This window comes from Oncorhynchus gorbuscha, linkage group LG21 (genome assembly GCF_021184085.1).
Source record: "Oncorhynchus gorbuscha isolate QuinsamMale2020 ecotype Even-year linkage group LG21, OgorEven_v1.0, whole genome shotgun sequence".
In the NCBI taxonomy this organism is placed as follows: domain Eukaryota; kingdom Metazoa; phylum Chordata; class Actinopteri; order Salmoniformes; family Salmonidae; genus Oncorhynchus; species Oncorhynchus gorbuscha.
In genome coordinates, this window is record NC_060193.1 from 17,027,660 (window position 1) to 17,099,748 (window position 72,089).

Here is a 72,089-nt window from a genome sequence, read left to right on the forward strand (position 1 = left end):
CCTATACCCCCTTACCTTGTCTTCTTCTTTTATATATCAATACCTAATAACAGTAGTCTAGTATGGGGCCTTGGATAGATGAGGACTTTATTACTTTATGTTTATATATTCTTCCTATACCCCCTTACCTTGTCTTCTTCTTTTATATATCAATACCTAATAACAGTAGTCTAGTATGAGGCCTTGGATAGATGAGGACTTTATTACTTTATGTTTATAGACTCTTCCTATACTCCCTTACATTGTGTCTTCTTTTATATATCAATACCTAATAACAGTAGTCTAGTATGAGGCCTTGGATAGATGAGGACTTTATTACTTTATGTTTATAGACTCTTCCTATACTCCCTTACCTTGTGTCTTCTTTTATATATCAATACCTAATGATTCCAAGAACACAGGATGAGATGTTACTATCCTTTGTGCAAGCACTTCCAAGAGTTAATGAACAGTGAGCGTGGTGAAATTTGGGGAGCGCATCGTCAGTAGTGTACCTTTGGTTCCTAGGGTGTTTCGGCCTTTCACACTATACACCCTCCTCAAAGGCGGCCAGCGACAGGGTGATCAATCCTACGCTTGCGTCCCATTCCCAATTAGTCATAGGAGTTGCCTTGTTGTTGATAGCAAACATCCCATGGGACTATGCATGGCAGGGGCGTCCTCCTCCCTGAGTCAATCATTGTTGACCGCATACCTCCTGGCCCTCTCACTTCGGGGCCCAGCTGGGGTCTTTCCTCTTCATCCAGAGCCACTGACTGCTGCCTTCTGCCGCCTCTGATACAGCTTTGATTGCCGAACGCTGGCTCTGGCCCTTAATTCCCAGGTCTCTAAGCAGTCTGGTTGTAGATGTTGCCACAAAACCTCTGCAGCCCACCTCCACTGGTCGGACTTCTGTGTTCCAGCCATGATGCCGTGCTTCGGCAGCTAGATCAGCATAGCGCAGATGTTTTCGCTCATAAGCCTCATCTACTGAGTTTTCCCAGGGTACTGTGAGCTCAATGATGAAGACCTTATTGAGTGAACGGGACCAGAGCACCATGTCAGGTCTTAGGGTGGTGGTTGCGATCTCCGGAGGAAACACAAGTTGCCGGCCAATGTCAGCTAGCATTTTCCAGTCGCGGGCCAAGCGCAGCTGGTCTCGCTCTAATGGTGTAGAGCCGCTCTTCGGTGGTTTAGCCCCTTCGCGGACAAAGTTTGTCCGTAAGGAGTGTGATGCTGCTGTGGGTGGTAGGGAGTTGGTGGCAGCTCGCTTGTCCTCCAGGGCGGACGCAAGGTTTTTAAGGACTTGGTTGTGACGCCAAGTGTAGCGTCCTTGGGCGAGGCTTGTTTTACAGCCTGTGAGAATGTGCCTGAGGTTGGCTGGCATGGAACAGAGGGCACAGTCCGGATCTTCACCATACCATTGGTGAAGATTAACTGGTGTTGGAAGGACGTCATATGTTGCTCTGATGGAAAAGCTCAACCGCCTCGCTTCCATGGCCCACAGATCCTTCCAGCTGATCTTCCTCTTCTCCACACTGTCCCATCGAGTCCACTGTCCCTGTTTGGCAAGAGAGACTGCCTTGGCCCACCTTGCAGCCTCCTCCTGATGGCGTACTTCCTGCACTACCATCTTCCGCCGCTCTGGTGCAGTGGCCTTACTCCAAGCAGCACGGCTAGTTAGCCCAAGGCCTCCTCTCCCTTGCTGAACATGACCCACAATGTCAGCATGTCTGAGGGCTGCTGTTGCCTCCTGGACTGCTTTTCCTGGCCTCCATTTGTGCCCAGTTGCCAAGGTCGGCGCGTTGTTGCTCACCACTGGGTCTCGAGATTCATTCAGTGTCATTTGGAGCCTGGTTTTTGCACACTTGAATTCCTCTGTTAGACTGGTGAGGGGCAGCTTGAGGACACCATCTCCATAGAGGCCTATGGTGGTAAGGCATCGTGGAACTCCAAGCCACTTCTTTAAGTAGCCTGTGACTCCTCTTTCCATCTTCTCCACTGTTGAGATTGGAACCTCATACAGTGCTAAGGGCCACAACACCCGGGGTAGGAGTCCAAACTGCAGACACCAGGCCTTTAACTTTCCAGGTAGCTGGGTGTTGTCGATGGACTGTAGGCTACTACTGATGTCTTTGCGCAGCTGTTGCACCTGGTCTTTGTCCTTCAGGCTTGCATCATACCACCTTCCAAGGCTTTTTACCGGCTGCTCAGACACTGTTGGGATTTGGTCATCTCCGATGAAGAATTTCAGGTCAGAGAGTACTCCCTTCACAATCGAGATGCTGCGTGACTTGGATGGTTTAATCTTCATACGGGCCCAGCTGATGTTCTCTTCAAGTTTTCTGAGCAGTCTCCTGGTGCATGGGACAGTGGTGGTCAATGTTGTAATGTCGTCCATGTAGGCTCTGAGTGGAGGGAGGCGGAAACCAGAGTCGACTCGCTGTCCACCAGCAACCCATTTTGAGGATCTGATGATAACCTCCATTGCCATTGTGAATGCCAACGGAGAAATGGTACATCCCGCCATTATACCTACATTCAGGCACTGCCATGAGGTGGTGAACTCTGAGGTGGTGAAGCAGAACTGCAGATCCTGGAAGTACGACTTCACCAGGTTTGTGATGGTGTCCGGTATGTGGAAAAATCTGAAGGCAGACCACAGGAGTTCATGGGGCACAGAGCCAAATGCATTGGCGAGGTCGAGGAAGACTACATGGAGGTCCCTTTTCTCCACCTTGGCCATTTGGATCTGATGCCAGATCATGCTGGAATGTTCCAAGCAGCCAGAGAACCCTGATATTCCTGCCTTCTGTACAGATGCATCGACGTACGTATTCCTTTGTAGGTACTCAGCCATCCTCTGGGCAATGACCCTAAAGAAGATTTTTCCCTCGACATTCAGTAAGGAGATTGGGCGGAATTGGCTGATGTTCACTGCATCCTTCTCCTTAGGGATCAGGACCCCGCCTGCCCTACGCCACACTTTGGGTATTATCTTCTTCTGCCAAGCTGTTCTCATAAGCCTCCAGAGGAACCTCAGGACGTCTGGTGTGTTCTTATACACTTTGTACGGGACTCCATTTGGCCCCGGGCCTGATGCTGTTCTTGCCCGTCGAACTGTGTCTTCCACCTCTTTCCATGTCGGAGGGCTGGTCTCAATATGATGTTCCGGGGTTCAATGGGTGGGATATCTGATGGGATGGCCAGATGTTCATGTCGCTTTGAGTCAACGTTTGTTATTCTCAGGTGCTCCTCTAGGTCTTTCTTTGTTGTTTTTAGAGCTCCACTTTTTCTTTTGTGAAGAGACTTTTAAGGAACTTGAAGGGATCTTTATAGAATCGAGTTCTAGTTTGTTCTTTTTTTTTTTCCTTCTGCGTTTCCGTAGGTTCTCTGCTCTACGGAGGGATGCCAACCGGGTTTTGATGTCAGCTTGAAGTGCCTCTATGCCCTCCTTTTCCACTTCCGAGGCCTTCTTCCACTGTTTCTTAAGCTGCCGCCTTTCTTGAACGAGGCGCTTGATTTCTTGTTGCCTTCTGGAAACTGGTGGGGTTGGAACCTTTCTCCCGCCTTTTGCCTCTTCCACTCCAAATCTTTCTGTCCCGTACTCATAGATGATGTCCCCCATCCTCTCCAACTTCTTCTCCACTGTGCCTCGAAGTTTCTCGAGGGTCAAGGTAAGGTCAGTATTCACTGTTTCCCACAACTTCTTGTCACTGGCGCCAGGCCACTTCACATACGGTCTGTGCCCTGGTAGTCTCCTCTCGACTGCAGGTCTGGGAGGCTGGGTGAGTTCCACTCCTGTTGTTGGTTCCACCTCAGTTGCTACTTGGTGCTTGAGTTTACGTCCTCCATGACAGTGGTACTGATGCACTGCAAACTATGGTTTGCGTCCAGTTGCTGTGCTTCATTCGACTGATTTGATCGCTTTCGCAGAAAGTAATCAATGCGAGTTCTCTGTCTCTCTTTACCCAAACACCCCTTCTTCCCCTGGTGGATCCTCAACCCATGGTGTGATGTAACTTTCCTCCAACCACAGACACATACCTGCATCTGTTTATGGCCCACTGTTGCAGCAGAACTTGTGACAGTTGCTGTGGTGTTCTCTTGTGCTGTGCTCTCATTACTCGTAGTCGTTTCCAGTCCAGTCGTTACCATGTTGTCAGCCGATGAGTCATCTTCCGCCCCGCTCTCGCAGACTCTAGGGGTATTCTCGTATTTTGACTTTCTGTAGCTAAAGCGGGTGTTTCCAACATACTGCGAAGCATGGGAAACTACAGAAATGGGAAGCTACCCCATGACTGTCCCAGTGGGGTCTATTCCCTCCTGTCAGCCGTCTCTCCGTGCCGCCACAAGGACTTTCCCTGTTGTCAGCTGATCTTTCTCAGCAGTCACTGGACAAGTCCAGATATTCAGATTCCAAGAACACAGGATGAGATGTTACTATCCTTTGTGCAAGCACTTCCAAGAGTTAATGAACAGTGAGCGTGGTGAAATTTGGGGAGCGCATCGTCAGTAGTGTACCTTTGGTTCCTAGGGTGTTTCGGCCTTTCACACTATACACCCTCCTCAAAGGCGGCCAGCGACAGGGTGATCAATCCTACGCTTGCGTCCCATTCCCAATTAGTCATAGGAGTTGCCTTGTTGTTGATAGCAAACATCCCATGGGACTATGCATGGCAGGGGCGTCCTCCTCCCTGAGTCAATCATTGTTGACCGCATACCTCCTGGCCCTCTCACTTCGGGGCCCAGCTGGGGTCTTTCCTCTTCATCCAGAGCCACTGACTGCTGCCTTCTGCCGCCTCTGATACAGCTTTGATTGCCGAACGCTGGCTCTGGCCCTTAATTCCCAGGTCTCTAAGCAGTCTGGTTGTAGATGTTGCCACAAAACCTCTGCAGCCCACCTCCACTGGTCGGACTTCTGTGTTCCAGCCATGATGCCGTGCTTCGGCAGCTAGATCAGCATAGCGCAGATGTTTTCGCTCATAAGCCTCATCTACTGAGTTTTCCCAGGGTACTGTGAGCTCAATGATGAAGACCTTATTGAGTGAACGGGACCAGAGCACCATGTCAGGTCTTAGGGTGGTGGTTGCGATCTCCGGAGGAAACACAAGTTGCCGGCCAATGTCAGCTAGCATTTTCCAGTCGCGGGCCAAGCGCAGCTGGTCTCGCTCTAATGGTGTAGAGCCGCTCTTCGGTGGTTTAGCCCCTTCGCGGACAAAGTTTGTCCGTAAGGAGTGTGATGCTGCTGTGGGTGGTAGGGAGTTGGTGGCAGCTCGCTTGTCCTCCAGGGCGGACGCAAGGTTTTAAGGACTTGGTTGTGACGCCAAGTGTAGCGTCCTTGGGCGAGGCTTGTTTTACAGCCTGTGAGAATGTGCCTGAGGTTGGCTGGCATGGAACAGAGGGCACAGTCCGGATCTTCACCATACCATTGGTGAAGATTAACTGGTGTTGGAAGGACGTCATATGTTGCTCTGATGGAAAAGCTCAACCGCCTCGCTTCCATGGCCCACAGATCCTTCCAGCTGATCTTCCTCTTCTCCACACTGTCCCATCGAGTCCACTGTCCCTGTTTGGCAAGAGAGACTGCCTTGGCCCACCTTGCAGCCTCCTCCTGATGGCGTACTTCCTGCACTACCATCTTCCGCCGCTCTGGTGCAGTGGCCTTACTCCAAGCAGCACGGCTAGTTAGCCCAAGGCCTCCTCTCCCTTGCTGAACATGACCCACAATGTCAGCATGTCTGAGGGCTGCTGTTGCCTCCTGGACTGCTTTTCCTGGCCTCCATTTGCGCCCAGTTGCCAAGGTCGGCGCGTTGTTGCTCACCACTGGGTCTCGAGATTCATTCAGTGTCATTTGGAGCCTGGTTTTTGCACACTTGAATTCCTCTGTTAGACTGGTGAGGGGCAGCTTGAGGACACCATCTCCATAGAGGCCTATGGTGGTAAGGCATCGTGGAACTCCAAGCCACTTCTTTAAGTAGCCTGTGACTCCTCTTTCCATCTTCTCCACTGTTGAGATTGGAACCTCATACAGTGCTAAGGGCCACAACACCCGGGGTAGGAGTCCAAACTGCAGACACCAGGCCTTTAACTTTCCAGGTAGCTGGGTGTTGTCGATGGACTGTAGGCTACTACTGATGTCTTTGCGCAGCTGTTGCACCTGGTCTTTGTCCTTCAGGCTTGCATCATACCACCTTCCAAGGCTTTTTACCGGCTGCTCAGACACTGTTGGGATTTGGTCATCTCCGATGAAGAATTTCAGGTCAGAGAGTACTCCCTTCACAATCGAGATGCTGCGTGACTTGGATGGTTTAATCTTCATACGGGCCCAGCTGATGTTCTCTTCAAGTTTTCTGAGCAGTCTCCTGGTGCATGGGACAGTGGTGGTCAATGTTGTAATGTCGTCCATGTAGGCTCTGAGTGGAGGGAGGCGGAAACCAGAGTCGACTCGCTGTCCACCAGCAACCCATTTTGAGGATCTGATGATAACCTCCATTGCCATTGTGAATGCCAACGGAGAAATGGTACATCCCGCCATTATACCTACATTCAGGCACTGCCATGAGGTGGTGAACTCTGAGGTGGTGAAGCAGAACTGCAGATCCTGGAAGTACGACTTCACCAGGTTTGTGATGGTGTCCGGTATGTGGAAAAATCTGAAGGCAGACCACAGGAGTTCATGGGGCACAGAGCCAAATGCATTGGCGAGGTCGAGGAAGACTACATGGAGGTCCCTTTTCTCCACCTTGGCCATTTGGATCTGATGCCAGATCATGCTGGAATGTTCCAAGCAGCCAGAGAACCCTGATATTCCTGCCTTCTGTACAGATGCATCGACGTACGTATTCCTTTGTAGGTACTCAGCCATCCTCTGGGCAATGACCCTAAAGAAGATTTTTCCCTCGACATTCAGTAAGGAGATTGGGCGGAATTGGCTGATGTTCACTGCATCCTTCTCCTTAGGGATCAGGACCCTGCCTGCCCTACGCCACACTTTGGGTATTATCTTCTTCTGCCAAGCTGTTCTCATAAGCCTCCAGAGGAACCTCAGGACGTCTGGTGTGTTCTTATACACTTTGTACGGGACTCCATTTGGCCCCGGGCCTGATGCTGTTCTTGCCCGTCGAACTGTGTCTTCCACCTCTTTCCATGTCGGAGGGCTGGTCTCAATATGATGTTCCGGGGGTTCAATGGGTGGGATATCTGATGGGATGGACTTTATTACTTTATGTTTATAGACTCTTCCTATACCCCCTTACCTTGTCTTCTTCTTTTATATATCAATACCTAATAACAGTAGTCTAGTATGAGGCCTTGGATAGATGAGGACTTTATTACTTTATGTTTATAGACTCTTCCTATACCCCCTTACCTTGTGTCTTCTTCTTTTATATATCAATACCTAATAACAGTAGTCTAGTATGAGGCCTTGGATAGATGAGGACTTTATTACTTTATGTTTATATATTCTTCCTATACTCCCTTACCTTGTCTTCTTCTTTTATATATCAATACCTAATAACAGTAGTCTAGTATGGGGCCTTGGATAGATGAGGACTTTATTACTTTATGTTTATAGATTCTTCCTATACCCCCTTACCTTGTCTTCTTCTTTTATATATCAATACCTAATAACAGTAGTCTAGTATGAGGCCTTGGATAGATGAGGACTTTATTACTTTATGTTTATAGATTCTTCCTATACCCCCTTACCTTGTCTTCTTCTTTTATATATCAATACCTAATAACAGTAGTCTAGTATGGGGCCTTGGATAGATGAGGACTTTATTACTTTATGTTTATATATTCTTCCTATACCCCCTTACCTTGTCTTCTTCTTTTATATATCAATACCTAATAACAGTAGTCTAGTATGAGGCCTTGGATAGATGAGGACTTTATTACTTTATGTTTATATATTCTTCCTATACCCCTTACCTTGTCTTCTTCTTTTATATATCAATACCTAATAACAGTAGTCTAGTATGGGGCCTTGGATAGATGAGGACTTTATTACTTTATGTTTATAGACTCTTCCTATACCCCCTTACCTTGTCTTCTTCTTTTATATATCAATACCTAATAACAGTAGTCTAGTATGGGGCCTTGGATAGATGAGGACTTTATTACTTTATGTTTATATATTCTTCCTATACCCCCTTACCTTGTCTTCTTCTTTTATATATCAATACCTAATAACAGTAGTCTAGTATGGGGCCTTGGATAGATGAGGACTTTATTACTTTATGTTTATAGACTCTTCCTATACCCCTTACCTTGTCTTCTTCTTTTATATATCAATAGCTAATAACAGTAGTCTAGTATGAGGCCTTGGATAGATGAGGACTTTATTACTTTATGTTTATAGACTCTTCCTATACCCCCTTACCTTGTCTTCTTCTTTTATATATCAATACCTAATAACAGTAGTCTAGTATGAGGCCTTGGATAGATGAGGACTTTATTACTTTATGTTTATATATTCTTCCTATACCCCCTTACCTTGTCTTCTTCTTTTATATATCAATACCTAATAACAGTAGTCTAGTATGAGGCCTTGGATAGATGAGGACTTTATTACTTTATGTTTATATATTCTTCCTATACTCCCTTACCTTGTCTTCTTCTTTTATATATCAATACCTAATAACAGTAGTCTAGTATGGGGCCTTGGATAGATGAGGACTTTATTACTTTATGTTTATAGATTCTTCCTATACCCCCTTACCTTGTCTTCTTCTTTTATATATCAATACCTAATAACAGTAGTCTAGTATGAGGCCTTGGATAGATGAGGACTTTATTACTTTATGTTTATAGATTCTTCCTATACCCCCTTACCTTGTCTTCTTCTTTTATATATCAATACCTAATAACAGTAGTCTAGTATGGGGCCTTGGATAGATGAGGACTTTATTACTTTATGTTTATATATTCTTCCTATACCCCCTTACCTTGTCTTCTTCTTTTATATATCAATACCTAATAACAGTAGTCTAGTATGAGGCCTTGGATAGATGAGGACTTTATTTCTTTATGTTTATAGACTCTTCCTATACTCCCTTACATTGTGTCTTCTTTTATATATCAATACCTAATAACAGTAGTCTAGTATGAGGCCTTGGATAGATGAGGACTTTATTACTTTATGTTTATAGACTCTTCCTATACTCCCTTACCTTGTGTCTTCTTTTATATATCAATACCTAATAACAGTAGTCTAGTATGAGGCCTTGGATAGATGAGGACTTTATTACTTTATGTTTATAGACTCTTCCTATACCCCTTACCTTGTCTTCTTCTTTTATATATCAATACCTAATAACAGTAGTCTAGTATGGGGCCTTGGATAGATGAGGACTTTATTACTTTATGTTTATAGACTCTTCCTATACTCCCTTACCTTGTGTCTTCTTCTTGTATATATCAATACCTAATAACAGTAGTCTAGTATGAGGCCTTGGATAGATGAGGACTTTATTACTTTATGTTTATATATTCTTCCTATACTCCCTTACCTTGTCTTCTTCTTTTATATATCAATACCTAATAACAGTAGTCTAGTATGGGGCCTTGGATAGATGAGGACTTTATTACTTTATGTTTATAGATTCTTCCTATACCCCCTTACCTTGTCTTCTTCTTTTATATATCAATACCTAATAACAGTAGTCTAGTATGAGGCCTTGGATAGATGAGGACTTTATTACTTTATGTTTATAGATTCTTCCTATACCCCCTTACCTTGTCTTCTTCTTTTATATATCAATACCTAATAACAGTAGTCTAGTATGGGGCCTTGGATAGATGACGACTTTATTACTTTATGTTTATATATTCTTCCTATACCCCTTACCTTGTCTTCTTCTTTTATATATCAATACCTAATAACAGTAGTCTAGTATGAGGCCTTGGATAGATGAGGACTTTATTACTTTATGTTTATATATTCTTCCTATACTCCCTTACCTTGTCTTCTTCTTTTATATATCAATACCTAATAACAGTAGTCTAGTATGGGGCCTTGGATAGATGAGGACTTTATTACTTTATGTTTATAGATTCTTCCTATACCCCTTACCTTGTCTTCTTCTTTTATATATCAATACCTAATAACAGTAGTCTAGTATGAGGCCTTGGATAGATGAGGACTTTATTACTTTATGTTTATAGATTCTTCCTATACCCCCTTACCTTGTCTTCTTCTTTTATATATCAATACCTAATAACAGTAGTCTAGTATGGGGCCTTGGATAGATGAGGACTTTATTACTTTATGTTTATATATTCTTCCTATACCCCCTTACCTTGTCTTCTTCTTTTATATATCAATACCTAATAACAGTAGTCTAGTATGAGGCCTTGGATAGATGAGGACTTTATTTCTTTATGTTTATAGACTCTTCCTATACTCCCTTACATTGTGTCTTCTTTTATATATCAATACCTAATAACAGTAGTCTAGTATGAGGCCTTGGATAGATGAGGACTTTATTACTTTATGTTTATAGACTCTTCCTATACTCCCTTACCTTGTGTCTTCTTTTATATATCAATACCTAATAACAGTAGTCTAGTATGAGGCCTTGGATAGATGAGGACTTTATTACTTTATGTTTATAGACTCTTCCTATACCCCCTTACCTTGTCTTCTTCTTTTATATATCAATACCTAATAACAGTAGTCTAGTATGGGGCCTTGGATAGATGAGGACTTTATTACTTTATGTTTATAGACTCTTCCTATACCCCTTACCTTGTGTCTTCTTCTTTTATATATCAATACCTAATAACAGTAGTCTAGTATGAGGCCTTGGATAGATGAGGACTTTATTACTTTATGTTTATATATTCTTCCTATACTCCCTTACCTTGTCTTCTTCTTTTATATATCAATACCTAATAACAGTAGTCTAGTATGGGGCCTTGGATAGATGAGGACTTTATTACTTTATGTTTATAGATTCTTCCTATACCCCCTTACCTTGTCTTCTTCTTTTATATATCAATACCTAATAACAGTAGTCTAGTATGAGGCCTTGGATAGATGAGGACTTTATTACTTTATGTTTATAGATTCTTCCTATACCCCCTTACCTTGTCTTCTTCTTTTATATATCAATACCTAATAACAGTAGTCTAGTATGGGGCCTTGGATAGATGACGACTTTATTACTTTATGTTTATATATTCTTCCTATACCCCCTTACCTTGTCTTCTTCTTTTATATATCAATACCTAATAACAGTAGTCTAGTATCAGGCCTTGGATAGATGAGGACTTTATTACTTTATGTTTATATATTCTTCCTATACCCCCTTACCTTGTCTTCTTCTTTTATATATCAATACCTAATAACAGTAGTCTAGTATGGGGCCTTGGATAGATGAGGACTTTATTACTTTATGTTTATAGACTCTTCCTATACCCCCTTACCTTGTCTTCTTCTTTTATATATCAATACCTAATAACAGTAGTCTAGTATGGGGCCTTGGATAGATGAGGACTTTATTACTTTATGTTTATATATTCTTCCTATACCCCCTTCCCTTGTCTTCTTCTTTTATATATCAATACCTAATAACAGTAGTCTAGTATGGGGCCTTGGATAGATGAGGACTTTATTACTTTATGTTTATAGACTCTTCCTATACCCCCTTACCTTGTCTTCTTCTTTTATATATCAATAGCTAATAACAGTAGTCTAGTATGAGGCCTTGGATAGATGAGGACTTTATTACTTTATGTTTATAGACTCTTCCTATACCCCCTTACCTTGTCTTCTTCTTTTATATATCAATACCTAATAACAGTAGTCTAGTATGAGGCCTTGGATAGATGAGGACTTTATTACTTTATGTTTATATATTCTTCCTATACCCCCTTACCTTGTCTTCTTCTTTTATATATCAATACCTAATAACAGTAGTCTAGTATGAGGCCTTGGATAGATGAGGACTTTATTACTTTATGTTTATATATTCTTCCTATACCCCCTTACCTTGTGTCTTCTTCTTTTATATATCAATACCTAACAACTAATCTTCTGTTAGTTATTATGCTCGTCAGCTAGTAGTCACTTGGGAACTAGTATTGCTATATGTATTGACTTTTCCAAAGATATATTATTGTCCACACAATGAAATATTATTTAGTGTAATCACTTTAACCTATAACCAGGGTCACTTTCTGTTCAGTGAGAGTGTCAAAGGCGTTTGCTCTCCAGATCGTTAATCTGGCCTAGTTGTCAAAGTTTCAAGCTTTTCTTAAGTCACTCTGTTTTTTTATCTTATACACGTTATTACAATTCAATGGTCTTACAGTCCTAATACATTAATAATGCTCAATCAATCCTTAATGTGCTATGCTATGCCAAATAATATTCCACATATAATTTGCATAAAACACTCCTTATAACTCTTAAACAAAGCAAATAGCTACTTGATGTCAAAGTAGTCCTGGAGGGCAGGTAGTTTGCTCCCGGTGATGCGTTGCGCAGACCTCACTACCCTCTGGAGAGCCTTACGGTTGTGGGCGGAGCAGTTGCCGTACCAGGCGGTGATATAGCCCGACAGGATGCTCTCGATTGTGCATCTGTAGAAGTTTGTGAGTACTTTTGGTGACAAGCCGAATTTCTTCAGCCTCCTGAGGTTGAAGAGGTGCTGCTGCGCCTTCTTCACGATGCTGTCTGTGTGGGTGGACCAATTCAGTTTGTCTGTGATGTGTACGCCGAGGAACTTAAAACTTACTACCCTCTCCACTACTGTTCCATCGATGTGGATAGGGGGATGTTCCCTCTGCTGTTTCCTGAAGTCCACAATCATCTCCTTAGTTTTGTTGACGTTGAGTGTGAGGTTATTTTCCTGACATCACACTCCGAGGGCCCTCACCTCCTCCCTGTAGGCCGTCTCGTCGTTGTTGGTAATCAAGCCTACCACTGTTGTGTCGTCCGCAAACTTGATGATTGAGTTGCAGGCGTGCGTGGCCACGCAGTCGTGGGTGAACAGGGAGTACAGGAGAGGGCTCAGAACGCACCCTTGTGGGGCCCCAGTGTTGAGGATCAGCGGGGTGGAGATGTTGTTTACCTACCCTCACCACCTGGGGCGGCCCGTCAGGAAGTCCAGTACCCAGTTGCACAGGGCGGGGTCGAGAGCCAGGGTCTCGAGCTTGATGATGAGTTTGGAGGGTACTATGGTGTTAAATGCTGAGCTGTAGTCGATGAACAGCATTCTCACATAGGTATTCCTCTTGTCCAGATGGGTTAGGGCAGTGTGCAGTGTGGTTGAGATTGCATCATCTGTGGACCTATTTGGGCAGTAAGCAAATTGGAGTGGGTCTAGGGTGTCAGGTAGGGTGGAGGTGATATGGTCCTTGACTAGTCTCTCAAAGCACTTCATGATGACGGAAGTGAGTGCTACGGGCGGTAGTCGTTTAGCTCAGTTACCTTAGCTTTCTTGGGAACAGGAACAATGGTGGCCCTCTTGAAGCAGACTGGGATAGGGATTGATTGAATATGTCCGTAAACACACCAGCCAGCTGGTCTGCGCATGCTCTGAGGGCCAGGCTGAGGGCGCGGCTGGGGATGCCGTCTGGGCCTGCAGCCTTGCGAGGGTTAACACGTTTAAATGTTTTACTCACCTCGGCTCACCTCGGCTGCAGTGAAGGATTATGTAGCAGTTAGTCCAATGTTAGTTCCTTCAGCACTGATGCCCATAAGTATTCTTCCGTTGGGGCGTTGGTTTGGTAGGTCTGTTCATACCACTCCTCCTCAGTCTTCCTATAGGTTGGTTCTTGTTTAATGTCCAGTACATGTAGTTCCCGTGCATTTGGCTCCCTCTGCTGGTCGCATGCTGTTGTGGCAGTTTCATCTTTTATTCCCCAGTCAATAGTTGTTCTTAGAGCCCATATATGTGGCTCTGGATCTGGACCGGGCACTGAGGGAGGGGTCTGATCTGTTTTGGCTTTTGCCACATGAGTGAGAGTGTTTGTGTGTGAACACTAATAAACTGATATAGTAAGCCTTAGATTGAAAAATAAATAATACATTAATGTAAATTAAGATTGTTTCATGCTTTAGCTTTTTTGTGTTTTATACCTTATTGATAAAACAGTTTAAATGCTCATTAGTAAATGGTACTAAATTAGGATTGCAGGACATGGTGAGTCAGTGGCCATTTAAACTACCACTTAACGTCCACGCTGCCACTTGTTGTAAACGGATGGAGAATGGGGCTAGGGGAATTCATGTACATTGTTTGTTTACACTGACATTGTTAACAAACATTGTCATAAAATAACAGTATATTTTGTGTTATGATGGGATATGACAGTTGTGACAACCTGAATTTCACATGATCCTATGAGAAGTTACTGTGATAACATGTGACAACATCTAAAAGCAACATAAGATCAAATTAAACTACACAAGTGAAAATATTTGACATGTGAAAACATGATATATCATGTGAAGTAAATGTGACATGGAGATGCAACATTTCACAATGTAAAATGAAACTACACATAACAACATTTTCACATGTAAAACAGTCAATTAGATTTTCACATGTGAAAGTTGTGCAATTCATGGTTACTAGTCCAACGCTCTAACCACTAGGCTACGCTGCCATACCAGGCTGTGATGAAGCCCGACAGTATGCTCTCGATGGTGTTCCTGTAGAATACTGTGAGGGCAGGAACCAGACGAATTGAATCAGCCACATGAGGTTAAAGAGTCAATGTTGTATGTTATTCACCAACGGTGTCCGTGTAGCTTTACCATTTAAGCTCCTCAGAGAATTGCACGCCAAGGAAATTGACATTTTTTGCCGTTTTCACGATGGCCCCGTTGATGAGGATGCCTGGTTCCTCCTGAAGTCCTCAATGAGCTCCTTTGTTTTGCTGACGTTGAGGGAGAGGTGGTTTTCCTGGCACCAGAGTCAGAGTGCCTACCTCCTCCCTGTAGGCCCTCTCGTCGTTGTTGGTAATCAGGCCTTCTACTGCCATTTCATCAGCGAACTTGATGATGAGTTGGAACTGTGTGAAGCCATGCAGTTTTGGGAATACAGAGAGTAAGGGAGGGGACTAAGGACACATGCTTGTGGTGCCCCACGTGCAGAGGGCAGCGTGTCATTTAGTCCAGGACCCAGTTGCATAGGGAGGAGTTCAGTCCCAGGGATTTGAGATTTCTGGTGAGCTTAGACTGCACTATGGTATTTAAAGCTGAGCTGTAGTTGATGAACAGCATCCTCACAAATACACTCCTCTTGTCCAGGTGGATGAAGGCCCTGTGAAGTGAAATGGCGATTTGGTCGCCCGTGGATCTGTTAGGATGTAGGCCAATTGGAGAGGGTTGAGTGTGTCGGGGGGTGATCGAGTCTTTGAAAAGCCTCTCGAAGCACTTCATAATGACGGAAGTCAGTGTTATGGGTCAGTAGTCATTCAATTCAGTTACATGGTTTCACATGTGAAATTATATTTCACAAATGCAAAACATGGACATTTCAATCGTGAAATCATGTTTTTTCTGTAATGATAAGCTGAGGCAATTAAAAGTTATACTGTTCAAGGATGAATGGCTATGTAGAAATCAGAGATTGCACCTTTAAATTAATGTACAGGACAGATTTGGTAATCAGTAACCTGAATATGGCATGTTGTTATTTATTTCAAGCTAATATTTGTGCAATGTGACTTTCTTTGTTTTAGTGCTGAATACATACATCAACTCTGGACACTCTGAAGATGATGGTAGATATTTGTTCTCTTCATCAAGACTCCCATCTCTTAATGCTTCATCATATTTCTTTATTTGTGATTTTTAAAGTTGATTTTGTCTGGACATGTTTTGAGTGTCTCAAAATAACATGTGTAAGGGAATTGTATCATGCTGGTTTGATTTTGTGCAGGAGTGTCGAAGGTTGTTCTGACCATACACCCCAACAGCTCCCAGATATTCAATGGCTCTGTTCTTATAACCACTTGAAAGTGGGCCTCATTTAAAGGATGCTGTTTAGTTTTAAAAACACATGTTGTATGTTTCTGCAGCTCTGCTCAAAGCTACACTGACTGTAGAACCAAACCCTGTGTTCCCTGGAGAGACAGACGTGTTCAGAGTAACTGATTCTGACAGTATCTGGAACTATCAGTGGTACAAAGACAGGAAAGATAATTGTTACAGGAATTAAATTCCTCTGTTTTAATACCCAATTAAAATGAATCACTCTTTCAATTCATAAGAGTTTGTATGACCCTTATTTGTATAAAATGGACAGAGACCAGCCTTTGAAATCAACCAGATGTGTTTTTCTCGTGAGTACTGAACATGATACATTTTATCACAGGTTATAAACTGAAAATGACGTCAGCGTTTTCTAAATGTTCTGTCTCTTCTTGACACTGATAGAAAGGCTCTATAGTTCTCAAGCCTTCCCACCTCGCCTAGAGCCAAGGTCAGCCTGTGTAGATATAGTTAATAGATATAGTTAATTCATTTCTACCAAGGAACAGACAGTCATTGTTCTAATTCTTGATTATAATTACACACATTATATTCAGTACTAGGATTAAAAATAAAATTCATACAAATACAGTAACATAATAGTATTCTGATTAGTCAGTCCTGATTGAAATGTATACATAATTAGTCATTATTGATAAAAATTCCCTTAACAATAATGTACTACCCCAGTCTGTCAAACACACTATAACAGGAGACACCCTCACCATCAGCACTCGGCGGTCCCGTTCTGTGCGCTTGTGTGGCCTACCATATTGCAGCCGTTGTTGCTCCTAGACGTTTCCACTTCACAATAACAACACTTACAGTTGACTACAGTTAGCTCTAGCGTGGCAGAAATCTGACAAACTGACTTGTTAGACAGGTGGCATCCTATGACGGTGTCACATTGAAAGTCACTGAGCTCTTCAGTAAGGCCATTCTACTGCCAATGTTTGTCTGGAGATTGCATGGCGGTGTGCTTGATTTTATACACATGTCAGCAACGGGTGTGGTAGAAATCCACTCATTTGAAAGCGTGTCCACATATTTTTGCAGTACTACTTACTGAAGTCAGATCCTACTTTGGAAAGATTGTTGCTCTGACTGCATTTGTCTTCATATAACTGTTTCCACAGCTCTGCCCACGGCCTCAGTGAAGATAGTCACTCCACAGGATCTCCTCTACCCTGGAGAGACAGTCACTCTGCAGTGTGACATATCAGACAACACAGACTGGACGTACCGCTGGTTCAGAGACAACCATCACCTTCCCAGTCAGACCAGTAAAGCCATAGATATCACCATCCCCATCACTCAGACTGGTCAGGTTTGTCAGTACAGTTGTGAGGGGCTGAGGACAGATCGGTCACAGAGGTCACAACCCAGTGATGCCGTCACCATCAGTGTCACTGGTAAGTTCACTATAGTCAGTATCACTATAACAGGTCAATTTGAAACAGCTCTAGTTATGTATCCAGTTTGGAATGCAGTAGTTAGTGTTTCAACCGAGGACAGACTATTTTTACTGGCTCGGCACTTCAGCACTCGGCGGTCCCATTCTGTGCGCTGGTGTGAACTACCATATTGCAGCCGTTGTTGCTCCTAGACGTTTCCACTTCACAATAACAGCACTTACAGTTGACCGGGTTAGCTCTATCATGGCAGAAATCTGAAAAACTGAGTTGTTAGACAGGTGGCATCCTATGACGGTGTCACATTGAAAGTCACTGAGCTCTTCAGTAAGGCCATTCTACTGCCAATGTTTGTCTATGGAGATTGCATGGCTGTGTGCTTGATTTTATACTCATGTCAGCAACGGGTGTGGCTGAAAAAGCCGAATCCAATCATTTGAAAGGGTGTCCACATACTTTTGCATATATAGTTTATATGTCTAAAATAATAGTTACCGTACTACTTACTGAAGTCAGATCATACTTTGGAAAGATTGTTGCTCTGACTGCATTTGTCTTTATATACATTTATGTGAATTCTAACTGAATTGAGTCAACATATGTCAAATATACTTTTATCACAATGTTACAGCATCAGCTGAATTACCAGACAGGTATCCAAATGTTTTGTACATTATTTTCACAGCTCTTCCCAAAACGACTCTGACTGTGAAGCCAAACCCTGCATTCACTGGAGAGACAGTCACTCTGATGTGTTCAGTTACGTATGACAGTAGATGGAACTATCAGCAGTACAAAGACTGGAATTATAATGTAGTGTCCCAGTCTGTCAGACACACTATAACAGGAAACACCTTCACTATCAGTAGAGCTGCTGAGTCTGACCAGGGTCAGTACTGGTGTGAAGGGGACAGAGCGTCTAGACCCATATCTTCACAACCAAGTGATCCTCTCACTCTCACTGTAAAAGGTGAGTTACTTTGTGTTTTTGTCATAAAGATGGACACTATTTATATTGTGTCAGAATTCTTCGTTAAAGTATTGGGACAGTGTTGTTCTGTGAAGTCTCCAAACTCCAAAGCAAAAACAAACATATTGTTAAATAAGTTTAGTACAGAGTAATTGTTTATATACACACTGTATTTCTATTGAGAGGAGTCTGTCCTGTACACTGACTCCTAAACTTCATGTTTGAACATAAAGGAAAACATTTATATAGAGGTTTCATCTTTGTATCTGTGCCATTATGGTGTCTTTTACAACACGGGCAGCACATCTACATGTTAATGTTGCATGTGCCATAATCTACCAACTATGTTACAGAGGACCACCATGTGGGTAGTGGACACTTCAGGAAAAGAGAAGAGTTTTGAGATGAATAGACAACAGGGGGGTTCCAACCCTCCAAGACCCCAAACATTGACAAACATTTGACCAAAACACTACTACTACTACAAACTTCTCTTCTGTACTGTACCCTACTATACTGGACTCTACTGTACTGTACCCTACTCCACTGTACTGTACTGTACCCTACTCTACTGTACTCTACTGTACTGTACCCTACTCTATTGTACTGTGCTCTACTGAACCGTACCCTACTCTATTGTACTGTACTCTACTGAACTGTACCCTAATCTATTGTACTGTACTCTACTGAACTGTACCCTACTCTATTGTACTGTGCTCTACCCCAACTCTACCCTATTCTAGTGTACTGTACTGTACCCTACTCTATTGTACTGTAATCTAGTGAACTGGTCCCTACTCTATTGTACTATAATCTAGTGAACTGGAACCTACTCTATCGCACTGTGCTCATCTGAATTGTACCCTACTCTATTGTACTGTACTCTACTTTACTGTACCCTACTCTACTGTACCCTACTCTATTGTACTGTGCTCAACTGTACTGTACCCTACTCTATTGCACTGTACCCTAATCTACTGAAATGTACCCTACTCTATTGTACTGTACTCTACTGTACTGTACCCTACTCTATTGTACTCTACTGTACTGTACCTTACTCTACTGTACTCTACTGTACTGTACCCTACTCTATTGTACTGTACAGAACTGTACCCTAATCTATTGTACTGTACTCCACTGTACCCTACTCTATTTTACTGTGCTCTTCTGAACTGTACTCTACTGTACTCTAATTGAATGTTTTGCACTGTGCTCTACTGAACTGTACCCTACTCTATTGTACTGTAATCTAGGGAACTGGAACCTACTCTATCGCACTGTGCTCATCTGAATTGTACCCTACTCTATTGTACTGTACCCTACTCTATTGTACTGTGCTCCACTGTACTGCACTCTACTGAACTGTACCCTACTCTATTGTACTGTGCTCCACTGTACTGTACTCTACTGGTCCTTCTGTAGCTCAGTTGGTAGAGCATGGCGCTTGTGACGCCAGGGTAGTGGGTTCGATCCCCGGGACCACCCATACGTAGAATGTATGCACACATGACTGTAAGTCGCTTTGGATAAAAGCGTCTGCTAAATGGCATATATTATTATTATTATTATTATTATTACTGTACTCTAATTGAATGTTTTGCACTGTGCTCTAGTGAACTGGAACCTACTCTATTGCACTGTGCTCATCTGAATTGTACCCTACTCTATTGTACTGTACTCTACTTTACTGTACCCTACACTACTGTACCCTACTATATTGTACTGTGCTCTACTGAACAATACCCTACCCTATTGCACTATCCTCTCCTTTACTGTACCTTACTCTATTGTACTGTGCTCTACTGAACTATACCCTGCTCTACTGAACTATACTCTACTCTATTGTACTGTACCCTACTCTATTGTACTGTACCATACTCTATTGTACTGTACCCTACTCTATTGTACTGTGCTCTACTGAACTATACCCTACTCTATTGCAAGGGCCTCTCCTTTACTGTACCTTACTCTATTGTACTGTGCTCTACTGAACTATACCCTGCTCTACTGAACTATACTCTACTCTATTGTACTGTACCCTACTCTATGGAACTGTACCTTACTCTATTGCACTGTGCTCTCCTTTACTGTACCTTACTCTATTGTACTGTGCTCTACTGTACTATACCCTACTCTATTGCACTGTCCTCTCCTTTACTGTACCTTACTCTATTGTACTGTGCTCTACTGAACTTTACCCTACTCTATTGTACTGTACCCTACTCTATTGTACTGTACTCTACTGAACTGTACCCTACCCCATTGTACTGTACTCTACTGAACTATACCCTACTCTATTGTACTGTGCTCTACTGTACTTTACCCTACTCTATTGTACTGAACTCCACAGAACTGTACCCTAATCTATTGTACTGTACTCTGCTGATATATACCCTACTATTTGGTACTGTGCTCTCCTGTACTGTACCCTACTCTATTGTAGTGTGCTATACTTAACTATACCCTATTCTAGTGTACTCTACTGTACTGTACCTTACTCTATTGTACTGTGCTCTACTGTACTATACCCTACACTATTGCACTGTCCTCTCCTTTACTGTACCTTACTCTATTGTACTGTGCTCTACTGTACTTTACCCTACTCTATTGCACTGTCCTCTCCTTTACTGTACCTTACTCTATTGTACTGTGCTCTACTGAACTATACCCTACTCTATTGCACTGTGCTCTAATCTTCTGTGCCCTACTCTTTTGTACTGTGCTCCACTGTACTGTACCCTACTCTATTGTACTGTGCTCCTCTGAACTGTACTCTACTGTACTCTAATTGAATGTTTTGCACTGTGCTCTACTGAACTGGACCCTACTCTATTGTACTGTACTCTACTGAAGTGGAACCTACTCTATTGCACTGTGCTAATCTGAATTGTACCCTACTCTATTGTACTGTACTCTACTTTACTGTACCCTACACTACTGTAACCTACTATAATGTACTGTGCTCTACTGAACTATACCCTACTCTATTGTACTCTACTGTACTGTACCCTACTCTATTGTACTGTGCTCTGCTCTACTATGCCCTACTCTATTGTACTGTGGTCTACTGAACTCTTCCCTATTCTAGTGTACTCTACTGTACTGTACCCTACTCTATTGTACTGTGCTCTACTGAACTATACTCTACTCTATTGCACTGTGCTCTGCTCTACTGTGCCCTACTCTATTGTACTGTACTCTACTAAACTATACTCTACTCTATTGCACTGTGCTCTGCTCTACTGTGCCCTACTCTATTGTACTGTGCTCAACTGAATTGTACCCTACTCTATTGCACTGTGCTCTTCTGAACTGTGCTGTACTGTACTCTAATTGAATGTTTTGCACTGTGCTCTGCTGAACTGGACCCTACTCTATTGTACTGTAATCTAGTGATTTGGAACCTACTCTATTGTACTGTACTCTACTTTACTGTAACCTACTCTACTGTACCCTACTATATTGTACTGTGCTCTACTGAACTATACCCTACTCTATTGCACTGTCCTCTCCTTAACTGTACCCTACTCTATTGTACTGTGCTCAACTGTACTGTACCCTACTCTATTGCACTGTACCCTAATCTACTGAACTGTTCCCTGCTCTATTGCACTGTCCTCTCCTTTACTGTACCTTACTCTATCGTACTGTGCTCAACTGTACTGTACCCTACTCTATTGCACTGTACCCTAATCTACTGAACTGGTCCCTACTCTATTGTGCTGTAATCTAGTGAACTGGAACCTACTCTATTGCACTGTGCTCATCTGAATTGTACCCTACTCTATTGTACTGTACTCTACTTTGCTGTACCCTACTCTACTGTACCCTACTCTATTGTACTGTGCTCTAATGAACTATACCCTACTCTATTGTACTGTACCCTACTCTATTGTACTGTACCCTACTCTATTGTACTGTACCCTACTCTACTGTACCCTACACTATTGTACTGTGCTTTACTGAACTATACCCTACTCTATTGTACTGTACCTTACTCTATTGTACTGCCCTACTCTATTGTACTGTACCCTACTCTACTGTACCCTACACTATTGTACTGTGTTTTACTGAACTATACCCTACTCTATTGTACTGTACCCTACTCTATTGTACTGTACCCTACTCTACTGTACCCTACTCTATTGTACTGTGCCTACTCTACTATACCCTACTCTATTGTACTGTACCCTCTGTTGTGCTGTGCTCTACTATACCCTACTCTATTGTACTGCCCTACTCTACTATACCCTACTCTATTGTACTGTACCCTACTCTACTATACCCTACTCTATTGTACTGTACCCTACTCTACTATACCCTACTCTATTGTACTGTACCCTACTCTACTATACCCTACTCTATTGTACTGTACCCTACTCTACTATACCCTACTCTATTGTACTGTACCCTACTCTACTATACCCTACTCTATTGTACTATACCCTACTCTATTGTACTGTACCCTACTCTACTATACCCTACTCTATTGTACTGTACCCTACTCTACTATACCCTACTCTATTGTACTGTACCCTACTCTACTATACCCTACTCTATTGTACTGTACCCTACTCTATTGTACTGTACCCTACTCTACTGTACCCTACTCTATTGTACTGTACCCTACTCTACTATACCCTACTATATTGTACTGTACCTTACTCTATTGTACTGTACCCTACTCTACTATACCCTACTCTATTGTACTGTACCCTACTCTATTGTACTGTACCCTACTCTACTGTACCCTACTCTATTGTACTGTGCTCTACTGAACTATACCCTACTCTTTTGCACTGTCCTCTCCTTTACTGTACCTTACTCTATTGTACTTTGCTCTACTTTACTATACCCTACTCTATTGTACTGTACCCTACTCTATTGTACTGTACCCTACTCTATTGTACTGTGCCCTACTGTACTATACCCTACTCTATTGCACTGTACCCTGATCTACTGAACTGTTCCCTGCTCTATTGTATTGGTTATCTTATGCTTGTGTGCGGCTTCTCAGCCATGGAAACCCATATCATGAAGCTCCCAACAAACATTTATTGTGCTGAGTTTGCTTCTAGAGGCAGTTTGGAATGCAGTAGTTAGTGTTTCAATGGAGGACAGACAATCTTTACGTGCTCCGCACTTCAGCACTCGACGATCCCGTTCTGTGCGCTGGTGTGAACTACCATATTGCAGAAGTTGTTACTCATAGATGTTTCCACTTCACAATAACAGCACTTACAGTTGACTACAGTTAGCTCTATCATTGCAGAAATCTGACAAACTGAGTTGTTAGACAGGTGGCATCCTATGACGGTGTCACATTGAAAGTCACTGAGCTCTTCAGTAAGGCCATTCTACTGCCAATGTTTGTCTATGGAGATTGCATGGCTGTGTGCTTGATTTTATACACATGTCAGCAACGGATGTGGCTGAAAAAGCCGAATCCACTAATTTGAAAGCGTGTCCACATACTTTTGCATATATAGTTTATATGTCTAAAATAATAGTTACCGTACTACTTACTGAAGTCAGATCATACTTTGGAAAGATTGTTGCTCTGACTGCATTTGTCTTTATATACATTTATGTGAATTCTAACTGAATTGAGTCAACATATGTCAAATATACTTTTATCACAATGTTACAGCATCAGCTGAATTACCAGACAGGTATCCAAATGTTTTGTACATTATTTTCACAGCTCTTCCCAAAACTACTCTGACTGTGAAGCCAAACCCTGCATTCACTGGAGAGACAGTCACTCTGATGTGTTCAGTTACGTATGACAGTAGACGGAACTATCAGTGGTACAAAGACTGGAATTATAATGTAGTGTCCCAGTCTGTCAGACACACTATAACAGGAGACACCTTCACTATCAGTAGAGCTGCTGAGTCTGACCAGGGTCAGTACTGGTGTGAAGGGAACAGAGCGTCTAGACCCATATCTTCACAACCAAGTGATCCTGTCACTCTCACTGTAAAAGGTGAGTTACTTTCTGTTTTTGTCATAAAGATGGACACTATTTATATTGTGTCATAATTCTTCGTTAAAGTATTGGGACAGTGTTGTTCTGTGAAGTCTCCAAACTCCAAAGCAGTAACAAACATATTGTTAAATTAGTTTAGTACAAAGTAATTGTTTATATACACACTGTATTTCTATTGCGAGGAGTCTGTCCTGTACACTGACTCCTAAACTTCATGTTTGAACATAAAGGAAAACATTTATATAGAGGTTTCATCTTTGTATCTGTGCCATTATGGTGTCTTGTTAAAACACGGGCAGCACATCTACATGTTAATGTTGCATGTGCCATAATCTACCAACTGTGTTACAGAGGACCACCATGTGGGTAGTGGACACTTCAGGAAAAAGAGTAGAGTTTTGAGATGTATAGACAACAGGGGGTTTCCAACCCTCCAAGACCCCAAACATTGACAAATATTTGACCAATACATTACTACTACTACTACACACTTCTCTTCTATACTGTACCCTGCTCTACTGGACTCTACTGTACTGTACCCTACTCTATTGTACTCTACTGTACCCTACTCTATTGTACTCTACTGTACTGAACTGTACCCTACTCTATTGTACTGTGCTCTACTGAACTGTACCCTACTCTATTGTACTGAATTCCACAGAACTGTACCCTACTCTATTGTACTCTACTCTACTGTACTGTACCCTACTCTATTGTACTCTACTGTACTGAACTGTACCCTACTCTATTGTACTGTGCTCTACTGTAATGTACCCTACTCTATTGTACTGTGTTCTACTGAACTGTACCCTACTCTATTGTACTGTGTTCTACTGAACTGTACCCTACTCTATTGTACTGTACCCTACTCTATTGTACTGTGCTCTACTGAACTATACCCTACTCTATTGCAAGGGCCTCTCCTTTACTGTACCTTACTCTATTGTACTGTGCTCTACTGAACTATACCCTGCTCTACTGAACTATACTCTACTCTATTGTACTGTACCCTACTCTATGGAACTGTACCTTACTCTATTGCACTGTGCTCTCCTTTACTGTACCTTACTCTATTGTACTGTGCTCTACTGTACTATACCCTACTCTATTGCACTGTCCTCTCCTTTACTGTACCTTACTCTATTGTACTGTGCTCTACTGAACTTTACCCTACTCTATTGTACTGTACCCTACTCTATTGTACTGTACTCTACTGAACTGTACCCTACCCCATTGTACTGTGCTCTACTGAACTATACCCTACTCTATTGTACTGTGCTCTACTGTACTTTACCCTACTCTATTGTACTGAACTCCACAGAACTGTACCCTAATCTATTGTACTGTACTCTGCTGATATATACCCTACTATTTGGTACTGTGCTCTCCTGTACTGTACCCTACTCTATTGTAGTGTGCTATACTTAACTCTACCCTATTCTAGTGTACTCTACTGTACTGTACCTTACTCTATTGTACTGTGCTCTACTGTACTATACCCTACACTATTGCACTGTCCTCTCCTTTACTGTACCTTACTCTATTGTACTGTGCTCTACTGTACTTTACCCTACTCTATTGCACTGTCCTCTCCTTTACTGTACCTTACTCTATTGTACTGTGCTCTACTGAACTATACCCTACTCTATTGCACTGTGCTCTAATCTTCTGTGCCCTACTCTTTTGTACTGTGCTCCACTGTACTGTACCCTACTCTATTGTACTGTGCTCCTCTGAACTGTACTCTACTGTACTCTAATTGAATGTTTTGCACTGTGCTCTACTGAACTGGACCCTACTCTATTGTACTGTACTCTACTGAAGTGGAACCTACTCTATTGCACTGTGCTAATCTGAATTGTACCCTACTCTATTGTACTGTACTCTACTTTACTGTACCCTACACTACTGTAACCTACTATAATGTACTGTGCTCTACTGAACTATACCCTACTCTATTGTACTCTACTGTACTGTACCCTACTCTATTGTACTGTGCTCTGCTCTACTATGCCCTACTCTATTGTACTGTGGTCTACTGAACTCTTCCCTATTCTAGTGTACTCTACTGTACTGTACCCTACTCTATTGTACTGTGCTCTACTGAACTATACTCTACTCTATTGCACTGTGCTCTGCTCTACTGTGCCCTACTCTATTGTACTGTACTCTACTAAACTATACTCTACTCTATTGCACTGTGCTCTGCTCTACTGTGCCCTACTCTATTGTACTGTGCTCAACTGAATTGTACCCTACTCTATTGCACTGTGCTCTTCTGAACTGTGCTCTACTGTACTCTAATTGAATGTTTTGCACTGTGCTCTGCTGAACTGGACCCTACTCTATTGTACTGTAATCTAGTGATTTGGAACCTACTCTATTGTACTGTACTCTACTTTACTGTACCCTACTCTACTGTACCCTACTATATTGTACTGTGCTCTACTGAACTATACCCTACTCTATTGCACTGTCCTCTCCTTAACTGTACCCTACTCTATTGTACTGTGCTCAACTGTACTGTACCCTACTCTATTGCACTGTACCCTAATCTACTGAACTGTTCCCTGCTCTATTGCACTGTCCTCTCCTTTACTGTACCTTACTCTATCGTACTGTGCTCAACTGTACTGTACCCTACTCTATTGCACTGTACCCTAATCTACTGAACTGGTCCCTACTCTATTGTGCTGTAATCTAGTGAACTGGAACCTACTCTATTGCACTGTGCTCATCTGAATTGTACCCTACTCTATTGTACTGTACTCTACTTTGCTGTACCCTACTCTACTGTACCCTACTCTATTGTACTGTGCTCTAATGAACTATACCCTACTCTATTGTACTGTACCCTACTCTATTGTACTGTACCCTACTCTATTGTACTGTACCCTACTCTACTGTACCCTACACTATTGTACTGTGCTTTACTGAACTATACCCTACTCTATTGTACTGTACCTTACTCTATTGTACTGTACCCTACTCTATTGTACTGTACCCTACTCTACTGTACCCTACACTATTGTACTGTGCTTTACTGAACTATACCCTACTCTATTGTACTGTACCCTACTCTGTTATTGTACTGTACCCTACTCTATTGTACTGTACCCTACTCTACTGTACCCTACACTATTGTACTGTGCTTTACTGAACTATACCCTACTATATTGTACTGTACCCTACTCTATTGTACTGTACCCTACTCTACTATACCCTACTCTATTGTACTGTACCCTACTCTACTATACCCTACTCTATTGTACTGTACCCTACTCTACTATACCCTACTCTATTGTACTGTACCCTACTCTCTACTATACCCTACTCTGTTATTGTACTGTACCCTACTCTACTATACCCTACTCTATTGTACTGTACCCTACTCTACTATACCCTACTCTATTGTACTGTACCCTACTCTACTATACCCTACTCTATTGTACTATACCCTACTCTATTGTACTGTACCCTACTCTACTATACCCTACTCTATTGTACTGTACCCTACTCTACTATACCCTACTCTATTGTACTGTACCCTACTCTACTATACCCTACTCTATTGTACTGTACCCTACTCTATTGTACTGTACCCTACTCTACTGTACCCTACTCTATTGTACTGTACCCTACTCTACTATACCCTACTATATTGTACTGTACCTTACTCTATTGTACTGTACCCTACTCTACTATACCCTACTCTATTGTACTGTACCCTACTCTATTGTACTGTACCCTACTCTACTGTACCCTACTCTATTGTACTTTGCTCTACTTTACTATACCCTACTCTATTGTACTGTACCCTACTCTATTGTACTGTACCCTACTCTATTGTACTGTGCCCTACTGTACTATACCCTACTCTATTGCACTGTACCCTGATCTACTGAACTGTTCCCTGCTCTATTGTATTGGTTATCTTATGCTTGTGTGCGGCTTCTCAGCCATGGAAACCCATATCATGAAGCTCCCAACAAACATTTATTGTGCTGAGTTTGCTTCTAGAGGCAGTTTGGAATGCAGTAGTTAGTGTTTCAATGGAGGACAGACAATCTTTACGTGCTCCGCACTTCAGCACTCGACGATCCCGTTCTGTGCGCTGGTGTGAACTACCATATTGCAGAAGTTGTTACTCATAGATGTTTCCACTTCACAATAACAGCACTTACAGTTGACTACAGTTAGCTCTATCATTGCAGAAATCTGACAAACTGAGTTGTTAGACAGGTGGCATCCTATGACGGTGTCACATTGAAAGTCACTGAGCTCTTCAGTAAGGCCATTCTACTGCCAATGTTTGTCTATGGAGATTGCATGGCTGTGTGCTTGATTTTATACACATGTCAGCAACGGATGTGGCTGAAAAAGCCGAATCCACTAATTTGAAAGCGTGTCCACATACTTTTGCATATATAGTTTATATGTCTAAAATAATAGTTACCGTACTACTTACTGAAGTCAGATCATACTTTGGAAAGATTGTTGCTCTGACTGCATTTGTCTTTATATACATTTATGTGAATTCTAACTGAATTGAGTCAACATATGTCAAATATACTTTTATCACAATGTTACAGCATCAGCTGAATTACCAGACAGGTATCCAAATGTTTTGTACATTATTTTCACAGCTCTTCCCAAAACTACTCTGATTGTGAAGCCAAACCCTGCATTCACTGGAGAGACAGTCACTCTGATGTGTTCAGTTACGTATGACAGTAGAAGGAACTATCAGTGGTACAAAGACTGGAATTATAATGTAGTGTCCCAGTCTGTCAGACACACTATAACAGGAGACACCTTCACTATCAGTAGAGCTGCTGAGTCTGACCAGGGTCAGTACTGGTGTGAAGGGAACAGAGCGTCTAGACCCATATCTTCACAACCAAGTGATCCTGTCACTCTCACTGTAAAAGGTGAGTTACTTTCTGTTTTTGTCATAAAGATGGACACTATTTATATTGTGTCATAATTCTTCGTTAAAGTATTGGGACAGTGTTGTTCTGTGAAGTCTCCAAACTCCAAAGCAGTAACAAACATATTGTTAAATTAGTTTAGTACAAAGTAATTGTTTATATACACACTGTATTTCTATTGCGAGGAGTCTGTCCTGTACACTGACTCCTAAACTTCATGTTTGAACATAAAGGAAAACATTTATATAGAGGTTTCATCTTTGTATCTGTGCCATTATGGTGTCTTGTTAAAACACGGGCAGCACATCTACATGTTAATGTTGCATGTGCCATAATCTACCAACTGTGTTACAGAGGACCACCATGTGGGTAGTGGACACTTCAGGAAAAGAGTAGAGTTTTGAGATGTATAGACAACAGGGGTTTCCAACCCTCCAAGACCCCAAACATTGACAAATATTTGACCAATACATTACTACTACTACTACACACTTCTCTTCTATACTGTACCCTGCTCTACTGGACTCTACTGTACTGTACCCTACTCTATTGTACTCTACTGTACCCTACTCTATTGTACTCTACTGTACTGAACTGTACCCTACTCTATTGTACTGTGCTCTACTGAACTGTACCCTACTCTATTGTACTGAATTCCACAGAACTGTACCCTACTCTATTGTACTCTACTCTACTGTACTGTACCCTACTCTATTGTACTCTACTGTACTGAACTGTACCCTACTCTATTGTACTGTGCTCTACTGTAATGTACCCTACTCTATTGTACTGTGTTCTACTGAACTGTACCCTACTCTATTGTACTGTGTTCTACTGAACTGTACCCTACTCTATTGTACTGTACCCTACTCTATTGTACTGTGCTCTACTGAACTATACCCTACTCTATTGCAAGGGCCTCTCCTTTACTGTACCTTACTCTATTGTACTGTGCTCTACTGAACTATACCCTGCTCTACTGAACTATACTCTACTCTATTGTACTGTACCCTACTCTATGGAACTGTACCTTACTCTATTGCACTGTGCTCTCCTTTACTGTACCTTACTCTATTGTACTGTGCTCTACTGTACTATACCCTACTCTATTGCACTGTCCTCTCCTTTACTGTACCTTACTCTATTGTACTGTGCTCTACTGAACTTTACCCTACTCTATTGTACTGTACCCTACTCTATTGTACTGTACTCTACTGAACTGTACCCTACCCCATTGTACTGTGCTCTACTGAACTATACCCTACTCTATTGTACTGTGCTCTACTGTACTTTACCCTACTCTATTGTACTGAACTCCACAGAACTGTACCCTAATCTATTGTACTGTACTCTGCTGATATATACCCTACTATTTGGTACTGTGCTCTCCTGTACTGTACCCTACTCTATTGTAGTGTGCTATACTTAACTCTACCCTATTCTAGTGTACTCTACTGTACTGTACCTTACTCTATTGTACTGTGCTCTACTGTACTATACCCTACACTATTGCACTGTCCTCTCCTTTACTGACCTTACTCTATTGTACTGTGCTCTACTTTACTTTACCCTACTCTATTGCACTGTCCTCTCCTTTACTGTACCTTACTCTATTGTACTGTGCTCTACTGAACTATACCCTACTCTATTGCACTGTGCTCTAATCTTCTGTGCCCTACTCTTTTGTACTGTGCTCCACTGTACTGTACCCTACTCTATTGTACTGTGCTCCTCTGAACTGTACTCTACTGTACTCTAATTGAATGTTTTGCACTGTGCTCTACTGAACTGGACCCTACTCTATTGTACTGTACTCTACTGAAGTGGAACCTACTCTATTGCACTGTGCTAATCTGAATTGTACCCTACTCTATTGTACTGTACTCTACTTTACTGTACCCTACACTACTGTAACCTACTATAATGTACTGTGCTCTACTGAACTATACCCTACTCTATTGTACTCTACTGTACTGTACCCTACTCTATTGTACTGTGCTCTGCTCTACTATGCCCTACTCTATTGTACTGTGGTCTACTGAACTCTTCCCTATTCTAGTGTACTCTACTGTACTGTACCCTACTCTATTGTACTGTGCTCTACTGAACTATACTCTACTCTATTGCACTGTGCTCTGCTCTACTGTGCCCTACTCTATTGTACTGTACTCTACTAAACTATACTCTACTCTATTGCACTGTGCTCTGCTCTACTGTGCCCTACTCTATTGTACTGTGCTCAACTGAATTGTACCCTACTCTATTGCACTGTGCTCTTCTGAACTGTGCTCTACTGTACTCTAATTGAATGTTTTGCACTGTGCTCTGCTGAACTGGACCCTACTCTATTGTACTGTAATCTAGTGATTTGGAACCTACTCTATTGTACTGTACTCTACTTTACTGTACCCTACTCTACTGTACCCTACTATATTGTACTGTGCTCTACTGAACTATACCCTACTCTATTGCACTGTCCTCTCCTTTACTGTACCTTACTCTATCGTACTGTGCTCAACTGTACTGTACCCTACTCTATTGCACTGTACCCTAATCTACTGAACTGGTCCCTACTCTATTGTGCTGTAATCTAGTGAACTGGAACCTACTCTATTGCACTGTGCTCATCTGAATTGTACCCTACTCTATTGTACTGTACTCTACTTTGCTGTACCCTACTCTACTGTACCCTACTCTATTGTACTGTGCTCTAATGAACTATACCCTACTCTATTGTACTGTACCCTACTCTATTGTACTGTACCCTACTCTATTGTACTGTACCCTACTCTACTGTACCCTACACTATTGTACTGTGCTTTACTGAACTATACCCTACTCTATTGTACTGTACCTTACTCTATTGTACTGTACCCTACTCTATTGTACTGTACCCTACTCTACTGTACCCTACACTATTGTACTGTGCTTTACTGAACTATACCCTACTCTATTGTACTGTACCCTACTCTATTGTACTATACCCTACTCTATTGTACTGTACCCTACTCTACTGTACCCTACACTATTGTACTGTGCTTTACTGAACTATACCCTACTCTATTGTACTGTACCCTACTCTATTGTACTGTACCCTACTCTACTATACCCTACTCTATTGTACTGTACCCTACTCTACTATACCCTACTCTATTGTACTGTACCCTACTCTACTATACCCTACTCTATTGTACTGTACCCTACTCTACTATACCCTACTCTATTGTACTGTACCCTACTCTACTATACCCTACTCTATTGTACTATACCCTACTCTATTGTACTGTACCCTACTCTACTATACCCTACTCTATTGTACTGTACCCTACTCTACTATACCCTACTCTATTGTACTGTACACTACTCTACTATACCCTACTCTATTGTACTGTACCCTACTCTATTGTACTGTACCCTACTCTACTGTACCCTACTCTATTGTACTGTACCCTACTCTACTATACCCTACTATATTGTACTGTACCTTACTCTATTGTACTGTACCCTACTCTACTATACCCTACTCTATTGTACTGTACCCTACTCTATTGTACTGTACCCTACTCTACTGTACCCTACTCTATTGTACTGTGCTCTACTGAACTATACCCTACTCTTTTGCACTGTCCTCTCCTTTACTGTACCTTACTCTATTGTACTTTGCTCTACTTTACTATACCCTACTCTATTGTACTGTACCCTACTCTATTGTACTGTACCCTACTCTATTGTACTGTGCCCTACTGTACTATACCCTACTCTATTGCACTGTACCCTGATCTACTGAACTGTTCCCTGCTCTATTGTATTGGTTATCTTATGCTTGTGTGCGGCTTCTCAGCCATGGAAACCCATATCATGAAGCTCCCAACAAACATTTATTGTGCTGAGTTTGCTTCTAGAGGCAGTTTGGAATGCAGTAGTTAGTGTTTCAATGGAGGACAGACAATCTTTACGTGCTCTGCACTTCAGCACTCGACGATCCCGTTCTGTGCGCTGGTGTGAACTACCATATTGCAGAAGTTGTTACTCATAGATGTTTCCACTTCACAATAACAGCACTTACAGTTGACTACAGTTAGCTCTATCATTGCAGAAATCTGACAAACTGAGTTGTTAGACAGGTGGCATCCTATGACGGTGTCACATTGAAAGTCACTGAGCTCTTCAGTAAGGCCATTCTACTGCCAATGTTTGTCTATGGAGATTGCATGGCTGTGTGCTTGATTTTATACACATGTCAGCAACGGATGTGGCTGAAAAAGCCGAATCCACTAATTTGAAAGCGTGTCCACATACTTTTGCATATATAGTTTATATGTCTAAAATAATAGTTACCGTACTACTTACTGAAGTCAGATCATACTTTGGAAAGATTGTTGCTCTGACTGCATTTGTCTTTATATCATTTATGTGAATTCTAACTGAATTGAGTCAACATATGTCAAATATACTTTTATCACAATGTTACAGCATCAGCTGAATTACCAGACAGGTATCCAAATGTTTTGTACATTATTTTCACAGCTCTTCCCAAAACGACTCTGACTGTGAAGCCAAACCCTGCATACACTGGAGAGAAAGTCACTCTGATGTGTTCAGTTACGTATGACAGTAGATGGAACTATCAGTGGTACAAAGACTGGAATTACAATGTAGTGTCCCAGTCTGTCAGACACACTATAACAGGAGACACCTTCACTATCAGTAGAGCTGCTGAGTCAGACCAGGGTCTCTACTGGTGTGAAGGGAACAGAGTGTCTCGACCCACATCTTCACAACCAAGTGATCCTCTCACTCTCACTGTAAAAGGTGAGTTACTTTGTGTTTTTGTCATAAAGATGGACACTATTTATATTGTGTCAGAATTCTTCGTTAAAGTATTGGGACAGTGTTGTTCTGTGAAGTCTCCAAACTCCAAAGCAAAAACAAACATATTGTTAAATAAGTTTAGTACAGAGTAATTGTTTATACACATACTGTTTTTCCATTGAGAGGAGTCTGTCCTGTACACTGACTCCTAAACTTCATGTTTGAACATAAAGGAAAACATTTATATAGAGGTTTCATCTTTGTATCTGTGCCGTTATGGTGTCTGTTACAACAACACAAGCAGCACATCTACATGTTAATGTTGCATGTGCCATAATCTACCAACTATGTTACAGAGGACCACCATGTGGGTAGTGGACACTTCAGGAAAAAGAGTAGAGTTTTGAGATGAATAGACAGCAGGGGGGGTTCCAACCCTCAAAGACCCCAAACATTGACAAACATTTGATCAAAACACTACTACTATATACTACTGTACTGTACAATACTCTACTGTACTGTACCCTACTCTACTGTATTGTACCCTGCTCTACTGAACTGTACCCTACTCTATTTTACTGTACCCTACTGTATTTTACTGTACCCTACTCTATTGTACCCTACTCTACTGAACTATACCCTACTCTACTGAACTATACCCTACTCCACTGAACTCTACTGAACTGTACCCTACTCTACTGTACCCTACTCTACTGTACCCTACTCTACTGTACTGTACTCTACTCTACAGTACTCCACTGTACTGTACACTACTCTATTGTACTCGACTGTACCCTTATTTACTATACTGTACCCTACTCTATTGTACTCTACTGTACTGAACTGTACCCTACTATATTGTACTGTGCTCTACTGTACTGTACCCTACTCTATTGTACTCTACTGAACTGTACCCTACTCTATTGTACTGTGCTCTACTGTACTGTACCCTACTATATTGTACTGTGCTCTACTGTACTGTACCCTACTCTATTGTACTGTACTCCACAGAACTGTACCCAAATCTATTGTACTGTGCTCTCCTGTACTGTACCCTACTCTCCTGAACTGTACCCTACTCTACTGTGCTCTTCTGAACTGTACTATACTGTTCTCTAATTTAATGTTTTGCCCTGTGCTCTACTGAACTGTACCCTACTCTATTGTACTGTGCTCTACTGAACTGTACCCTACTCTATTGTACTGTGCTCTACTGAACTGTACCCTACTCTATTTTACTGTGCTCTACTGAACTGTACCCTACTCTATTTTACTGTACCCTACTCTACTGTACCCTACTCTACTGAACTGTACCCTACTCTACTGTACTCTACTGAACTATACCCTACTCCACTGAACTCTACTGAACTGTACCCTACTCTACTGTACTCTACTGTACTGTACCCTACTCTACTGTACTCCACTGTACTGTACACTACTCTATTGTACTCTACTGTACCCTTATTTACTATACTGTACCCTACTCTATTGTACTCTACTGTACTGAACTGTACCCTACTCTATTGTACTGTGCTCTACTGAACTGTACCCTACTCTATTGTACTGTGCTCTACTGTACTGTACCCTGCACTATTGTACTGTGCTCTACTGAACTGTAACTTACTCTATTGTACTGTGCTCTACTGTACTGTACCCTACTCTATTGTACTGTACTCCACAGAACTGTACCCAAATCTATTGTACTGTACTCTGCTGATATATACCCTACTATTTTGTACTGTGCTCTCCTGTACTGTACCCTACTCTCCTGTACTGTACCCTACTCTACTGTGCTCTTCTGAACTGTACTATACTGTTCTCTAATTTAATGTTTTGCCCTGTGCTCTACTGAACTGTACCCAACTCTATATTCTGTGCTCTACTGAACTGTACCCTACTCTATTGTACTGTACTCTACTGAACTGTACCCAACTCTATATTCTGTGCTCTACTGAACTGTACCCTACTCTATTGTACCCTACTGTACTGTACTCTACTGAACTCTTCCCTACTCTATTGTACTGTACTCTACTGAACTCTTCCCTACTCTATTGCACTACGCTCAACTGAACTGTAGATCCAAACCCTGTGTTCCCTGGGGTATAATATTTTGTCTGCTCATTGTATCACAACAATTATAGCTATTTTGAAGCTATATTCATGAGTTGACCTATTGATAAATTAATACATTTCAAATTGTGCAACTATTTATTCACTTAGTTGTCTGTGTGTCTGTGCAGAGAGACCTGTTGCTGTTCTGACCCTCCAACCCAACTGGACCCAGATATTCATTAGAGAGACTGTTACTATGAGATGTGACATACAGGGAGGAGGAGACTCTGACTGGAACTACAGATGGTATAAGAATAGTCAGGTAGTGATCCCCTTTAACACAAAGCCTGAGTACAGAATCAGTCCTGTCTACTGGACTAACAGTGGATCATATACCTGTGAGGGTGTAAAGGGAAACAAGTTCTCCAAGACCAGTGATGCTGTACAACTGACTGTGTCTGGTAACATAGCTGCTACATAGCTGTCTTTGCTGTCTTCGTATCATCGTATCCAAGATAATTGTGTTGTTTAGGTTTAGAGTGTGTAGTCTTAGAGTGATTATCTTAATTTACCGAGGTTAGCTAGCCAGCTATTTGTCGTCCTTAACGTAGGTGACTCTGCTAGCTAGCCAACTCTGCTAGCTAGCCAACAGCTAGCCAACGCTAGCCAACGTCTTCTGTATAGAACTCAACTACCCGGTCGCATTCACAGGTTGTATCACATTTTCACTTCATTTCATTACAGTACAACGGTTTGATTTGTTTGATCGTAGCTAGCTACTTAGCTAGCTACATAGCCGTCTTTGTATCAAAGATAATTGTGTAGTCTAGAGCGATTTTCTAGGTTCGCTAGCCATCTATTGTCGTTCTTTTAACGCAACGTAACGTAAACAACACTGCTAGCTAGCCTGCTAGCCCCGAATAGCAACACTGCAGAAACTATTACACTCAACGGAACGACTTGATTAGTGTAGTGTCAACAACGCACCCACTGCCAGCTGGCCTACTTCAGCAGTACTCTATCATTTTAATAATTTTAGTCAATAAGATTCTTGCTACGTAGCTTAACTTTCTGAACATTCGAGACGTGTAGTCCACTTGTCATTCCAATCTCCTTTGCATTAGCGTAGCCTCTTCTGTAGCCTGTCAACTATGTGTCTGTTTATCCCTGTTCTCTCCTCTCTGCACAGACCATACAAACGCTCCTCACCGCGTGGCCGCGGCCACCCTACTCTGGTGGTCCCAGCGCGCACGACCCACGTGGAGTTCCAGGTCTCCGGTAGCCTCTGGAACTGCCAATCTGCGGTCAACAAGGCAGAGTTCATCTCAGCCTATGCCTCCCTCCAGTCCCTCGACTTCTTGGCACTGACGGAAACATGGATCACCACAGACAACACTGCTACTCCTACTGCTCTCTCTTCGTCCGCCCACGTGTTCTCGCACACCCCGAGAGCGTCTGGTCAGCGGGGTGGTGGCACCGGGATCCTCATCTCTCCCAAGTGGTCATTCTCTCTTTCTCCCCTTACCCATCTGTCTATCGCCTCCTTTGAATTCCATGCTGTCACAGTTACTAGCCCTTTCAAGCTTAACATCCTTATCATTTATCGCCCTCCAGGTTCCCTCGGAGAGTTCATCAATGAGCTTGATGCCTTGATAAGCTCCTTTCCTGAGGACGGCTCACCTCTCACAGTTCTGGGCGACTTTAACCTCCCCACGTCTACCTTTGACTCTTTCCTCTCTGCCTCCTTCTTTCCACTCCTCTCCTCTTTTGACCTCACCCTCTCACCTTCCCCCCTACTCACAAGGCAGGCAATACGCTCGACCTCATCTTTACTAGATGCTGTTCTTCCACTAACCACATTGCAACTCCCCTCCAAGTCTCCGACCACTGCCTTGTATCCTTTTCCCTCTCGCTCTCATCCAACACCTCCCACACTGCCCCTACTCGGATGGTATCGCGCCGTCCCAACCTTCGCTCTCTCTCCCCCGCTACTCTCTCCTCTTCCATCCTATCATCTCTTCCCTCCGCTCAAACCTTCTCCCACCTATCTCCTGATTCTGCCTCCTCAACCCTCCTCTCCTCCCTCTCTGCATCCCTTGACTCTCTATGTCCCCTATCCTCCAGGCCGGCTCGGTCCTCCCCTCCCGCTCCGTGGCTCGATGACTCATTGCGAGCTCACAGAACAGGGCTCCGGGCAGCCGAGCGGAAATGGAGGAAAACTCGCCTCCCTGCGGACCTGGCATCCTTTCACTCCCTCCTCTCTACATTTTCCTCCTCTGTCTCTGCTGCTAAAGCCACTTTCTACCACGCTAAATTCCAAGCATCTGCCTCTAACCCTAGGAAGCTCTTTGCCACCTTCTCCTCCCTCCTGAATCCTCCGCCCCCTCCCCCCTCCTCCCTCTCTGCAGATGACTTCGTCAACCATTTTGAAAAGAAGGTCGACGACATCCGATCCTCGTTTGCTAAGTCAAACGACACCGCTGGTTCTGCTCACACTGCCCTACCCTGTGCTCTGACCTCTTTCTCCCTCTCTCTCCAGATGAAATCTCGCGTCTTGTGACGGCCGGCCGCCCAACAACCTGCCCGCTTGACCCTATCCCCTCCTCTCTTCTCCAGACCATTTCCGGAGACCTTCTCCCTTACCTCACCTCGCTCATCAACTCATCCCTGACCGTTGGCTACGTCCCTTCCGTCTTCAAGAGAGCGAGAGTTGCACCCTTCTGAAAAAACCTACACTCGATCCCTCCGATGTCAACAATTACAGACCAGTATCCCTTCTTTCTTTTCTCTCCAAAACTCTTGAACGTGCCGTCCTTGGCCAGCTCTCCCGCTATCTCTCTCTGAATGACCTTCTTGATCCAAATCAGTCAGGTTTCAAGACTAGTCATTCAACTGAGACTGCTCTCCTCTGTATCACGGAGGCGCTCCGCACTGCTAAAGCTAACTCTCTCTCCTCTGCTCTCATCCTTCTAGATCTATCGGCTGCCTTCGATACTGTGAACCATCAGATCCTCCTCTCCACCCTCTCCGAGTTGGGCATCTCCGGCGCGGCCCACGCTTGGATTGCGTCCTACCTGACAGGTCGCTCCTACCAGGTGGCGTGGCGAGAATCTGTCTCCTCACCACGCGCTCTCACCACTGGTGTCCCCCAGGGCTCTGTTCTTGGCCCTCTCCTATTCTCGCTATACACCAAGTCACTTGGCTCTGTCATAACCTCACATGGTCTCTCTTATCATTGCTATGCAGACGACACACAATTAATCTTCTCCTTTCCCCCTTCTGATGACCAGGTGGCGAATCGCATCTCTGCATGTCTGGCAGACATATCAGTGTGGATGACGGATCACCACCTCAAGCTGAACCTCGGCAAGACGGAGCTGCTCTTCCTCCCGGGGAAGGACTGCCCGTTCCATGATCTCGCCATCACGGTTGACAACTCCATTGTGTCCTCCTCCCAGAGCGCCAAGAACCTTGGCGTGATCCTGGACAACACCCTGTCGTTCTCAACTAACATCAAGGCGGTGGCCCGTTCCTGTAGGTTCATGCTCTACAACATCCGCAGAGTACGACCCTGCCTCACACAGGAAGCGGCGCAGGTCCTAATCCAGGCACTTGTCATCTCCCGTCTGGATTACTGCAACTCGCTGTTGGCTGGGCTCCCTGCCTGTGCCATTAAACCCCTTCAACTCATCCAGAACGCCGCAGCCCGTCTGGTGTTCAACCTTCCCAAGTTCTCTCACGTCACCCCGCTCCTCCGTTCTCTCCACTGGCTTCCAGTTGAAGCTCGCATCCGCTACAAGACCATGGTGCTTGCCTACGGAGCTGTGAGGGGAACGGCACCTCAGTACCTCCAGGCTCTGATCAGGCCCTACACCCAAACAAGGGCACTGCGTTCATCCACCTCTGGCCTGCTCGCCTCCCTACCACTGAGGAAGTACAGCTCCGCTCAGCCCAGTCAAAACTGTTCGCTGCCCTGGCCCCCAATGGTGGAACAAACTCCCTCATGACGCCAGGACAGCGGAGTCAATCACCACCTTCCGGAGACACCTGAAACCCCACCTCTTTAAGGAATACCTAGGATAGGTTAAGTAATCCCTCTCACCCCACCCCCCCTAAGTTTTAGATGCACTATTGTTAAGTGACTGTCCCACTGGATGTCATAAGGTGAATGCACCAATTTGTAAGTCGCTCTGGATAAGAGCGTCTGCTAAATGACTTAAATGTAAATGTAAATGTGGTAAGTCTATTTAATCATGTATAAAATAAATTGGGTTCACTAGAATACTTTCTAAGACTGAAAGGTTGAAACCTGTCCTCTATCAAATCACAGATCAACCCCAACCTGTCCTGAGTATCTCTCCTCAGTGGATGAACCCTGGAGACTCGGTGACTCTGAGCTGTGAAGTTGACAAGACGTCTACAGACTGGAGGTTCTCCTGGTACAGGACTGTTCCCTACAGAGCTGGGTTACTCTCCCTATCAGACAAGTCTTACTCTCTACAGCCCCTATCTGACAATGTGACTAGTGAAGACTCCTACACTCTGATCCCTGCTGGTCCTACTCACACAGGAGGATATGTGTGTCGAGCTGGGAGAGGAGACCCAGTCTATGACACACTCTACAGTGAACCTCAGTTTCTCTGGTCAGGAGGTAACTAACTGCATTGAAACTCTATTGAATCATATTTAAGTCACCCTCATGTGTCTATATAACTATAGGTTTGACTCTGTCTCTCTTTGTTACAGATATGCAACCTTCAGTGTCTCTTACAGTAAATCCCAACACAACTCAACATTTTACATCAAAGTCTCTGTCACTGACCTGTGAGCTGAAGGGGAACTCTACTGGATGGAGACTGAAGAGACACACAGAGACAGCATGGCTGTCAGAGTGTCCATCTACCTGGAGATCAATAACAGAATCCACCTGCACCATCAGATCATTGACAACATGGTCCAGTGGAGTGTTCTTGTCATGCAGGTGAAAGAGGACCCAAAAGCGACTTAACAGAAACAGAGTTTATTCAAGTCCAAACAGGGAATAACAGAAATCCTCTAGTCTGTAGAGGGGAATGACAGGAGAAGCGGCCACAGACTGCAGGTCGCTTCGGGTAGGCGCAGGCCGTAGTTGACAGAGACACCTGCTCACACGCAGCATCTGATGAAGGCAAAAAAACACGACAGGACAGGGCGATACACAATCACAGCAAAAACACGACAGGACAGGGCGAAACGCAATCACAGCATGGTGAATACTAAACAAGGAACCGACGGGACAGGAACGGAACACAAAGGAATAAATAGGGACTCTAATCAGGGGAAAGGATCGGGAACAGGTGTGGGAAGACTAAATGATGATTAGGGGAATAGGAACAGCTGGGAGCAGGAACGGAACGATAGAGAGAAGAGAGAGCGAGAGAGTGAGAGAGGGAGGGGGAGAGAGAGGGATAGAAAGAGGGAAAGAACCTAATAAGACCAGCAGAGGGAAACGAATAGAATGGGGAGCACAGGGACGAGACATGATAATAAATGACAAACATGACAGTACCCCCCCACTCACCGAGCGCCTCCTGGCGCACTCGAGGAGGAATCCTGGCGGCAACGGAGGAAATCATCGATGAGTGAACGGTCCAGCACGTCCCGAGACGGAACCCAACTCCTCTCCTCAGGACCGTAACCCTCCCAATCCACTAAGTATTGGTGACCCCGTCCCCGAGAACGCATGTCCATGATCTTATGTACCTTGTAAATAGGTGCGCTCTCGACAAGGACGGGAGGGGGGGAGGGAAGACGAACGGGGGTGCGAAGAAAGGGCTTAACACAGGAGACATGGAAGACAGGATGGACGCGACGAAGATGTCGCGGAAGAAGCAGTCGCACAGCGACAGGATTGACGACCTGGGAGACACGGAACGGACCAATGAACCGCGGAGTCAACTTACGAGAAGCTGTCGTAAGAGGAAGGTTGCGAGTGGAAAGCCCCACTCTCTGGCCGCAACAATACCTTGGACTCTTAATCCTGCGTTTATTGGCGGCTCTCACAGTCTTCCCCGCAGACAAAGGCAGACCGGTAGTGAAGCCTAAGGCGATGTGAGACCATGGTCGAGAAGGAATGGGGAGCGGTCTGAGACGACCGGCAGGAGGAGAGTTACCCGACTTAGTCTGCGCGCAGTCCGAACAAGCAGCCACGAAACGGCGCGTGTCACGCTCCTGAGTCGGCCACCAAAAGCGCTGGCGAATAGACGCAAGAGTGCCTCGAACACCGGGATGACCAGCTAACTTGGCAGAGTGAGCCCACTGAAGAACAGCCAGACGAGTGGAAACAGGAACGAAAAGGAGGTTACTAGGACAAGCGCGCGGCGACGCAGTGTGCGTGAGTGCTTGCTTAACCTGTCTTTCAATTCCCCAGACTGTTAACCCGACAACACGCCCATAAGGAAGAATCCCTCGGGATCAGTAGAAGCCACAGAAGAACTAAACAGACGGGATAAGGCATCAGGCTTGGTGTTCTTGCTACCCGGACGGTAAGAAATCACAAACTCGAAACGAGCGAAAAACAACGCCCAACGAGCTTGACGGGCATTAAGTCGTTTGGCAGAACGGATGTACTCAAGGTTCTTATGGTCTGTCCAAACGACAAAAGGAACGGTCGCCCCTCCAACCACTGTCGCCATTCGCCTAGGGCTAAGCGGATGGCGAGCAGTTCACGGTTACCCACATCATAGTTGCGCTCAGATGGCGACAGGCGATGAGAAAAATAAGCGCAAGGATGAACCTTATCGTCAGACTGGAAGCGCTGGGATAGAATGGCTCCCACGCCTACCTCTGAAGCGTCAACCTCGACAATGAATTGTCTAGTGACGTCAGGAGTAACGAGGATAGGAGCGGACGTAAAACGTTCTCTTAGAAGATCAAAAGCTCCCTGGGCGGAACCGGACCACTTAAAACACGTCTTGACAGAAGTAAGAGCTGTGAGAGGAGCAGCAACTTGACCGAAATTACGAATGAAACGCCGATAGAAATTAGCGAAACCTAAAAAGCGCTGCAACTCGACACGTGACCTTGGAACGGGCCAATCACTGACAGCTTGGACCTTAGCGGAATCCATCTGAATGCCTTCAGCGGAAATAACGGAACCGAGAAAAGTAACGGAGGAGACATGAAAAGAGCACTTCTCAGCCTTTACGTAGAGACAATTCTCTAAAAGGCGCTGTAGAACACGTCGAACGTGCTGAACATGAATCTCGAGTGACGGAGAAAAAATCAGGATATCGTCAAGATAGACAAAAACAAAGATGTTCAGCATGTCTCTCAGAACATCATTAACTAATGCCTGAAAAACAGCTGGCGCATTGGCGAGACCGAACGGCAGAACCCGGTACTCAAAATGCCCTAACGGAGTGTTAAACGCCGTTTTCCACTCGTCCCCCTCTCTGATGCGCACGAGATGGTAAGCGTTACGAAGGTCCAACTTAGTAAAGCACCTGGCTCCCTGCAGAATCTCGAAGGCTGATGACATAAGGGGAAGCGGATAACGATTCTTAACCGTTATGTCATTCAGCCCTCGATAATCCACGCAGGGGCGCAGAGTACCGTCCTTCTTCTTAAAAAAAGAACCCCGCCCCGGCCGGAGAAGAAGAAGGCACTATGGTACCGGCGTCAAGAGACACAGACAAATAATCCTCGAGAGCCTTACGTTCGGGAGCCGACAGAGAGTATAGTCTACCTCGAGGAGGAGTGGTCCCCGGAAGGAGATCAATACTACAATCATACGACCGGTGAGGAGGAAGGGAGTTGGCTCGGGACCGACTGAAGACCGTGCGCAGATCATGATATTCCTCCGGCACTCCTGTCAAATCGCCAGGTTCCTCCTGAGAAGTAGGGACAGAAGAAACGGGAGGGATGGCAGACATTAAACACTTCACATGACAAGAAACGTTCCAGGATAGGATAGAATTACTAGACCAATTAATAGAAGGATTATGACATACTAGCCAGGGATGACCCAAAACAACAGGTGTAAACGGTGAACGGAAAATCAAAAAGAAATAGTCTCACTGTGGTTACCAGATACTGTGAGAGTTAAAGGTAGTGTCTCAAATTTGATACTGGGAAGATGACTACCATCTAAGGCAAACATGGGCGTAGGCTTGTCTAACGGTCTGAAAGGAATGTTATGTTTCCGAACCCATGCTTCGTCCATGAAACAACCCTCAGCCCCAGAGTCAATCAAGGCACTGCATGTAGCACCCGAACCGGTCCAGCGTAGATGGACCGACATAGTAGTACAAGATCTAGATGAAGAGACCTGAGTAGTAGCGCTCACCAGTAGCCCTCCGCTTACTGATGGGCTCTGGCCTCTTACTGGACATGAATTAACAAAATGTCCAGCAACTCCGCAATAGAGGCACAGGCGGTTGGTGATCCTCCGTTCCCTCTCCTTAGTCGAGATGCGAATCCCTCCCAGCTGCATGGGCTCAGTCTCAAAGCCAGAGGAGGGAGATGGTTGCGATGCGGAGCAGGGAAACACCGTTGATGCGAGCTCTCTTCCACGAGCCCGGTGACGAAGATCTTCCCGTCGTTCTATGCGGATGGCGAGAGCAATCAAAGAGTCCACATCTGAAGGAACCTCCCGGGAGAGAATCTCATCCTTAACCACTGCGTGGAGTCCCTCCAGAAAACGAGCGAGCAGCGCCGGCTCGTTCCACTCACTAGAGGCAGCAAGAGTGCGAAACTCAATAGAATAATCCGTTATGGACCGTTCACCTTGGCATAAGGAAGCCAGGGCCCTAGAAGCCTCCCTACCAAAAACTGAACGGTCAAAAACCCGAATCATCTCCTCTTTAAAGTTCTGGAACTTGTTAGAGCAATCAGCCCTTGCCTCCCAGATAGCTGTGCCCCATTCTCGAGCCCGGCCAGTAAGGAGTGAAATGACGTAAGCAACCCGAGCTCTCTCTCTAGAGTATGTGTTGGGTTGGAGAGAGAACACAATCTCACACTGCGTGAGAAAGGAGCGGCACTCAGTGGGCTGCCCGGAGTAGCAAGGTGGGTTATTAACCCTAGGTTCTGGAGGCTCGGCAGGCCAGGAAGTAACAGGTGGCACGAGACGTAGACTCTGGAACTGTCCAGAGAGGTCGGAAACCTGAGCGGCCAGGTTCTCCACGGCATGGCGAGCAGCAGACAATTCCTGCTCGTGTCTGCCGAGCATGGCTCCTTGGATCTCGACGGCAGTGTAACGAGCGTCTGAAGTCGCTGGGTCCATACCTTGGTCGGTTCCTTCTGTCATGCAGGTGAAAGAGGACCCAAAAGCGACTTAACAGAAACAGAGTTTATTCAAGTCCAAACAGGGAATAACAGAAATCCTCTAGTCTGTAGAGGGGAATGACAGGAGAAGCGGCCACAGACTGCAGGTCGCTTCGGGTAGGCGCAGGCCGTAGTTGACAGAGACACCTGCTCACACGCAGCATCTGATGAAGGCAAAAAACACGACAGGACAGGGCGATACACAATCACAGCAAAAACACGACAGGACAGGGCGAAACGCAATCACAGCATGGTGAATACTAAACAAGGAACCGACGGGACAGGAACGGAACACAAAGGAATAAATAGGGACTCTAATCAGGGGAAAGGATCGGGAACAGGTGTGGGAAGACTAAATGATGATTAGGGGAATAGGAACAGCTGGGAGCAGGAACGGAACGATAGAGAGAAGAGAGAGCGAGAGAGTGAGAGAGGGAGGGGGAGAGAGAGGGATAGAAAGAGGGAAAGAACCTAATAAGACCAGCAGAGGGAAACGAATAGAATGGGGAGCACAGGGACGAGACATGATAATAAATGACAAACATGACAGTTCTGGTGTGAGTCTGGATCAGGAGAGAACAGTAATGCTGTCAACATCACAGTAAATGGTACGTCTATTGTACAACATTCACTAATCTTTCATAAATACATGTATAATAATATGTTCAATTCTGTAACTGAATGACTGCATCTCATAAATACAAGCTCATAAGATGTTGATGTATTATGAGTGATGACTCCAGATTGACAGTATTATTTATATTATGTTACACAGATGGTGATGTGATCCTGGAGAGTCCTGTCCATCCTGTGACTGAAGGAGACTCTGTGACTCTGACCTGTACATTTAGACATCAGGGAACAAATCCTAAACTCAATACTGATTTCTACAAAGATGGAACACTCATCAAGAATGAGACCACAGGAGAGATGACCATCCCTACAGTATCCAAGTCAGATGAAGGATTCTATAAGTGTAAATCTGGTGAAGGAGAATCACCAGAGAGCTGGGTGACAGTGAGAGGTGAGAAAGTGTGTAGTATCACAAGTTAGATACCTTTTTATTTTCTATGTTAAAAACATGTGATTTAAGTGTCAATGTTAATATATGTTTTGGAATTCCACTCCTCTTCAAAATATGATCTCTCAACTAAATTGTCAAAAGACGGCCATCCTACTTTCTTTTCATGCTCTATAATCTGAATCATATATAACCTTGATGGTAAACATGTGTTTTTCTAGTCCCTCCAGGTTCCATTGTCTCCATCTCTCTGACCAGGCTGCTGTGTGGTCTACTGGTGATGTCTCCCTTTCTACTGGTGTCCATCGTGCTGACGGTGAAATGCTGCAGGGCTCGAGGTGAGAACTTTATTTCAGTGTATTTACACTCAGCTCATCCAGCTTGATAATCTCCTTCTTTATGTCAAATCAAATCAAATCTGATTGTATTAGTCACATGTGCCGAATCAGGTGCAGACCTTACAGTGAAAGACTTACTTACGAGTCCCTAACCAACAATGCAGTTAAAAAAATACAGATAAGAAAAAGAAATACAGTACATGTAGTAACAAGTCATTAAAGAGACTATATAAAGGGGGGTGCCGGTACAGAGTCAATGTGTGGGGGCACAAGTTAGCTGAGGTAATATGTCCATTTAAGTAGAGTTATGAAAGTGATTATGGATAGAGGATAACAACAGAGAGTTGCAGCTGTGTAAAATGGGGGAGGGGGGCAACGCAAATAGTCTGGATAGCCATTTGATTAGATGTTCAGGAGTCTCATTTCTTGGGGGTAGAAGCTGTTTAGAAGCCTCTTGGACCTTGACTTGATGCTCCGGTACCGCTTGCCGTGCAGTAGCAAAGAAAACAGTCTATGAATAGGGTGGCTGGAGTCCTTGACAATTTTTAGGGCCTTCCTCTGACACCGCCTGGTATAGAGGTCCTGGATGGCAGGAAGCTTGGCCCAAGTGATGTAGTGGGCCTTTCGCATTCCCCTCTGTAGTGCATTGCGGTCGGTGGCCGGGCAGTTGCCATACCAGGCGGTGATGCAACCAGTCAGGATGCTCTCGCTGGTGCAACTGTAGAACCTTTTGAGGATCTGAGGACCCATGCCATGTTTTTTCACTCTCCTGAACGTGAAAAGGTTTTGACGTGCCAGCTTCACGACTGTCTTGGTTTGATTGGACCATGTTATTTTGTTGGTTATGTGGACACCAAGGAACTTGAAGCTCTCATCCTGCTCCACTGCAGCCCAGTCGATGAGAATGGGGTCATGCTCTGTACTCTTTTTTCCAGTAGTCCACAATCATCTCCTTTTGTCTTGTCACCACGCGGCCTGGTCTCTGACCTCATCCCTATAGGCTGTCTTGTCATGGTCTGTGATCAGGCCTCCCACTGTTGTGTCATCGGCAAACTTAATGATGGTGTTGGAGTAGTGCCTGGCCGTGCAATCATGAGTGAACAGGGAGGACAGCAGGGGATGGAGCACGCACCCCTGAGGGGCCTCTGTGTTGAGGATCAGTGTGGCGGATGTGTTGTTACCTACCCTTACCACCTGGGGGCGGCCCGTCAAGAAGCCAAGGATCCAGTTGAAAAGGGAGGCGTTTAGTCCCAGGGTCCTTAGCTTAGTGATGATCTTTGAGGGCACTAAGGTGTTGAAAGCTGAGCTGTTGTCAATAAATAGCATTCTCACATAGGTATTCCTGTCATGTTTTGTCTTATATTGTCTTGTCATTTTGCTTTTCCTTCTGTTCGTTTTCCCCCTGCTGGTCTTTTTAGGTTCGTTCCCCTTTTTCTCTCTCCCTCCCTCTCTCTCTTCTCTCTGTCGTTCCGTTCCTGCTCCCAGCTGTTCCTATTCCCCTAATCAATCATTTAGTCTTCCCACACCTGTTCCCTATCTTTTCCCCTGATTAGAGTCCCTATTTCTCCCCTTGTTTTCCGTTTCTGCCCTGTCGGATCCTTGTATATTGTTCACCGTGCTGTGTCTTTGTATCGCCCTGTCGTGTCGTGTTTCCCTCAGATGCTGCGTGGTGAGCAGGTGTCTGAGTCTGCTACGGTCAAGTGCCTTCCCGAGGCAACCTGCAGTTTATTATCGAGTCTCCAGTCAGTTCTCGTGATTACGAGTGATATTGTTTTTATGCTTTAGTTACCGCTCCGATTTGTCTAGGAGTATTGCTATTTCCTTAAACTGGATTAAAGACTCTGTTTTCGCCAAGTCGCTTTTGGGTCCTCATTCACCTGCATAACAATTCCTTTTGTCCAGGTGGGAAAGGGAAATGTGTGGAGGGCAATAGAGGTTGCATTATCTGTGGATCTGTTGGTATGCAAATTGGAGTGGGTCTATAGTTTCTGGGACTATGGTGTTGATGTGAGCCATGACCAGCCTTTCAAAGCACTCCATGGCTACAGACGTGAGTGCTGCCGGTCGGTAATCATTTAGGAAGGTTACCTTAGTGTTCTTGGGAACAAGCACTGTGGTGGTCTGCTTAAAACTGTTGGAATTACAGACTCGGACAGGGAGAGGTTGAAAATTTCAATGAAGACACTTGCCAGTTGGTCAGCTCATGCTCGCAGTACACGTAATTGTTTGGCCCTGCGACCTTGTGAATGTTGACCTGTTTAAAGGTCTTACTCACATTGGCTGCGGAGAGCATGATCACACAGTCTTCCAGAACAGCTGGTGCTCTCATGCATGTTTCAGTGTTTTTTTTCCTCAAAGTGAGCATAGAAGTTGTTTATGTCATCTGGTTTGCTCGTGTCACTGGGCAGGGCTGTGCTTCCATTTGAAGTCTGTAATGGTTTGCAAGCCCTACCACATCTGACGACAGTCAGAGCCAGTGTAGTATGAGTTGATCTTAGTCCTGTATTGATGCTTTACCTGTTTGATGGTTCATCAGAGGGCATAGCGGGATTTCTTGTAAGCTTCCGGGTTAGACTCCTTCTCCTTGAAAGTGGCAGCTCTAGCCTTTAGCTCAGTGTAATCCATGGCTTCTGGTTGGTGTATGTACGTACGGTGACTGTGGGGACGACATCATTGATGCACTTGTTGATGAAGCCAATGACTGATGTGATGTACTCCTCAATGCCATCGAAGGAATCACGGAACGTAATCCAGTCTGTGCTAGCAAAACAGTCCTGTAGCTTAGCATCTGTTTCATCTGACCACTTTTTTTATTGATCTAGTCACGGGTGCTTCCTGCTTTAATTTTTGCATGTAAGCAGGAATCAGGAGGATAGAATTATGGTCAGATGTGTCAAATGGAGGGCGAGGGAGAGCTTTGTATGAGTCTCTGTGTGTGGAGTTTTTCCCTCTGGTTGCACATGTAACATACTGATAGAAATTTGGTAAAACTGATTTAAGTTTCCCTGTATTACTGTCCCCATTTACTAGGAGCGCCACCTCTGGGTGAGCATTTTCTTGTTTGCTGATGGCGGAATACAGCTCAATGCTATCTTAGTGCCAGCCTCTGACTGTGCTGGTATGTAAAACAGCTACAAAATATACAGATGAAAACTCTCTAGGTAGATAGTGTGGTCTACAGCTTATCATGAGATACTCTACCTCAGGCGAACAATAGCTTGAGACTTCCTTAGATATCTTACACCAGCTTTTATTTACAAAAATACATAGTCCACCATCCGTTGTCTTACCAGACGCCGCTGTTCTATCCTGCCGATACAGCGTGTAACCAGCCAGCTGTATGTTGATAGTGTCGTCCTTCAGCCACGACTCCATGAAGAATAAGATATTACAGTTTTGAATGTCCCGTTGGTAGTTCAATCTTCCATGTAGGTCATCGATTTTATTCTCCAAAGATTGCACGATAGCTAGCAGAATGGAAGGAAGTAGGGGTTTATTCAAACGCTTACGAATTCTCAGAAAGCAGCCGGCCCTTTGGCCCCATTTTCTCTGCTTCCTCTAAACGCAAATCACGGGGATCTGGGCCTGTTCCTGAGAAGGCAGTATATCATTTGCGTTGGACTCGTCAGACTCGTTTAAGGAAAAAATAATTCTGCCAGTCCGTGGTCAGTAATCGCAGTCCTGATATCCAGAAGTTATTTTTGTTCATAAGAGACGGTAGCGTCAACATTATGTACAAAATAAGTAATGCTACTTTCCATCCATTATATTCCTACAGGTTTGTGTTCAACAGTCAAATCTTGTCAAGACCAGATAGCATGTGATGATGTCATCGAACAGAACGAATCATCCGTGTGATCATTACGGTATGAACTGTAAGCTGAACAACCACTTTTGTGGTTTTTGTGGTTTTTGTTTTTTGACGTTGATATATGATAGTGTTTACTGAGTTTAATATCACTGAATGGAATTTCACAAATGCTGAATGTTATGGTTTTGTAAGTTTACATTCTCAGCTTTTGGTGGATTGTAAGCTTTTTTTCGTTATTGTTGATTGATGTCGATTTTTCATGAAATATTCCACTTGCCTCTTTATTTCAGTTCGTTAATAAAACAAGAGTGTAGTGCCTTTTTTTGTTTAAAAGTTGAATTTCCTGCAATTTTTTAATGTGTTGTGTTTTACATAATGTCATGCTTTTTACATGCAGCTGGAAATAGTTGAGCCTCATGCTTTAGAGTATACAGTACGTGAATCTTTTCAGTTTTTAATTTGAATTTAGAATACTAAAGATGTGTTTATACTTGATTGGCTGAAGGTGCTATAACAATTGAGTTGGAACACGTAGATATAGTTTTTTATAAAAAATGTATATTTACATAATGCAGCTTTAATGCTTATTTTTATTTTTAAGGTAGACTCAGGGAAATGACATTGCCACAAGTAGCATCGCAGATATTGAGATGAGTGAGATGCAAGACTTCAGTCACACACAGTATCTGCGCATATGCACGGGTTCACCTCACGCTGTTCAGCGTGTTAGCCAATACAGCAGAGAAGTTAAACGCTCTTAGTTGTTGTGGAAATTGAACCACTGTTCACTTTCTGCATCTACGTCATATCGCTGAGTCTCCCTTTAAACTCCACTTACTTTTTACTTGTATTCTTTTTTAAATACTGTCTAATAAGTATTTTGTAAAAATAAAAAATATTTTTTTTTACAGCAGATATACATTTTCAACATGTATTTTGTAAAATGGTTTCAGTAGTTGTTAAAGGAGCCAGATGAATTTTCCACTATGGAATTAAAAATGGAGAAGTTGTGTTATATTTTGTATTAATTTTCATATCTAATAAAGTGGTGATTCCCCACATCATTGTGTTGAAATACAACGTGATTTAAGGACATATTCATTTTACTCTCTGTAGTTCTGAGTTGAAACCATGCATTTACATCTTGACCGTTTCTATACTTCTTATTATGTAAAGCAACACTTTCTTACAAACTCTCTATGCACCATAGTGCTGTCAGTCTTCTGTAAACCACATTCAGATTGACTTCTACTGATATGAACCCATACAGAAGTGTTCCATGTCTCTACTTTTATGATGAGAGAGAGATAGAGAGAGGAAGGAATAAGAACGCAGACCCAGTAGACTGAGGGCTTATGCTGTTGTTATAATGACCAATGACCATATTAGTTTCTATCTCGTGATCCACTAGAATGTGGAGTAGTTACAGGCCTGTCCCTGAAGGGGGCGATAAGAAACCCCAGATGTTTACCAGGCTGTACCCACTAAAGGTGAAGTCTGACTGCTTTTCCCCTGTAACCTTTCTCTCTCTAACGGGGCGGCAGGGTAGCCTTAGAGCGTTGGACTAGTAACCGGAAGGTTGCAAGTTCAAACCCCCGAGCTAACAAGGTACAAATCTGTCGTTCTGCCCCTGAACAGGCAGTTAACCCACTGTTCCTAGGCCATCATTGAAAATAAGAATTTGTTCTTAACTGACTTGCCTGGTTAAATAAAGGTAAAATTTGTTAGCTCCTGCACTTTCATATATTTAGAGGAAAAAATGGGAGAATGCTAAAATGTTTCGATTCATGCTGCCTTATAATTTACAATGGGCGTGAGGTGTCATAAAACCCTGCACCTCCATACTCAACTCTGGACACTCTGAAGATATTTGTTCACTTCATCAAGCCTCCATCTCTTAATGCTTCATCCTATTTCTTTATTTGTGATTTTTAGACATATTTTGAGTTATGTGTCTCAAAATAACATGTGAAAGGCAATTGTATCATGCTGGTTTTATTTTGAGTGGGGACTGTTCTGACCATACACCCCAACATTTAATTTCATATAGTGATTGAAGAGATATGGTTGTCATACAGTACTTTGTAAAGATTGGAACATGAACTGCATTTGCCTTAACGTTTGTGTTTTTCCACAGCTCTGCTGTGTAGCTACAGATAACTGGCAAAATAAGGGAAGCACCAACATCAAGTGTCTTAATAGGGTATTGGACCTCTAGCCAGAACAGCTTCAATGGCATGGATTCTAAGTGTCTGTGGTATTTTGTTGATGGTGGTGGAAAACGCTGTCTTAGGCGACACGCCACAATCTCCCTTAAGTGGACAATTGGGTTGAGATCTGGTAACTGAGACGGCCATTGCATATGGTTTACTTCCTTTTCATGCTCATCAAACCATTCGGGAACCACTCGTGCCATGTGGATGGGGGCAATGTCATCCTATGGGGGCATAGCCATTGTAGCCGAAATAATAGGCAACTGCACATGCCCAGTATTTTTAGACACTAAGCATTGCTTAATTAACTCAGAAACCGCATTTGTGTGAAAGCACCTGCTTTCAATATACGTTGTACCCCTCATTGACTCAAGCGGTTCCTTTATTTTGGCAATTACCTGTAAATTCCTTGTATTTTTTAAATAATAATTATGTAAGTATTCTGGAAAGATTGGTGCACGGACCACATTTAATCATAACAGAACAGATTATATGTATGAATCAACTAACTATATTTAATCATGATAGATCAGATTCTATGTATGAATCAACTAGCTACATTTAATCATGATAGATCAGATTCTATGTATGAATCAACTAGCTACATTTAATCATGATAGATCAGATTCTATGTATGAATCAACTAGCTACATTTAATCATGATAGATCAGATTCTATGTATGAATCAACTAGCTACATTTAATCATGATAGATCAGATTCTATGTATGAATCAACTAACTACATTTAATCATGATAGATCAGATTCTATGTATGAATCAACTAACTACATTTAATCATGATGGAGCAGATTCTATGTATGAAACAACTAACTACATTTAATCATGATAGAGCAGATTCTATGTATGAATCAACTAACTACATTTAAAACCTGTTGGGGATCGTGAGTCCCAATTGGGAACTTTCCCTCCCACGTTCAGCTGGAATGTGGCGCATGGAACGCAAAAAATATTCTTAAAAATATTTAACCTCCACACATTAACAAGTCCAATAGCTCAAATGAAAGATAAACACCTTGTTTATCTACCCAGCAAGTCAGATTTCTAAAATGTTTTACGGCGAAAACATAGCACATATTTATGTCAAACCACCACCGAAGACACAGCTAATTTACATAGCCAAGTTGAACAAAATATGCAATCAACAAACGCAGGAAAAATAATTCACTAACCTTTTGAAATCTTCATCAGATGACAGTAATATAACATGTTACACAGTATATTTATGTTTTTTTCAATAATATGCTATATATATCCATAAATCTCTGTTTACAATGACGCATTGTTCAAAAAAATGCTACTCAAATGTCCTGAGAAATGACGATAGCTCCGGCAGATAACGTCAGATAACAAGCAATACACATCATAAACTTTGACTAAATATGCATGTTCTACATATATATAGAAAGATACACTTCTTCTAAATGCAATCGCTGTGTTACATTTATTTTTAACGTTACAGAATTGGTTCACTAGGCTATAATATGAGTCGGCGCTCAGAAATTAGCATTATGGCTCCTCTATCTTGGAGTCCACAGAAACCCAAATTTACCACATAAATATTCCCTTACCTTTGCTGTTCTTCCGTCAGAAGACCTGGAAGGAATTATACTTACCAAAAACAGCGTTTAGTTTTGAAGTCTGTGTCTTTCGGTTATCAAACACCACATATTTTGGTTGAAATGCAGCCAAAAGTCAAGTGGATCCGCACCAAAACGTCGAAATTACATGTTATATGTCGACTAAACTTGTCAAACTATGTTCAGAATCAAGCTTTAGCATGTTATAAAGGTGCACAACAATCCTGAGGACGAACAGAAACACATGCATCGTTTAATCAATCTTGGAAAAAAGACATCACCCGAGCAGAGCGCGCATGAGAGTAACCTGTTTTTTCGCGTGAACGAAAGGTTTCGGCCCGCCAAAACTCTCGTGAGCACACAGACATCGCGCTGAAGACATACAAACTGTTCCCAGGTCTGTAGGTGCTTGGGAATGGGTGGGTGCGATGACGTCAAAGTTGGGCCAACTTTTATGATGACAAGAGAGAGTTTGGGAGAATGACTGCCCTGAGAGTTCTGCTTTACATACAGACATAATTTAAACGGTTTTAGAAGCTTTAGAGTGTTTTCTATATATATGCATATATTAGCAATTTTTGATAGATTTTATTTCTGTTTAATATGGGCACGCAATTCCTCCAAAGGGGGCAGCAGACAGCCCTATCTTTAACAGGTTTTAATCATGATGGAGCAGATTCTATGTATGAATCAACTAACTACATTTAATCATGATGGAGCAGATTCTATGTATGAATCAACTAACTACATTTAATCATGATAGAGCAGATTCTATGTAAGAATCAACTAACTACATTTAATCATGATAGATCAGATTCTATGTATGAAACAACTAACTACATTTAATCATGATGGAGCAGATTCTATGTATGAATCAACTGACTACATTTAATCATGATAGAGCAGATTCTATGTATGAATCAACTAACTATATTTAATCATGATGGAGCAGATTCTATGTATGAATCAACTAACTACATTTAATCATGATGGAGCAGATTCTATGTATGAATCAACTAACTACATTTAATCATGATAGAGCAGATTCTATGCATGAATCAACTAACTACATTTAATCATGATAGAGCAGATTCTATGTATGAATCAACTAACTACATTTAATCATGATAGATCAGATTCTATGTATGAAACAACTAACTACATTTAATCATGATAGATCGAATCCCCAAGGTAAAATCTGTCATTCTGCCCCTGAACAAGGCAGTTAACAAAACTGAATCAGTGGGTTTTGTCCAACATGTCTCTGGTCCCACTCACTGTCACAGTCATACTCTGGACCTAGTTTTGTCCCGTGGAATAAATGTTGTGAATCTTAATGTTTTTCCTCATAATCCTGGACTATCAGACCACCATTTAATTACGTTTGCAATTGCAACAAATTAACTGCTCAGACCCCAACCAAGGAACATCAAAAGTCGTGCTATAAATTCAAAGACAACACAAAGATTCCTTGATGTCCTTCCAGATTCCTTCTGTCTACCCAAGGATGCCAGAGGATAAAAATCAGTTAACCACCTAACTGAGGAACTCAATTTAACCTTGCGCAATACCCTAGATGCAGTTGCACCGCTAAAAACTAAAAACATTTCTCATAAGAATCTAGCTCCCTGGTACACAGAAAATACCCGAGCTCTGAAGCAAGCATCCAGAAAATTGGAACGGAAATGGCGCCCCACCAAAATGGAAGTCTTCCGACTAGCTTGGAAAGACAGTACCGTGCAGTACCGAAGAGCCCTCACTGCTGCTCGATCATCCTATTTTTCTAACTTAATTGAGGAAAATAAGAACAATCAGAAATTCCTTTTTGATACTGTCACAAGCTAACTAAAAAGCAGCATTCCCCAAGAGAGGATGGCTTTCACTTTAGCAGTGATAAATTCATGAACTTCTTTGAGGAAAAGATCATGATTATTAGAAAGCAAATTACGGACTCCTCTTTAAATCTGCATATTCCTTCAAAGCTCAGTTGTCCTGAGTCTGCACAACTCTGCCAGGTCCTAGGATCAAGAGAGACGCTCAAGTGTTTTTTAGTACTATATCTCTTGACACAATGATGAAAATAATCATGGCCTCTAAACCTTCAAGCTGCATACTGGACCCTATTCCAACTAAACTACTAAAAGAGCTGCTTCCTGTGCTTGGCCCTCCTATGTTGAACATAATAAACGGCTCTCTATCCACCGGATGTGTACCAAACTCACTAAAAGTGACCCAGAAAATATAAAAAACTTTAGAATCTTCCATTCTTCTCAAACATTTTTGAAAAGGCTGTTGCGCAGCAACTCACTGCCTTCCTGAAGACAAACAATGTATACGAAATGCTGCAGTCTGGTTTTAGACCCCATAATAGCACTGAGACTGCACTTTTGAAGGTGGTAAAATACCTTTTAAGGGCATCAGACCGAGGCTCTATATCTGTCCTCGTGCTCCTAGACCTTAGTGCTGCTTTTGATACCATCGATCACCACATTCCTTCGGAGAGATTGGAAACCCAAATTGGTCTACACGGACAAGTTCTGGCCTGGTTTAGATCTTATCTGTCGGAAAGATATCTGTTTGTCTCTGTGAATGGTTTGTCCTCTGACAAATCAACTGCAAATTTCGGTGTTCCTCAAGGTTCCGTTTTAGGACCACTATTGTTTTCACTATATATTTTACCTCTTGGGGATGTCATTCGAAAACATAATGTTAACTTTCACTGCTATGCGGATGACACACAGCTGTACATTTCAATGAAACATGGTGAAGCCCCAAAATTGCCCTCGCTAGAAGCATGTGTTTCAGACATAAGGAAGTGGATGGCTGCAAACTTTCTACTTTTAAACTCGGACAAAACAGAGATGCTTGTTCTAGGTCCCAAGAAACAAAGAGATCTTCTGTTGAATCTGACAATTAATCTTAATGGTTGTACAGTCGTCTCAAATAAAACTGTGAAGGACCTCGGCATTACTCTGGACCCTGATCTCTCTTTTGAAGAACATATCAAGATCATTTCGAGTACAGCTTTTTTCCATTTACGTAACATTGCAAAAATCAGAAACTTTCAGTCCAAAAATGATACAGAAAAATTAATCCATGCTTTTGTCACTTCTAGGTTAGACTACTGCAATGCTCTACTTTCCGGGCTACCCGGATAAAGCACTAAATGAACTTCAGTTAGTGCTAAATACGGCTGCTAGAATCCTGACTAGAACCAAAAAAATGTATCATATTACTCCAGTGGTAGCCTCCCTACACTGGCTTCCTGTCAAAGTAAGGGCTGATTTCAAGGTTTTACTGCTAACCTACAACGCATTACATGGGCTTGCTCCTACCTATCTCTCTGATTTGGTCCTGCCGTACATACCTACACGTAGGCTACGGTCACAAGACGCAGGCCTCCTAATTGTCCCTAGAATTTCTAAGCAAACAGCTGGAGGCAGGGCTTTCTCCTATAGAGCTCCATTTTTATGGAACGGTCTGCCTACCCATGTCAGAGACGCAAACTCGGTCTCAACCTTTAAGTCCTTACTGAAGACTCATCTCTTCAGTGGGTCATATGATTGAGTGTAGTCTGGCCCAGAAGTGGGAAGGTGAACGGAAAGGCTCTGGAGCAACGGACCGCCCTTGCTGTCTCTGCCTGGCCGGTTCCCCTCTTTCCACTGGGATTCTCTGCCTCTAAACCTATTACAGGGGCTGAGTCACTGGCTTACTGGGGCTCTCTCATACTGTCCCTGGAGGGGGTGCGTCACCTGAGTGGGTTGATTCACTGATGTGGTCATCCTGTCTGGGTTGGCGCTCCCTTCCCCCCCTTGGGTTGTGCCGTGGCGGAGATCTTTGTGGGCTATACTCAGCCTTGTTTCAGGATGGTAAGTTGGTGGTTGAAGATATCCCTCTAGTGGTGTGGGGGCTGTGCTTTGGCAAAGTGGGTGGGGTTATATCCTTCCTGTTTGGCCCTGTCCAGGGGTGTCCTCGGATGGGGCCACAGTGTCTCCTGACCCCTCCTGTCTCAGCCTCCAGTATTTATGCTGCAGTAGTTTATGTGTCGGGGGGCTAGGGTCAGTTTGTTATATCTCGAGTACTTCTCCTGTCCTATTCGGTGTCCTGTGTGAATTTAAGTGTGCTCTCTCTCTAATTCTCTCTTTCTCTCTTTCACTCTCTCGGAGGACCTGAGCCCTAGGACCATGCCTCAGGACTACCTGACATGATGACTCCTTGCTGTCCCCTGTCCACCTGGCCGTGCTGCTGCTCCAGTTTCAACTGTTCTGCCTTATTATTCGACCATGCTGGTCATTTATGAACATTTGAACATCTTGGCCATGTTCTGTTATAATCTCCACCCGACACAGCCAGAAGAGGACTGGCCACCCCACATAGCCTGGTTCCTCTCTAGGTTTCTTCCTAGGTTTTGGCCTTTCTAGGGAGTTTTTCCTAGCTACCGTGCTTCTACACCTGCATTGCTTGCTGTTTGGGGTTTTAGGCTGGGTTTCTGTACAGCACTTTGAGATATCAGCTGATGTACGAAGGGCTATATAAATAAATTTGATTTGATTTTAGTTAACTCACTGTTCCCTGATAGGCTGTCATTGTAAAAATAATTGGTTCTTAACTGACTTGCCTAGTTAAATAAAAGCTAAATAAAATACTACAAGTACAGGACTTTGTAACATCACACTGAATTTTTGATATTCAAGCTGGATATTCTCTGTCTGTGATGAGGTCAGTACACACTGTACCAAGATTCTCTGTCACTCTGTGAGGTCACCGTCTCCAGTTGTAATGGATTTATCCAGTGTATTGTCAACAATCACATCAATGCAGAGACCAAATCACAACGCATGGTGTCTCATTGTCAGTCTAATTTACTAACTTCCGCTTTCTGTGAATTCCTCTATCATTATTTTTTTTTAAATCAACCAAGTTTTATCATTGCAGTTATATTCTTCTCTAGAAAAAATGTGAATGATGCTGCTTTTGTGTGTATATGTGTGTTATATGTGTGGGTGTGACATCTCAGGTATTGGTGAGAAGAAGGGGATCGCTGCAGCATCACTAGTTGGCATCATTGTGGGCATTGTTACGGGTGGATTATTCTTAGTTGGTGTAGGATGCATCATATCAACCAGAAGACACCGATCCCCTAAAGAAAAACTGTCACTGAAGGTTCCCTCTACATCATTAATCTATGTGTAAACAACCGTAGAGTCTATTGATGCACCGGTGCATAAATGTAAGTAGCATAATAATAATATCCACATCAAAATCTGTCAAAACTAGAGATATGTTTTTTTTGTTGCACAGGCTGCATCTCAATTTGTGCCTACCCCCCAAAAAAGAGTTAAATGTGTACAAGATTTCTTGTATCTCCTAGATAAATGACAGTCACTTCAAAACCTTACTCCTGTTTATGAATGTGCTTTTCAATGCGTTTCTATGGGAATTGGGACTAAAGACCAAATTCAATAATTTATCATAACATGTATAAATATTTGTTTTCGATACCTAAACGGGTCCTAAAAATCCAAATCAAATAGCTCCTGTAAATGATGCATGTTATGACCATGTTAAAGCAATTCCCCCACCGCCCAAACTTTTAGACTCTTAGAATTTTAAACATTTTAAATAATGACCATTTGCTTGTTATGATTACCCATCTCCGAACAGTCCGTTGTTCCAGAAGTTGACAACCCAGTGAACGCTATACCAGGAAGACCAGAACCACAGAACACCCCTTGATCTGAGGTGACATCTATCTACATTTCTGCAAGGAGACCAGGAGGAGTACCAGCATCAGCAGAAGGAGAAGAGGGCCATCCAGGGGACAAAGAGGCCACTTCACCAGAAGAGAGGATAGAACCACAGTCCCCCCCACAGGCAGAAACAGTCTACAGCACCCTACAGATACCAGTTGCAGCACAGCGCCACCCAGTGGGAAAAGGAAATAATCTAAATAAACCAGACATGGTGTACTGCACAAAAGGAGATAAACTACCCTACTAAACTACCCCTGCATCCCTCTCAAAGACCCCTGATGTTACATTGACTAAGACTTGACCCATAGACTCAGATACTGAACAGCAAACACAGGGGAAGTTACAAAGAAGAGAATTGTGATAATTTAATGTTTATTTTGTTTTGGTCTAATTTCATCCATATTTGAAGTGGCAATTTGCGATTGCTACATACTTTTAAATGAGTGGTATATAACTATTGATTCATGTAGAATACAACATATGCTTGTTTAACTCCATTGTTTGTAAACATTGCAATTGTAAAAAACAAAATGGCGGCAGGGTGCCCACATGATTATTATTTGAACAGCAGATATCCCCTTTAGCGGTAGAGCGTTTTGCATACTGTCTTATTTTCTGGAAATGAATGTGAAAACATGCAGATGAATACAGTAGCACTGTACATGCTGGAAATGTGTAAACAAAACAGCTGAATTGAAAATGGGAAACCCATCCAATCAATCAAATTGACCAATCAATAAGTAAATACATAAACCAATCATTCAATGAATAAATCAATCAAGCAACAACCTACCTAGTACGTAATAATGTTTCTTCTTTTTATACATACTGTATGTCTAATTATTAATACGCAGACAATTCATGTTTACAAATATAACTATAAAACGTATCTGCCGCTTCCAGCTGCTTATGTGGAGGAACTACAGAGATTTGGCAGTCAATTATGGCTAAAAGCAAAAGCGTTTGACCTGTGGAAAATAGCTCAAATGTGGCTGCAGTTCTGGAAACCCAATTTGCCATGGCTTTGTCTGGTATAGCCAGAGATGGATATAGTGGTTCCTCCTTTAAAGGTTGTGTCATACTGCGACACACCTTGCGGGTTGCTGCAGCATTCTGTGGAACGTTGACTATTTGTCAGCCATTTTATCTGTTAATTAATGCTAAAGTAACAGTGTAGCTTCCTACCCTCTCCTCGCTGGGCTTGTAACAGGGACGCTCTGCACACATCAACAACTGCCTCCAACGAAGCATCGTTACCCATCTCTCCACAAAAGAAACAACTAGTTCAAGGTCTCAGAGCGAGTGACGTCACTGATTGAAGCACTATTAGCGCGCACCCCGCTAACTGGCTAGCAATTTCACACCGGTTACACTAGTTTGACCACCAGAGGGCATCTTTGAGAAGCATTTGATAGTATTCCATATTGGCATTACCGGAGAATTTAAAACCTTATTTGTAATAACATAGTATATGGGATTGATTTTAAGAAATGTGGCTTAATTAATTTGATTGAGCCCTAGGACCTAGGACCATGTCCCAGGACTACCTGACATGATGACTCCTTGCCGTCCCCAGTCCACCTGGCCATGCTGCTGCTCCAGTTTCAACTGTTCTGCCTTACTATTATTCGACCATGCTGGTCATTTATGAACATTTGAACATCTTGGCCATGTTCCGTTATAATCTCCACCCGGCACAGCCAGAAGAGGACTGGCCACCCCACATATGCTCTCTCTAATTCTCTCTTTCTTTCTCTCTCTCTGAGGACCTGAGCCCTAGGACCGTGCCCCAGGACTACCTGACATGATGACTCCTTCCTGTCCCCAGTCCACCTGACTATGCTGCTGCTCCAGTTTCAACTGTTCTGCCTTACTATTATTCGACCATGCTGGTCATTTATGAACATTTGAACATCTTGGCCATGTTCTGTTATAATCTCCACCCGGCACAGCCAGAAGAGGACTGGCCACCCCACATAGCCTGGTTCCTCTCTAGGTTTCTGCCTAGGTTTTGGCCTTTCTAGGGAGTTTTTCCTAGCCACCGTGTTTCTACACCTGCATTGCTTGCTGTTTGGGGTTTTAGGCTGGGTTTCTGTACAGCACTTTGAGATATCAGCTGATGTACGAAGTGCTATATAAATAAATTTGATTTGATTCATATTATGGTGTTTCTATTCAGAGAAAAATCTAATTTAAAACCTCGGGGTTTCCGTTAAATTGTTTGGCTTCATTAGACAACTTTGTTCCAATATTTTTGTAAAGCAGTGATATTTATTCCCCCCGTAGTAAAGTAGAGGGATTTGTCAGAAGAACTGTAGTTCAGAGATCATCGTCAGGACAGAATGGAGTCCACCTTGCTCTGTGTGTTACTCTGTAAGTACTGAGTGAGTGTGTTTGTGTATGAACACTAATTACCTGATTTACTACACCTTTGATGGAAAAAAGGAATAAGACAATAATATAAATTCTGAAAGTTTCAATGCTTTAGATTGTTTGTTTTTGTCCTTAATTGATTAAACAGGGCATACGATTATTAGTAAATGGTACTCAAGTGGGATTGCAGGACATGGTAAATCAGGGACCATTTAAAGCTGCAGTCTGTAATTGACACTACCACAAAACGGCCACCCTGCCACTTGTTGTGGTATACAGCTGAGGAATGTTGCTAGGGGAATTCATTCATGTACATTGTTTGTTTACACTGACATTGTTAACATAATAACAGTATAACAGTATATTTTGTGTTATGTTTTGTGTTTATTTAGCGCTTTTTAACCAACTGAGGTACTCAAAGCGCTTTACATAGTAGGGGGAAACTCACCTCTTCCACCAGCAATGTGTTGCACCCACCTGGATGATGAAAGACAACCATTTGTGTGTCAGAACTCTCACCACACATCAACTATTAGGTGGGGAGGTGAGGAGAGAGTGCCTTCAGAAAGTATCCATACCTGTTGACTAATTTCACATTTTGTTGTGTTTACAGCCTGAATTCAAGATGTATTAAAATATGTATTTTTCTCACCCATCTACACACAATACCCATAATGACAAAGTGAAAACGTTTTTAGAAATGTTTGCAAATGTATTGAAAATTAAAAGCATTCACACCCCTGAGTCACTACTTTATAGAAACAACTTTGATAGCGATAACAGCTGTGAGTTTTTCTGGTTAAGTCTCTAAGAGCTTTCCACACCTGGACTGTGCAATATTTGCCCATTATTATTTTTTTAAATGATTCAAGCTCTGTCAAATTGGTTGTTGATCATTGCTAGACAACCATTTTCAGGTCTTGCCATTTATTTTCAGTAGAGTTAAGTCAAAACTGTATATCTGCCACTCAAGAACATTGACTATCTTCGTGGTAAGCAACTCCATTGTAGATTTGGCCATGTGTTTTAGGTTATTGTCCTGCTGGAAGGTGAATTTATCTCCCAGTGTCTGGTGGAAAGCAGACAACCAGGTTTTCTCTAGGATTTTGTCTGTGCTTAGCTCGGTTTTTTTTTATCCTGAAAAAATCCCCAGTCCTCGATTGCAAGCATACCCATAACATGATGCTGTCACCACCTGAAAATATGAAGAGTGGTACTCATTATTAACATACTGTATTATATTTGCTTCAACCATAACACTCTGTATTCAATACAAAAAGTGTATTGCTTTGCGATACTTCAGTGCGTTGCTGCAAACAGGATGCATGTTTTGGAATATTTGTATTCTGTACAAGCTTCCTTCTTTTCACTCTGTCAATTAGGTTAGTATTGTGGAGTAACTACAATGTTGTTGATCGATCCTCAGTTTTCTCCTATCACAGCCATTTAACGCCAACTGTTTTAAAAAGTCTCCATTGGCCTCATGGTGAAATCCCTGAGAAGTTTCCTTCCTCTCTGGCAGTTAGTGAGGAAGGACACTGTGACACACATAAACGTAGTGGGTGCGGAGTCAGGTGCAGGATGCAGAAAGTACTGAGTAGTGCTTTATTTAGGCATGGGGAAAATCGTGCGCGCCAGGGCGCAACAAACACGATACCCAATTCCAGGACCTAACAAGTCCAGAGGTAAAACCCCAAAACGATTCACACTACCAATACACTACCACACACAAACACAGTGGGAAAAATAAGCCCGCACAAAGAGCAGGCGGGCCGACCAGCTTAAATAGCCCATCTAAACGTAAACAAGAAACAGGTGTAACTAATTAGACAAAACCAACAGAAAAGGGATCGGTGGCAGCGAGTAGACCGGTGACGACGACAGCCAAGCACCCCCGAACAGAAAGAGGAGCCACCTTTGGTAGGAGTCGTGACAGACACCTGAATGATTCTAGTGACTGGGAGTATTGATACACCATCCAAGGTGTAGTTACCAACTTCACCAAGCTCAAACAGATACTAAAGTCTGCTTCTTTTTATTTTGCCTACCAATGGGTGCCCCTCTTTAAGATGCATTGGAAACCTGGTCTTTCAGGTGGAATCTGTGTTTGAAATTCACTTCTCAATTGAGGGACCTTGGAGATAATTGTTTATCGGGGTACAGAGATGAGGTAGTCATTCACAAATCATGTTAAAAACTATCATTGTACACAGAGTGAGTCCATGCAATTTATTACGTGACTTGTTAAACACAATTCACTCCTGAACTTATTAAGCTTGCAATAACAAAGGGGTTGACTCAAGAAATGTCTGCTTTCCATTTTATATTAATTTGTAAACATTTTGAAAAACATAATTCCATTTTACATTATGGGGTATTGTGTTTAGGCCAGTGACAAAGTGACAAAGCATCTCAATGTAATCAAATTGAAATTCAGGCTGTAACACAACAACATGTGGAAAAGTCAAGGGGGTGTGAATACTTTCTGAAGACACTGTATTATGCCAACTAGTAATGAGGGGGATGATTAGGTGGATGTGATGGAAGGGGGCCAGGTTGGGAATGTTGCCATGACACCAGGGTTAACATCCCTAGTCTTACAACAAGTGCCATGGGATTTTTAATAACCACAGAGAGTCAGGACAACCATTTAACTTCATATCAATAAGACAGCACCCTAAGCAGGGTAATGTCACCTAGACTCCCCTGGTATCTCCGTAAACCAGAGGGAAGAGTTACCCCCACTGACCCTCCAAAACCACTTCCAGCAGTGTCCCATCCAGAGACAGACCAGGCCCGACCCTGCTCAGCTTCAGAGGCAAGCCAGCAGTGGGATTAAGGGTGGTTTGCTGCTGGCATGTGACGACATGTAAAAGCGACATGTGATAACATTAAACTACACATGTGAAACTATTTTAGCATGTGAAAACATGATCTCATGAAATAAATGTGACAACATGGGGATACAACATTTCAATGTGATACCATGAAACTACATGTGAAAACATTTTCACAACTAAAACAGCATATTTTGATTTTCAAATGTGATTTTTTTTTCAAGTGTGAAAATGCAATTCTATTTTCACGTGAGGTGGAACCGTGATTTTTGTGAAAAGGTAGTGTTAACGTGCATTTAATACATGTGAACATATGGGTTCATGATGTGAAAATGTCAGCTTAACATGTGAAAACAGCTATTTCACATGTGAAAATGTGATTTTCATGTGAAATCGCACATTTCACATGAGTCTTTTTTGCAAGGTATGTAATTAGATGGTGTATGAGTTTTAAGGTGACTGACATGCTGTACATTTGAAATGATCACTTCAATATGACCCTGCCTGGGATTTGAAACTCAAAACCTCTAAATTTGGGGTACGCTGATCTTTCTGCTGCACTAACAAGTCTGTACAGTCGCATTCTCAGATGTCCCCCACAGGTGAATTACCTATACATCTACGCACTTTGCAAAATAATGACATCTGCACTTCTAGTTTAGTTATCAGTTAATCTGACAATTCGGTCATCATTGATTTCATTTACTGGATTCAGCAATTTGAGTGTTTTCTGTATAATTGTCTAATGTTGGTGGGGCATATTACTCTGTTTTAATGTTACTCCTGAATATCTGAATATAACTGAATAACTTAGCACTTAATGGTAGGCGAGTTCAGGACTTGTGAAGCGTCTGTTTCTCAAACTAGACACTAATGTACTTGTCCTCTTTCTCAGTTGTGCACTGGGGTCTCTCACTCCGCTTTCTATTCTGGTTAGGGCCAGTTTGCACTGTTCTGCGTTGTACGAGATCTTCAGTTTCTTGGCAATTTTTCGCATGGAATAGCCTTAAAATCCTTAAGAACTTTTAAATAGTATGCGCGAAACACCAGTCTTAACGTCAAAAGTGAAGAGGCAACTCTGGGATGCAGGCCTTCTAGGCAGAGTTCCTCTGTCCAGTGTCTGTGTTTTTTTATCTTTTATTTTTAATTGGCCAGTCTGAGATATGTTTTTTTTTCTTTGCAACTCTATGATTTCTTTTTGATGTCACTTCGATTTTAAGCCTTGAGGCAATTGAGACATGGATTGTTTATGTGTGCCATTCAGAGGATGAATGGGCAAGACAGGTTTTAAGTGTCTTTTAACAGGTTATGGTAGTACGTGCCAAGCACACTGGATTGTGTCAGGAAATGCAACGCTGCTGATTTTTGTATTGTTTGTGTTGACAATGGTCCACCACCCAATGGTCCACCACCCAATGGTCCACCACCCAATGGTCCACCACCCAATGGTCCACCACCCAATGGTCCACCACCCAAAGGACGTCCAGCCAACTTGACACAACTTTGGGAAGCTTTGTAGTCAACATGGGCCAACATCCCTGTGGAACGCTTTCGACACCTTGTAGAGTCCACACCCTGATGAATTGAGGCTGTTCTGAGGGCAAAAGGGGGGGTGGGGGGGGGTGCAACTCCAGTGCTTGGTATATTCATTGTATGGCTAGTACTCTCCATGAATCCAAATTAGACATTACAGATCGGTTTCCTGGACACATATTAATCCCTAGTCCTGGACTAAGAAACACTTTGAATGGAGAATCTCTCTTGAATATGCTTCTTAGTCCAGGACTAGGTTTAATCTGTGTCTGGGAAACTGGTCCTTTATACTGCCCTACAATGCAGTACCTTGTGCTGGTTACTAATTCAATACATTCAATTTGGCAGCACTATGAAGTGGCTGCAGGTCTCTCACAGGCTGCACGACTCTCACAGATTCTCCGACATGGTTGGTCACATGAAAAGTCAAACCAGCATTTGATCCGACTGGAACATCTTTGACCGATTCGGGCACAGTCTTCACCTGGCTCCCAGTTATTTGGTTCTGGACGGTTTGAAAATGTTTCAGTGTTTGGGTCCCAGAACCTACAACAGGGAGGAGGGACACCATTACTCCATACTGTACAGTACCTTGCAAAAGTATTTATCCGCCTTGGCGGTTTTCCCATTTTGTTGTCATTTAAATAGATTTCTATTTGGATTTCATATAATAGACATACAAAAAATAGTCCAAATTGGTGAAGTGAAAACAATTATTTGTTAAAAAAAATAAAGAACCTGGAAAAGCGGTGCGTGTGTGCATATGTATTCACCCCTATGAAGCCCCTAAATAAGATCTGGTGCAATCAATTACGTTCAGAAGTCACATAACTAGTTAAATAAAGTCCACCTGTGTGCAATCTAAGTGTCACATGGTCTCAGTATATATATATAAACCTGTTCTGAAAGAGTCCCAGAGTCTGCAACACCACTAAGCAAGGGGCACCACCAAGCAAGGAGCACCTTGAAGACCATGGAGCTCTCCAAACAGGTCAGGGACAAAGTTGTGGAGAACTACAGATCAGGGTTGGGTTATAAAAAAACATCTGAAATTATTATTATTTATTAAACAATGGAAAGAATATGGCACAATAACAAACCTGCCAAGAAAGGGCTGCCCACCAAAACTCATGGACCAGGCATTAATCAGAGAGGCAACAAAGAGACCAAAGATAACCCTGAAGGAGCTGCAATGCTCCACAGCGGAGATTTGAGTATCTCTCCATAGGACCACTTTAAGCTGTATACTCCACAGACCTGGGCTTTACGGAAGAGTGGTCAGAAAAAAGCCATTGCTTAAAGAAATAAATAAGCAAACACGTTTGGTGTTCACCAAAAGGCATGTGGGAGACTCCCCAAACATATGGAAGAAGGTACTCTGTCCAGATGAGACAAAAATGTTGCTTTTTGGCAATTAAGGAAAACGCTATGTCTGGGAGAACCACAACACCTCGCATCACCCAGAGACACCATCCCCACAGTGAAGCATGGTGGTGGCAACATCATGCTGTGGGGATGTTTTTCATCTACAGGGACAGGGAAACTGGACAGAATTGAAGGAATGATGGAGTGCGCTAAATACAGGGAAATTGAGGGAAACCTGTTTCAGTCTTCCAGAGATTTGAGACTGGAAGTTCACCTTCCAGCAGGACAATGACCCTAAGCATACTGCTAAAGCAACTCTCAAGTGGTTTAAGGGGAAACATTTTAATGTCTTGGAATGGCCTAGTCAAAGCCCAGACCTCAATCCAATTGAGAATCTGTGGTATGACTTAAAGATTGCTGTACACCAGCGGAACCCATCCAATTTGAAGGAGCTGAAGCAGTTTTGCCTTGAAGAATGGGCAAAAATCCTAGTGGCTAGATGTGCCAAGTTTATAGAGACATACCTCACAAGAATTGAAGCCTTAATTGCTGCAAAAGGTGGCTCTACAAAGTATTGACTTTGGGGGGGTGAATAGTTATGCACGCTCAAGTTTAGTGTTCTGTGTTACTTCTTGTTTGTTTCACAATAAAATATAATTTGCATCTTCAAAGTGGTAGGCATGTTGTGTAAATCAAATGATACAAACTCCCCAAAAATATATTTTAATTCTAGGTTGTAATGCAACAAAATAGGAAAAATGACAAGGGGAGTGATAGTTTCGCAAGCTACTGTATGTGTCCACAGAAGGAAACACATATAGACTATTATTCTATGGTTACGTGGGAATGTGTTATTGTGTACTTGAGTGTACAAATGTGTGTAGATGTGTGTGTGCGTGTTGTAAGTGTTATGTTGTATGGCCTTACTTGATGCTGTCATCAAGAGTTGTATTGTCCATCCAGACCCACACTCCCTCTTGCTTCTTGTCTGTCAGTCCAATCCAGGGGCTGTTATCAAAATCAGTGCTTCTCACAAATCTTTTGATTATAAACTCCTATGAAGGAGACAACTTATGTCAGTCAAACAATAGACTGAGATGTTGCAGAGAAAGACACCAGTAGAATATCTTTCAAATATTAGATCTAGATAATTAAAACTACAGCTGGATCTTGAACTCAAATTTTAAAGGGGAATGGAAACACTTTAGAACACCAGCTAACTGTAAATCTCCATATTTGCAAGTCTGCTTAATCTGTAGGCTTATTTATCACACAAAGCCGTGTCCTAACCTGAAGTCTGCACTTTATTTGAGAGTCATGTAGCAATTCATTACTGCACCTCCAATCTTACCTGCTCCTGTTGACTCTCTACAATGACCAGGTGTCCTCCGTCACGGATGCAGGCATGCTGACTCTGTTCCCAGGTCAGTTTGCCTATAGAGAAGTAGTAGCATGATCCATTGTAGAACTCCCAGCCAGGAGAACATGATTTTGTATCAGCATTACATTCCTTCTGATTCCCTAGAAGAGAAAAGAGATAACAGAATTGAAATGTGATAACTTTCATTTATATATCTTGTGATGTTCTTATTAAATGTGTGTGTGCCCCTTTAAGAGAGCACAAGAGTTGTGAGCTAAGGGAGAGTTAACCAAATGAGAAAGGAGATAACTGGAAAGAGAATCAATGACATTCTGCGTTTACACAGACAGCCCAATTCTTATCTTTTGCCCAATTATTGGTATTTTGAGCAATCAGGTCTTTGACAGTAATTTAGCTAAATATCAGAATTGGGCTGCCTGTATAAACATGGCCTGAGAGACAGAACGTGAATAAATGAACCCAGAGTTCACATATTCCACTGGAATCCCCTCTTTCACACAGGCTGTATTTACACAGACAGCACATTTCTGATCTTCTGCCCAATTATCAGCAAAAGAGCTGATCTGTTTGGTCAAAAGCAGTGGTAGCTGCTGAGGGGAGGATGGCTCATAATAATGGCCTACAAGGAGTAAATAGAATGGCATCAAACGGCATCAAACAATTAGATCTGACTCTGAGTCACATCTGGCTTCAAAAAGTCAAAACTCTTGCAGTAGTTCAATGCTATTCCATGAATCCATGATTCATTCTATTCTATGATTACATTTTTATTTTTATGTGTAAATCTCATCGGTAGCTGTAATCCATCTCGTCACAACCACAGTACACGGGAATGATTGAACTGACCTTGGATGGTTGCCAGGAGATCTTTGACCCTAGTCAGGTTGGTCTCACAGTCACGAAGACCTGAGGAGAACATCTCTTCCTGGACTAAGAACAGAAGAGATTCACATTAAATTAGAAGACAGTGTATTACTGTTGAATTATGGCCATATTACAAAGGAATGTAAATGGCAAACACAACATTTGAAGTACAAAATTACTTTCCAAGGCACTTCACCAAACTCATATGACTAACTCATTAGGGTCAGGACTTTTTCCTGGTCAAGAAAAAAAACCTGTCCTTCCTCATATACAGTACAATAATAACATATACAATATTCAAACAACATGTTTTGGGGAACAATACTACTGCAGTGTAAATCCTAATCTTGATAACATGGAAATGTATATTGAAATGAGAAGTTTGAGTTAAAACTTCCCATTTAACACTTCACATTAGTTTATCAACTGAAATCCAATGTTATTTGTCACATGCGCCGAATACAACTGGTGAAAACTTTACCATAAAATGCTTGTAGGAGCCCTTCCCTGAAATGCAGAGTTTAAATAGTAGCACAAGAGGAATAAAATAAAATACACAAGAATGGAGCTATATACAAGGAGTACCAGTACCAGATCAATGTGAGGCTATATACAAGGAGTACCAGATCAATGTGAGGCTATATACAAGGAGTACCAGTACCAGATCAATGTGAGGCTATATACAGGGAGTACCAGTACCAGATCAATGTGAGGCTATATACAAGGAGTACCAGATCAATGTGAGGCTATATACAAGGAGTACCAGTACCAGATCAATGTGAGGCTATATACAAGGAGTACCAGATCAATGTGAGGCTATATACAAGGAGTACCAGTACCAGATCAATGTGAGGCTATATACAAGGAGTACCAGTTCCAGATCAATGTGAGGCTATATACAGTATATATAGGGAGTACCAGTACCAGATCAATGTGAAGCTATATACAAGGAGTACCAGTACCAGATCAATGTGAGGCTATATACAGTATATACAGGGAGTACCAGATCAATGTGAGGCTATATACAGTATATACAGGGAGTACCAGTACCAGATCAATGTGAGGCTATATACAGGGAGTACCAGTACTAGATCAATGTGAGGCTATATACAGGGAGTACCAGTACCAGATCAATGTGAGGCTATATACAGGGAGTACCAGTACCAGATCAATGTGAGGCTATATACAAGGAGTACCAGATCAATGTGAGGCTATATACAGGGAGTACCAGTACCAGATCAATGTGAGGCTATATACAGGGAGTACCAGTACCAGATCAATGTGAGGCTATATACAGGGAGTACCAGTACCAGATCAATGTGAGGCTATATACAGGGAGTACCAGTACCAGATCAATGTGAGGCTATATACAGGGAGTACCAGTACCAGATCAATGTGAGGCTATATACAGGGAGTACCAGTACCAGATCAATGTGAGGCTATATACAAGGAGTACCAGTACCAGATCAATGTGAGGCTATATACAGGGAGTACCAGTACCAGATCAATGTGAGGCTATATACAGGGAGTACCAGTACCAGATCAATGTGAGGC

The 72,089-nt window shown here is 42.7% G+C and overlaps 2 protein-coding genes across 2 annotated transcripts in view; one reads left to right on the plus strand and one right to left on the minus strand.

Annotated features, from left to right (window-relative positions):
* Nucleotides 1–15,690: 15,690 nt before the first annotated feature.
* LOC124007692 (pregnancy-specific beta-1-glycoprotein 1-like) lies at nucleotides 15,691–51,703 on the plus strand. The gene is made up of 9 exons (XM_046318382.1): nucleotides 15,691–15,726; nucleotides 18,074–18,358; nucleotides 24,063–24,347; nucleotides 28,997–29,281; nucleotides 33,809–34,093; nucleotides 40,476–40,796; nucleotides 46,224–46,472; nucleotides 46,691–46,807; nucleotides 50,586–51,703. The coding sequence occupies exons 2-9, from the start codon at nucleotides 18,139–18,141 to the stop codon at nucleotides 50,663–50,665; spliced, it is 1,842 nt and encodes a 613-aa protein (XP_046174338.1). The 5' UTR covers nucleotides 15,691–15,726; nucleotides 18,074–18,138; the 3' UTR covers nucleotides 50,666–51,703.
* A 15,213-nt stretch (nucleotides 51,704–66,916) lies between these two features.
* Nucleotides 66,917–72,089, minus strand: part of LOC124008759 (asialoglycoprotein receptor 2-like) — an 18,041-nt gene continuing 12,868 nt past the window's right edge. The window contains exons 6-9 of the mRNA XM_046320291.1: nucleotides 70,518–70,601; nucleotides 69,642–69,811; nucleotides 69,218–69,345; nucleotides 66,917–67,471 (exon numbers count right to left, since the gene is read on the minus strand). Of these exons, the coding sequence (XP_046176247.1) occupies nucleotides 67,276–67,471; nucleotides 69,218–69,345; nucleotides 69,642–69,811; nucleotides 70,518–70,601 (578 nt within the window). The 3' untranslated portion in view covers nucleotides 66,917–67,275. The remainder of the gene's footprint in view (nucleotides 67,472–69,217; nucleotides 69,346–69,641; nucleotides 69,812–70,517; nucleotides 70,602–72,089) is intronic.

What these genes read in the sequence shown, in the direction of transcription:
- LOC124007692 (XM_046318382.1), top strand. Translation starts at nt 18,139, where the DNA reads ATGTGTTCAGTTACGTATGACAGTAGATGGAACTATCAGCAGTACAAA. An exon ending in TGTCACTCTCACTGTAAAAG is followed by an intron (nt 29,282 to 33,808) that starts GTGAGTTACTTT and finishes TTATTTTCACAG; the next exon opens with CTCTTCCCAAAACGACTCTG. An exon ending in TCTCACTCTCACTGTAAAAG is followed by an intron (nt 34,094 to 40,475) that starts GTGAGTTACTTT and finishes ATCAAATCACAG; the next exon opens with ATCAACCCCAACCTGTCCTG.